The 66275-nt window shown below is 42.2% G+C and overlaps 4 protein-coding genes and 1 pseudogene across 4 annotated transcripts; all 5 read left to right on the top strand.

Annotated features, from left to right (window-relative positions):
* Positions 1-3842: 3842 nt before the first annotated feature.
* On the top strand, positions 3843-7065 carry LOC143402474 (cationic trypsin-3-like; annotated as a pseudogene).
* Positions 7066-14188: 7123 nt separating this feature from the next.
* LOC143402484 (cationic trypsin-3-like) lies at positions 14189-18228 on the top strand. The gene is made up of 5 exons (XM_076859990.2): positions 14189-14228; positions 15629-15791; positions 16652-16905; positions 17398-17534; positions 18079-18228. Exons 1-5 carry the CDS (start codon positions 14189-14191, stop codon positions 18226-18228), a joined length of 744 nt encoding a protein of 247 aa, XP_076716105.1.
* A 9951-nt stretch (positions 18229-28179) lies between these two features.
* LOC143397091 (putative inactive serine protease 58) lies at positions 28180-34286 on the top strand. Its single transcript, XM_076853103.2, has 5 exons — positions 28180-28219; positions 29109-29262; positions 30782-31032; positions 33670-33818; positions 34137-34286. Exons 1-5 carry the CDS (start codon positions 28180-28182, stop codon positions 34284-34286), a joined length of 744 nt encoding a protein of 247 aa, XP_076709218.2.
* Positions 34287-38054: 3768 nt separating this feature from the next.
* Positions 38055-40717, top strand: Prss58 (serine protease 58). Its single transcript, XM_076859999.2, has 5 exons — positions 38055-38094; positions 38824-38962; positions 39158-39414; positions 40343-40482; positions 40568-40717. Exons 1-5 carry the CDS (start codon positions 38055-38057, stop codon positions 40715-40717), a joined length of 726 nt encoding a protein of 241 aa, XP_076716114.1.
* An 11836-nt stretch (positions 40718-52553) lies between these two features.
* Positions 52554-60229, top strand: LOC143402500 (putative DBH-like monooxygenase protein 2). The gene is made up of 13 exons (XM_076860012.2): positions 52554-52841; positions 53326-53472; positions 53956-54117; positions 54334-54417; positions 55607-55774; positions 55958-56060; positions 56224-56390; positions 56705-56796; positions 57059-57155; positions 57294-57353; positions 58730-58860; positions 59586-59700; positions 59987-60229. Exons 1-13 carry the CDS (start codon positions 52554-52556, stop codon positions 60227-60229), a joined length of 1857 nt encoding a protein of 618 aa, XP_076716127.2.
* Positions 60230-66275: the final 6046 nt, after the last annotated feature.

Below are 66275 nucleotides of genomic sequence, written 5' to 3' on the forward strand. Positions count from 1 at the left end.
CTTTAACTAATACATAATCAAAGAAAGTTATCCAAGACCTATGAAAGCCTACTGCAGTTTAAAATGAAGAGCCATTTGAAAGAGTCAGAGGAATTTATGGAAGCATATTGACTATAATTAAGTCTCGAATTCATGATTCAGTAAGATCCAGTGAGAGGCAGATGGTATTCATAGAGAATGTAAGGAAATTCAAAAAGGTCACAATCTGAGAGTAGGGGCAACTGCATAAAGTTTTCAACTTGTCTAATTACAGCAAAAGATGTATATTTATCTCTTCCTCCTGGTGATTTGGAGTAGTTGACTCTTTAATTAGAGACTTACAGCTATATATGTTGAAGTCATAGCTATCCTCAGAAGTTTAGCTACTTGTGGCTGGGAAATATTCTATGAATTTCCCACTAACTCGGCTGTAGATAACCTCTCTGGTGTGTGGATTATGATGACAGCAGTTGCTTAGGTTAACTTTCAGAATTGTGCAGGCTATTTTTGCTAAAACTCACTCTTCACCGGGGCTGAAGCTGTCCTCTGGGGACAATAGCAGCATGAAATTGCCTGGCATCTCTCTTCATTTTGTGTCTGTTGTCTTTGCTGCTTTAACCCGTTAGGTCAGATTCTCCTCAGCTCTGCATTAGACATGTCAATCACTTGGGAAACATTTTGCCCAAAATTAAAGTACAAGGGTAATTTGCCTTAACGTTATTCAGATCCATCTCTTTCTCTCCTTCCTCAAGGTTAAAGACAACGACCAGATCCCATGACCAGAGACTCCATGTCCTGAAAGGAGTGAAAAGAAGTGATATCCAAGGTCCTGGAAGAGCTCTGCCTATTCCCAGGAAAGACAGGACTATTTCTCTGTCCACCTATCCCAGCACTCATTCTTATCCTGTACCTGTAACCCCTCAACACTGGCCTTGAGAAACTTCTATGAGCAAGAGCCCTTGCTTCTCCTTTCTTTGATCAGTGGATGAAGTCTTTCTTTCTCCAACACATTCCTCTCTCAGATGTTCCAAGGGATGAGCTTCAGAACCTAGTTTTAGTATCACAGTAAGAAGAAATAAATATCAAGATCATTTTATCTAAGAAAATTTTCTTTAATAAGACCGATATATGCCTCTTTTCCCTTAAAAATCTAACCAGTTTCATTATTTTAGTGTAGACCATTCTTATCTTCTATGACAATAACTTCTAAATGGTTTAAATGTAAATGTCTTCTGTCACAGTAATGTTTTAGACTTGCTGTTCAAATTCAATTAAGACTGTAATATATCGAAAGGATACAAATACAAACATCTTCGGTTTAGAGATACTCATTTACTCTTCAACAGCTCAGTTTATTCACATTCAGTTTCTATTCCAAGTAGGTTATAGGATATTCAGCCCTCTGCTGGGAATAACAGTTTCAGTGGTTCCTTTGTTTCTCAATTTTCTCAATTTTCCCCCCATGTTTCCAACACCAACAGAATGCCACCTCATTATTTTCTTAATTAATGAACTAGTTTTCTCATACTGAGGCAAAAATTATTCAACGAAGCTAATTTGTTCTTGATATATAAGCTCAAACATTATTCTATATGTCCCTTGTGAATGTGTGTGTGTGTGTGTGTGTGTGTGTGTGTGTGTATATATGTCAAAGATGAAATCTTAGACACATAACAGAGCTTATTTTTAGGAATGTTATTATGGAACACAGCTTTTCATCACCATGACCAAAATACCTGAAAATAACAACTAGAGGAGGGCAAGTTTATTTGGAATCATGGTTTTCAGTCCACAGTTCTCAGTCCACAGTTAGCCGTCTCCATTGCTCTGGGCCTAAGGTGAGGCAGAACCTCATGGTGGAATGTCATGGCGGAGGAAGGCTGCTCAGCTCAGGACAGATGGGAAGCAGAGGGAGACAGCACCAAGGGAAACATGTATACTGCGCAAGAGTGCGGTCCCCGTGACCTACTTCTTCCAGTCATGTCCCACCTGCCTACAGTTACCACCATTCAGTCTGTTCAAGTTGATAATCCATCAAATGGATTAATACACTGACTAGGTTAGCTCTCATTATGTGACCATTTTACTTTTGAACATTCCTGCATTGTCTATCATGAGCTTTTCCAGGAACACCTCACATCAAAACCATAATGATTATAGCTTGAATAGGGACAGCATCTGACTGCAGATGTCAACAGAGTCAAGGTTAAGAAACTGTGCCTTTGACTATGATGTCTTCATGCAGATAGTATCAAATGAAAATAAAACAAACATATACAGAAATAACCTCAAGAGTGATAATTTACTCAAGCAGAAATACTGTCCTCGTAGGTGGTTTTAGATTTCTGTATGGATGTAGAATCTGACTACTGTGCCCAGCTAGATGTAGCATTATGGCATTACCATTGAGGAAATTGGTCCTGAGATCAGACTGATTGACTCTCTACTTTGAATTTACCACAAGAGCTATGAAACTATGGAATAAGTGTTTGGCTTCTCTAAGACTCCCATTTAAGTTTCCAAAATGATGAGAATTATAGTACAACATTTATAATGGTATCTCTGATAGAGTTGGTACATGGACACCCCTTCAGTGCCCCCCACAGGAAACATTCACTGCACTGGCATTAAACTAAGCCAAGATTCCTTGCCTTGAAAGAACACAAACTTAGAAGCCAGATTTCCTCTGGTATCATTCTACTGTGGGCTTGCTGTGTGATTTTGTGAAAGTTCCTTATATCTATGGTGCCTTTACTGATCCATCTGTAAATGGGGTCTGTTAACAGATATTCCATATGGTTGTTATGAAGATTATTAAATTAGAATACAGTGGTGCCCTCTTAACAGGAGGAGCATATTCCAAGTCTTGAAACTACCTGTAGTACCAAATTTTATATATAATGTTTTCACATACATATTTACCCATGATAAAGGTTAATTTATAAACTAGGTACTGTAAGAGATAAACAACTCCTCTATTTAAAAAAATTTAAAAATGCAATACAATGAACTAAATGTTACTTAAAATTTATTAAAATTTTTTTTCTAGAATATCTCATTGAGCATGTTTAGGTTATGGTTGACCCTAAGTAACTTAAACCTGAAAAGTTTAAGATATGGGGGATGAGTATACCCTTGAAATACAGTAACTTGTTATCATGTTTTACTTTCCCTTTTTTTCTATTACTTTTTCAAAGATGAACAAATTACCTAATCTAAAGTAAATATATTCTTCCTTAACTGCCCCCCCCAAAATTAATTGTGAATGAGCTTCCAAATATCAGAGAAGATATTCAGCCTTTGGTTTTGGAGGATTAGTTTATTTTACTTGGAATTAAAAAAAAAATTCCATTTCTCAGAGAACACATTGTTCCCTCTAATAATGAAAAGTTAACATGGATATATAAGCTAAGAACTAATATAAGACAAAATGTGAGTGTGTGCAAGAGCCAATATGATTTAAGCAACAAAGGTTCAAGGCTCCAGATAGTCCTTAGGAAAAAGTACATATTTAAAACTACCAATTACCTAAGATTTTTGTCTGGGAATGCAGAAACCTGGAGCTCTGACCTATGACTTCACTCCAACTTATTTTCCTATTATGGAGAATGGTTCCTACCAGGTGGGTCTATGACTTCCATTCCCATAAATGTCTGGAAAATTGATGTTGTTTAACGTTGATGCTTGATCTCCTTCCATGTTTCACAGAGTCAATCTAAAATGAGATATGTGAGTTTCCAGTGAAATCATTTTTTTTCCCAGTGAAATCACCTGTGGCCATGTGTGTCAATGACAAGCTGGAGGTAAATACCTGAGGATGAAAAGCCTTCGTCCCATCCCCACTCCTGACCAGGTGAGGAACCATGAAGGCCTTCATCTTCCTTGTCATCCTGGGAGCTGAGGGTGAGTCTTTCTAAGGAACCAATCAGTAGGTGTCCATCCTCTATATAAATGTGCTTGCTATCTAAAATGATTTAATAGAATATTAGTTATATCCAAGGCAAAAAATTGGGAGAAACAAAGTACAATGTTCTAGGAATATTCTCACTTGACTTCTAAAAGTTCTTTTTCCTTTTTTTATGTTACCCGATTGAGAGAGCTATGCAAAACCAACATCCTATTGAACAAACCCTCAACAGTAATATTACTGCAAAGATTTATATCTATTTACATGACTCAAAACTCAGTTTTATGTAAACATGATTTTATAACTTCAACACTGGTGATCAAGTACTTATTGTGTAAAGGGACTGATCTCTCTTGAATTCACAAGTGCCCATGTGTGAAGTTGTGTGTGTGTGTGTCCGGGGGAGGATGAATATTTATGAAAACACAGCATAACACATTTAATGCACTTATGAAAACTTATATGCTTCATGGTAGTGAACAAGAAGGTGTGTTTCAAAAGTACAGAATAATACACTTTCTTTTTTTTAGAAATCCTTAAACCTCCTTCTCACAATTCTGTGAGAAAAGAGAACTCTGTCATCTCTTTCTCGTTAATCTAAAAATCTTCCTGGTGGAGTAGGAATTGCAAGATGAATCTGTTTGACTGTGAGTTTCCAACTTTTTTATTATCAGTTGCTGTCCCCACTCCTGATGATGACAAGATTGTGGGAGGCTACACCTATGCAAAAAACTCCCTGCCCTACCAGGTGTCACTGAACGTGGGCACCATTTATGTGGAGGCTCCCTCATCAGTGACCAGTGGGTGCTGACAGCAGGTCACTGCTACAAGTCGTAAGTGACCTGATTTCACATTCCCAAATGCTAAGATGAGTTTATCCTCGACCAATGAAGCATAACTGTAGGTATTCTTGATGGATATGGGATTCAGGCTCTGAGTCCTGATGACCCACTCAGCATTGTACAACAGGTTGAGGGTCTCCTATGAAGCAGTACTCTAGAGATTCCTGGTGTATTTGCAGCTGATGGTACTAAAGGTGTGGAGGGGACAGAGTGGCTGGTGAAGTACCATGAGTCAAACCTGGTCCTCTCCATCACAGCTTAACCAGGAAGCAATGGCACATGGAGGTGATGAGAGGCATCATAATTCCAGTACAGGATACAAACAGGCATGACACAATCTATTCCCTTAAAATCCTGCTGTCTGAGTCCTCCAGCCCCATCTCTCTGTGCTACTCAGTGATTCCAGAGTGGGTAAATATGGAAGGTGCCACCAATTTCATTACCATATCCAACTCTTTACTTGGGGTCATATTTCCAAGTACTAGACCTTCCTACTGTAACACAACGGATGACCAGGTATGTACATGCCATGACACTGGCATAAAGACCTCTCTAACCTGCAGCATGTGTGGTGGTCCACATGCTGCCTTAAGGGCACAATCCCCTGTGTGAACAAATGCTTGATGAGAATGCTTTTGTGCTCATGGTCACAACTGGGTATTTGGGGAAAGAGAAGCTCTGATTGGATACTTAGGTCACTTCTAATGTTTAACGCAGCCGACTCCAAGTGCGTCTGGGAGAACATGACATTGACGTCCTGGAGGGAGATGAGCAGTTCATTCAGGCACCAAGATCATCCAGCACCCCAACTTTAATAAAGACACCTTCAATAACGACATCATGCTGATCAAACTGACATCCCCCGCCACCATCAGCGCTCGAGTGTCTACAGTCTCTCTGCCCACATCCTGTCCATCCACTGGGACTCAGTGCCTCATGTCTGGCTGGGGCAACACCCTGAGCTTTGGAGGTAAATGATAACTGGAAACAAGCACCAGGCTTGAGGTCACTGGAGGGTCAGTTAGTCTAAATCTTCACTCAAGGCAAGGTTGCCTAAGGATAGCTTTGGATATAGGTACTCCTGTATGATGCTAAATAAATCTGTAAAACTTCTTTCCTGAGAATATGGAGAAGATAAAGAAGGATTACTTGACAATAAAAATGTCAAGGTACTCATCTAAAATATTACTAGTTTTGTGCAGAGATGTAAAGAAAACAAGAGAGAAATAAAACAGAGACATTTATAATTTCTTACTGATGAAAGTATACACCTTCTCCAGAAACAGTCTCTGTACTTGACATCTGTACTTGAGCATCTGCCAGTGATGCTCCTGTCAAAGAAAGAATCACTTGATTAGAACTTTGTGGACAACCTATGTAAAATGTTCACACCTAATACATGTCACTGGCTTCTTGGAATACTGAAGAGTAATACTGTGAAAGAGAGGAAATAGAATGGAATCAGGGAACCTTGTGAATAATTGTCCATTTTCACTCTTGCTTTCCACAGTCAAATATCCTTCCCTCCTGCAGTGTCTGGATGCCCCTGTGCTCTCTGACACTGCTTGCCACAATTCCTACCCAGGCAAGGTCACTGACAACATGTTCTGCCTGGGCTTCCTGGAGGGGGGAAAGGACTTTTGCCACGTGAGTGTCTCCTACTCCTGCTTCATCCAGATCAGTCTCTCTTCACCGTGTTTCTCCTTCTCTGAAACTCAGAGGACTCTGGAGTCCATGGGACTGATTTTGACAGGGGAGCAGCATTGAGATAAATTACTAGATTTGTCTTTGTGGTAGTGATGAGTAGAGTAAAAGAGGGTAAAACTGATACCTAGAAACTGGTGTGCAAACAGTTCATCTAGTGCCCTTCTCAGGAGGCATAGGATGGAATGCAACCTTGTAAGAGAAGCAGGACCAGTGGCACCACATTCGATCTGTATAGTCCTCAAGATTTCTTGGCCCTGTAGTGCTACCTAGGAAAGAGGAGGGGCTGTGGTAAGGAGGAAGAATAATAGGGATATAGGAGGAGATTGAGGGTTGCATTTTCAGGAGGAGAAAAGGTATATCATAAAGAATATTAGGGGTTGGATAAAAGTATAGCACCTGGATCATGGAGAAATGTTTTGGAGCCCATTGTTGCCTCTGAACATGAACAAGAGCTCTGACTGTCTTTTCCCTCTTGCCCAGGGTGACTCTGGTGGCCCCGTGGTTTGCAATGGTGAGCTCCAGGGTATTGTGTCCTGGGGCTTGGGCTGTGCTCTGAAAGGCAAACCCGGTGTCTACACCAAGGTCTGCAACTACCTGAACTGGATTCAAGAGACCATTGCTGCCAACTAAACACCTTTCTCTCTTCATGATCCACCTGCCATTCTAAATTTCAAGTTTTTTAAGTGACTGGAACCAGTAACTAAATAAAACATATTATTCTGCATCTTAACTGTCTATGAATGATCCTTCTTGGTATTAATGAATCTTTTCTTACACTTGCCTCAAAGTAAAAAGGTGAATAGACACTGGAGCTTCCTTCATGGAGAGATATGGAAAGTTTATTTAGTCATTCATCAATTTAATGAAACTAAATATACTGGGCACCTACTCTATTGAAGAATCTATATGAGATACTCTGGATATAAATATAAATAAATTCACTGTTACCGTCAAACTTTTAGTTAATAACTAGAAGAATATTTATCAATATTTCAGAAAATGTTGGTTTAATATTTAAGGATATACATTTGTTCTTGCCTTATTTTTTTGTTTAATCATTTTCAAACTCAGAAAGAGAAAATGACACTAATGTGCACAAAATTATTATCTATTGCCCTAAGTCATCTAAACAGCTCACAGTAATGCCACCGTGAAGCCCCACTGTGTCCATGCCTTGCTGATGCAGTGACACAAGTTTTCTCATTGTTTCTTCTACATTGCAAATGAAGATTTGTAAGCCTACCTAGGAAAGCTTTACATGCAAAATACTAAAAATATCCTCATTTTTCTATATTTTCCAAGTATTCACCTACATAAATGTTCCCATTCCCCAAGATGTTTTATTCCAACTGGATGTTTATTGCTATATCAAACACGGCCTCTAAAGAGTATCTGAGCCCCACTCCTACCACCTATCCCTCAAGTCTCAACCCAGTTTAGGTATTAATTTCAACTCTAGACAAAGAAAGTACAAATGCAGAGAAGTTTTCAGAAAATACATGTATTCCCCTGAGATAAAGGTCTTAGGACTAAAAGTGTGATCCCTCCTTTTCCTCTCTCCCTGAGAGCACACCCTACCCACACTGCCTTAGTTCCCCACCAGCTATCCCCCACATCTCATCCAGAGAAAGTTTCCAATGGAAGTCTCTGCAGAGGAATCTCATGCAGATCTGTTCTGGGACAATTGAAAATACATAATGGGCTCTGAGCATAGGCACATGGGAGTGCACAGAGCAGGACTGAATGGAGAAAACGCAGATTTAGAGAGAGGTGAAAAAGCAGTGTCTCAGCTCAGAACAAAATTTCCCTGCTGAACAAAAATACCATAGCCTGTGTGCTTTACACACTGCACTATTCCTTACCATTCTGGACGCTGGTAACAGCCAAGGCACGAACAGGCTAATGTCTGGGGAGGGCTGGCCTCCTGGTTTGCTGATGTACCTTCAGCCTCCTGTCAAATCCATAAATCACCTCCTGGTGGTTCCATCCTCTGGACTAATCAGATCCTAATTATCTTCTAACAGCTCCACCCTCTAGTGCCATCTCATCAGAGGTGAAGGCTTCAACATGTAGACTTCATGGAGTCACAAACAGGCAGTCTGCACTAGGCATCTCAGGAGAGGGGACTACAGGAAGAAACCTGTGCTCACGATCTGCGTTCCAACCTAAGACATAACTGAGGGGCTAGTCCCTGAGTTCTCAATATTACCTTATGACAACCACTAGAATGACATGAAATGCCTTAGCCTGTGTTCAAGACTCTTTAAGTATTTGGTCATAATTAACATTTTCTGTTTTATTTCCTTTATTTTTGATTAATCATCTATATGGTTTTGTATGTATAAACTGGCAATATATAAAACCTCTCTTTTTAATTTGTGGTTTTTAGTTATACCGACAGTAGAATATATTTTGACATATTACACATACACAGAGTAGACATCCCATTATTCTGGTTGTACATGATGTGGAATTATATTGGTCTTGTATTCATACATGAACATAAGGAAGTTATGTGCAATACATTCTACTATCTTTCCCACTCCTGTTCCCCCTCCCTTCCCTTCACTCCCCTTTGTCTAATACAGTGAATTTCTATTCTTCCTTCCACCGCCCTTATTGTGAGTTAGCATATGCAAACCAGAGAGAAATTGAGAAATTTGGCCTTTGTTTTTTGGGGGGATTGGTTTATTTCACTTTGCATAGATAGTCTCCAGATCCATCCATTTACTGGCAAATGCCATGATTTCATTTTTCTTTATAGCCGACTAATATCCCATTATGTATATATACCACATTTTCTTTATCCATTCATTTGTTGAAGACACTTAGGCATAAAACTTCTCTTTAAATAAGCAGCTTTAGATGGACCTTCACTAAATATCTCAGGATTCTCTCTAGAAACCAATGAGTTTAAGATTCCCCTGTGCTTCCCATCACCACCACCAAACCACTATTACCTTACACCTCAGGTAACGGAGATTCAAACTCCTCACAAGACAGGTGAGGTGCATTAATGAGGGGGACTCAGGGCAGGCCCAAGAAAGGTGAGGCAAGGCCAGACAAATCATTTGTTCTTGAGGTCATTCAGCAGCACATTTCCATACCTCTGCTTGTCACTTTCAGTCTCTTGCTTTGTTTAAAAACTAACTCTACACAATTTGTGAATTTCTACCAAAATGTGGATTCTTATGCTCTTTCTCATTGGACTTATGTCTTAGCAATTCTTTCTATTAAAATACACACATAGTACAGAATTTATAATGTGATCTTACCACACAGGAAGCATGCAGTTCCAGTATTATCCCCTTCAAAACTTAAGAAATGCACAAAGGAAGCCCAGGAGCAGGAGCGCTTCATGGGTGGCTGAATTCAGCAACTTAAAAAAAAAAAAAAAATGCCATTACCTTATTTCCATCTCTGCCCTGTGCTTTCATTGATGTCAGCTTTTTAGCCTAAGGATAAAAACTTCTCATCACAAAATGCCTCTCAGATGTACAATCTCCCTTATCTTATCTGTACATCTAGGGAGAAGGATAAAGTTGTTCGCAGAAAATTTATTTGAAATCTTCCCTCCTGTAATCCACTGAGGACATTTTACAGTGACTCATTAACTGAACCATGGATCAAATAGAACAATAAAACTATAATTAAGTTACATGACAGAGCCTCAGAGCAAGGGGTAGACTTTTCATTCTGCAACAAACATAACTTTCTTGGTTCGGTCATCCCTTGGCAACTGTGAGGAATTGGTTCTGGGATTCCCACATTCAGCAAAATCTGCAGATACTCAATTCCTTTGTATAAAATAAGGTAGTTTTGTGTATAACCTGTGCATATCTTGATATCATCTCTAGCTTATTTGTGGCACCTAATTGTGTTAGTCAGTCTTTCTTTCATCTTTGTGACCAAAAGACCTGACAAGATCAATGTAGAGAGGAAAAGTTTATTTTGGCTCACAGTTTCAGAACTTCAGTTCTTGGTCTCTGCCAACTCCACAGCTCTATGCCTGAGGTGAGGCAGAACATTCATGGTGGAAGACGGTGGTGGAAGAGTGTTACTCACTTCATAACAGCAAGGAAGCAGAGAGAGCGAGGCACCAGAACAAATATGAACCCCGAAGGCACACCCCAGTGACCTACTCTGCAATCATACTCTACCTACAGTCACCACCCAATGAATCCATTCAATTGGATTAATCCACTGATGAGAATACAACTCTCATAATTCACCTCTGAACATTCTTGTATGTCTCACACATGGACTTTGAGGGGTCACCTCATATCCAAACCATAACACTAGCACAATGGAAATGTAAACAGTTGTATTTCTATCTTGTTAGGGAATAATGACAAGAAGAATATATTTGTACATGTTAAGTACAGAGGCAATATTCTTTAAAAATCTAATCTGTGGATCCTGAATCCCAGTGTTTACAAAGCTCAGATTTGGTGGGCCTATTCTTTGGTTAATCAGATTGAGTTAAGAGAGTCACAGAGAGAAAGTCAGGTTAAAAAAAAAAAAAAACTAAGTACAATATGCCCTGGAGTAATCACATATTTACTGATGCATTATCTACCTAACCCTGGAGAATCAGAAACTCCAATAAACTAGAGGACTGGATAAATATGGTGTATGCTTCAGTGGAGAAAATATAAGTATTATATTCATTAATCAGTCATGTGCCCATTAAATACTTATTGGGGACCTGTGAGATTCTTGGCTCTTTTGTATGCACTAAGGATATAATAGCGATACATAGAGTGCCAACCTGTCCTCCTGGAAGATTCATGTTGATAAGTAAGCAGACAAGATGCCAACAGAATGTGAGGCTACTCAGAACACATACGTGAGCAGAAGGACACTGGAAAAGGGATGCATGATTGGAAAGCCTACTTCTGCTAAAGCCTAATGAAATAAAGTATATTTAAAAAGTATTAAAAAAAAACCCTGCACTTTAAAATAAAGAGCCACATGGAATAGTCCATGGAAACCACTTACATATAAAACCCTAATTCATGATTCAGTGAGATCCAGAGAGGCATAGTGTCTATTTAGTGCATAGAAAAATGCAGAGAGGTAGCAAACTGAGATTAGGGGCAACTGCATAGGAACAAAGATTTTTATTTGCTGTGTCTGATTCTAGTAATGGATATATATTTTATCTTGGAGAAGATAATTCTTAACTCTCAACTTTACAGTTATAACAAATTATAGCTACTTTAAATGGAGTAATATCTCTACTTAAAAGCTTAGCTATTTATGTCAATATACATATTGTATATAAATATGAACATATATTTATTTTCTTCTAGAATATGCAGATTGGGAAGATGTTACTTTATTTCAACTAGGTATACTTTATAATCTAATTGTTATTTTCCCCTTGAATCATAAACCTCAATAATATTTAAGATTAGTTCATCTAAGAAAATTTGCTTTATTAAAACAAATACATGACCTTTTTTCCTAAAAACTTATTCAATTCATTATTTTAAAACCATTCTCATCTTTTCCGGCAAGTAAGATTTTAAATTTTTTTATGTACAAATATTTACTGTCAGTTTAATTTCAGTTTTACTTCAAAATTCATTTTGCAATGTCAATCTGTTAAAGGGATACATATAAATAAGTCTGGTTTTAGAGATATTGATTTGTTGTGAATAGCTCTGTCTATTCACCTTTAGTTTCTATTCTGTGAATGAGATTTCCATATACTAATAGGGAATCACTGTACTCAATGATCCCTTTGTTTCTCAATATATTTTTTACGACTTCCCAAATCCTAAAAATAAGATAATTCACACTCTTTCCCATTAACTGATGTAGTCTTCTAACCTTGAGGCACAAATTCTTTCCACAAGACTAACTATGTTTACATAATCCCTTTAACATTATCCCAACAATCCAGAGGGACTAATATGTACATACAATTATAGATACATATGTAATCATATATGACCATATATGTAAATATATATATGTGACTTCACATGGAATCTTAGTCACTTCTCAAAGCTTATTTTTAAGGATGCTATAGTTTGAATACAGATAATATCTGGCCCAAAATGTGAACAGTGTCAGGGCTGGGAAACTGCTTTTGACTATGTTGTTTTTATAGTAGCAAAATTTCAAACAAAAATAAACCAAACCAAACAAAAAGATGAGAAGCAACTTCAAGAGTGATAATTTGCTCAAATGGAAAAATGTCCTGGTAGGCAACTTGAGACTTATGCTATAGGTGTACAATCCAAGTACTTTCTACAACTAGAGGCTATTTTGCCTTGAGAATCAGTAACTCTTGGTACTTGTGTCCTTCCGCCATCAGTTCTAGTCATTCTTGTTCCAAGAACCCATTTCTTGTAATTTTCAAAATTCTGCATACTCCTGGAATTTAGTCTTGAGTTTGATAGAGTTCAAACTGTCTCCCCTATTTATTATGTTTAAGAGGTCCCAGTTGAGGATATGGACCTTGAAAGGAGTTTGAGTCGGAAGGCTCTCATCAACCAGTCAACAGCTATGGGACTCTGGAAACAACGTTGACTTGTCTAAGCTTCTGGCAGGGTCCCATTCATCATGCTGCCTGTGAGGACTGAGTGAGTCAAGGCATGCATACCCTGGCGCAGAACTGACACCTGAGAATTCCAGTGCTGCCAGATGCTTCCTGTGTGCTTTTTACCAAGTCCCCTATACCTTTGTGTCCTTAGTTTTCCCACCAGCAAAGTAGGAAAGATAAAAGGTAGCTTAGCTTGCATAGTTCTTATGAGGATTACTACATTAATATAGAGAAAGTATCAAGAATTGAGCAGTTCTTCCATTATCTTGAGGGACACATTTCGAGTCCCCAGTGGATATCCGAAATCACACACCTACTACCAACTCCTAGGTAGGATGATTTTGCTGTGCATACATACCTATGAAGTGTTCAGATTACAAATTAGGCAAAGCAAGAGCTTATAAACAATGCCTAATAATAAAATACAACAAATGGAACAATATACTATAATTAAAGTTATTTAAAACTTGTGAGCTATTTGTTTCTAGAATTTTCCACTTAATATTTTTGGGTCCTGGTTGATCTGGGTGTCTGAAACCACAAAACATGAAACCACAAATAAAGGGGACTACTATATACCCACCTTAGAGAAAAATTTAGGTAATCTAAACACAAGTTATTATTTTTGTTTTTACTTTACTCTTTCTATTATAATTTAAAATAAGAACAATTTTATCATTTCTTAGGAGAACAAGTTGTTTCTTCTTAAATGAAAAGTTAACATGGATATGCAAGATCAGAACTACCATGACATGAAATATAGACTTGTGCAAGAGCCAATGTCAATTAACATCAAGGGTGCAAGTTCCAGATATACTTTAGGACAAACATTCACACTTGAGAAAACAAAGGACCTTAGGTTTTTGTCTAGGAATGAAGAAACCTGGAGCTTTGTGACCTGTGACCTATGACCTAAATCCAACTTATTTTCCTATTGTGGGGAATACTTCCCACCAGGTGCGTCTTTGATTTCCATTCTCACAACCTTCAAGAAAAATGGAAAAATGTAGATGTTTAAATTTGATGCTGAGTCACCTTCTGTATCAGAGAAGTGACTCTAAATTTAGATATGTAAGTTTCCAGTGAAATCACTTTCCTGGCTCCTGTGGCCATGGGTGTCAATGACAAACTGTAGGTATAAATACCTATGGATGGGAAGCCTCCATCCCATTCCCAGTCCAGACTCAGTGAGCAGCCATGAAGACCTTCATTCTCCTTGCTCTCCTGGGAGCTGCTGGTGAGTCTTTTTAATGAACAATCAGCAGGTGTCGATCCTCTCTGTGATAGATTGCTTTGTGCTCAGGAAAGCATCCATGAATGCTGGATGCAGGTCTGTACTCAGGAAGGGTGAAATATCTAAACAGCAGGGTCAGGCATACAGGTTTAGGGATATTGACATTTTATTTTCCCTACAAAGGTTATGGTCATCAGGACAGGTTCAAATAAACAGCATAGAAAAGGAAATCCTGGCAAATTCTATGAAGAATGAGAGATAGGGAAAGAAGAGTCTACGTGAAAGGAATACACATCTTGACCTAAGAATTTGGAATTAACAACTGAAACTAATTTTTGCCTCTTGAAAAGGTTGTGAATGTCAAAGGTTGGGTCTCCTGGATACTAAAGAGCTAGTTGTTACCCGAGATCTAAGGTATTTATTTTTTTCAAGAATAAAAGCTTTAGGTATTTTTTGTTACAACTTTCCTAATGATATCTCCACATGTCCTTAAATCATGAAAAAAAAAATTAAAAAATGACTGTTTCTGTTTTGATACCAGTAATTTTTATACTACTAAAAAGTAATACTATTTTTTCCTAAATTGGGTTGATTTAAATTTGATACATGTAGTTTCATGTTTGGAAACTTCTCTCCTAACCTCATTTTAAAATATTGGAAAAATGGAGCTCATATAATAGAATCACAGACATTTTGAATGGTAAGAAATCTTGACAAATCAATGGGCCACACTAGAATATGCCAGAGACATTAGCAAATATTACAAAGATAAATGAGTTAAGGGCAGTGTGGGGGCGGGGAAACATAATGTTCTGTCAGATGATTTAATGGAAATTTAGACTTGAACCAAGGAGATAAATTGAAAGAATAAAAGTACACAACTCTTTATTTCCTTCCAGACCATAATATTCTCAGGTGGCTTCTAAAAGTTTCTTTCTGTTACTTTATGGAGAAAGCTATCCAATACCAATACCCCATCCACCAGCACAGACATATACCAACAAAATTCCTAGAGAGATTTCTACCTATTTCTATGTCTGGGTTGCAGGGTTTTGAGTAAAAAGCATTCCTTATGGTAGTCAGGCATGTACTGTGTAAAAAGTGTGTGTGTGTGTGTGTGTGTGTGTGTGTGTGTGTGAGAAAGCAACACATAAGAACATGAAATGTCAAATTTAAAGCATAAATTTAAACACTAGATGCTAATTAATAGTAATATTACAAGCATTAAGTGGTAAAGATAGGAAATATTTTTAAAAATACATACCTTAAATTTCCTTATTCTGTTTCATTGTGACAATAAAAAAATTGCCATCTCTTTTCTGGTTAATCTGCAAAAACTTCATGGTGGCGTAGAAATTGCAAGATGGATCTGTTTAACAAAGTTCTCAACTTTTTCCTGTCAGTTGCACTTCCCATTGATGGCGATGATGACAAGATTGTAGGGGGCTATACCTGTGAGAAGAATTCCCTGCCCTACCAGGTGTCCCTCAACATTGGCTTCCACAATTGTGGTGGCTCCCTCATCAGTGACCAGTGGGTACTGTCGGCAGCTCACTGCTACAGGCCGTAAGTGACCAATGCTCAAATGCTGTTCTCTAAGATCAATTCATTCTATGGGACCACCAGAGCACAATGGGGCAAACCACAGTGTGATGTTTGGGGGGGCAAAGCTTTCAGATCCAGGTTCAGTTTCAGAAGCATCATGTCATTATCCACGTTATATTTCAAATAGTTGGGGTGTGGGATGATCTTGGCTGCATCAATGAATAGCTAATCACCCTCATTGACATTGACCCCAATTATACCCTCAAGTATTGTGTGATGCAATACTTGTGAGAGACAGTTTCATGCTGCAATGCCCTTATTGTCTTTGATGAGGGGAAACAGTGGCAGATGAATTATCCCCGGAATTAGCTTAAGAATATGAGTCAATACAGTCCTACCCATCATCACTTAACAAAAGAAATGGTGTGTGGAGACAATAAAATGCATGTATGCCAAGAGAAACATTAAAATTGCATAATTCTTTCCATTCTCTAAGTATTCTGTTATAATTCTCACTCTTGTCTCATCGCCCTACGATACTCAGTGACACTAACTGGTGGAGAAGTGGCAGGTGTTGGTTAATCTCCACCAATCTCCTTTTCATCTCCAAATATGTTATTGGGTCATTTGGTTTCTATTACTATACCTTACTGTTTTAACAAGATGATGGATTGTGATTAGTTATTAGCAGTGAAACTTACCTAAGAAATTCTCTGACCTGCTCCACATTTGGTAGCGCACAATAATACCTTGAGTAAAAGATTGCCCATGTGACTGAGAGTTTGAAGAGAATGGTACTTGGGTTTGGGCTCATGATTAGGGGATCAGAAGAAGGAGAAGTTATTGTTCATACTTAGGAAACTTTTAATTCTTAACACCAGGAAAATTCAGGTGCGTCTGGGAGAACACAACATCAATGTCATCGAGGGTGATGAGCAATTCATTGATGCCGCCAAGATCATCCCACACCCCAACTTTTCAATAGATACTGCGGATAATGACATCATGCTTCTGAAACTGAAATCACCTGCTACCATCAGCTCTCGTGTATCCACTATCTCTCTGCCAAGATCCTGTCCAACTGTGGAGACTGAGTGTCTTGTGTCTGGCTGGGGCAACACACTGAGCTCTGGAGGTAAATGTCACCATGAACACAGGTACAAAGTCTCAGAACACCAGAGGCAAATACACATGTAGGATTATTTAATCCAAATTTTAACAGAAGTTATTATTGGAAATAAGCAGTCTTAGAGTACACTATTTAAGTGGTAAAGATTTATTTCCTGAGGGCATGCAGAACACACAACAGACAGGAACTTGTTATAAGAGGTAACTGTATTTAATTAAGTGTGTGTAGTGATATACAGAGAACTAGGCCTGTATACAGGCCTAGTTACAAGACTGTTACAAAACAGTCTCTGGACTTGAGATCTTGCCCACCAAGTTTATGGTTAGAGCAGGAAGAACTTGTTGATTATAACTAAAAAATTCTCCCTAATTAGAAGTCATTGGCAACTGGGATAACAGTGGGAACATCCTGAAAGACAGGATGTGCGGTGGGGAAAAAAAAAAATTTTTTTCATCCACATTGTGAGTAATTTTCCATTTGCACTGTTTCACTCAACAGTCAAATATCCTGATCTTCTGCAGTGCCTGGATGCTCCAGTGCTCTCTGACACTGCTTGCCATAAGGCCTACCCAGGCATGATCACTAGCAACATGTTCTGTCTGGGCTTCCTGGAGGGAGGAAAGGACTCCTGCCAGGTGAGTGTCTGCTACTCTGCCTCTGTCCAGCTCTGTCTCACTCTCCTTCTCCGTCATATTTTTTTTTCCTTTTCTGAAATATAGAATACTGTAAAACTGACCCCAGGAATGATTGTGAGAAGTGAGCAATATCATTAAGACAACTACAAGTTTTCTTTCTGTGATATTGATGATGAATAGTAAGGAAAAATAGATGAAAAGAAGATGATGCATAAGCCCTGATATCCAGGCACCCTTCTGAGTGGTATCTGGTGGAATGGGATAGCTGTTAAGAGGAGCAGGGCTGGTGGGATGGCATTCAATCTCTTCAGTCCTCAGCTTTGCTTGAGCTGTGGAGCTATTACAGAAATAGGAGGGGCTACAGAAAAAGAGGAATAATAGGTATAATGAGATTGAGGGTTGGATTTCCAGGGGTAGAGAAGGTGTTCCATGGAGGATCGGCAGTCTGTAATAATGGCCCAAGGATAAGGACAGAAGCCTGTGCAGCCCATTCTGCCCCCTGGACATGGACATGAGCTCTGATTTTCTTTTCCTTCTTCTTCAGTGTGACTCTGGTGGCCCTGTGGCCTGCAATGGAGAGCTCCAGGGCATTGTCTCCTGGGGCACTGGCTGTGCTCTGAAGGGCAAACCTGGAGTCTACACCAAGGTCTGCAAATACTTGGACTGGATTCAGGAGACCATCGCCGCCAACTAAACACCTTTATGTCTTCATGATCCAATGCTGCTAATGAACTTCTCCCTTCTTCTATGCCTGAAATCAATATCTCAATAAAGCCATTTTGCTGCATACTACATCTGCCCAAGAATGGTCCTTGCTTTGGTTCTGATGAGCTTTCTCCTGACAGTTGCTACCAAGTAAGAAGGTTAATAGACCACTTGCTTTTTTATGGATAGGACACAATTTGAAGTTTTTTTAGTCCTTCATCAAACCTAATACATTTTAACTTATCAAACACCTACTATGCAGCAGACTCTGTGGGTAGCATTGCAGATACACAAGTAAAGATCATTGCTTAACACTTTATTTTTTTCAAAATAATTACCAGTTTTATTATTAACATATTACATGTATTTTGTTTGGAAATTGAACTATAGTATGCATTTGGTCATGCATTGGTCTTGATAGATCAAGAGTTCATAGATGACAACATTTTAACTCTAGTACCAAGAGTTAAAATCAATTGCCAAAGTCATCAAAATACTTCAGAGTAAAGTTTCAATGAAACCCAAATGGTCCCTATTCACAGTGCATCACTGATTCTGTGACAGGTGTTCTGCATTTTATTCTTCAAACCATCTAAACCTCAGGATAAAGGACATATCTAGCTGCAGATTTTTTTAATTACAGTTTTTTTTTTTTATTTCACATCTTCCAAGGATCCACCTACATATATGTTCCCATTCTCCAAGATCTTGTTTTCTGGCTGGAAGATCATTGCTATAGCAGGCATGGCCTCTGAAGACTATCTCAGCCCCCTCCCACCACCCATGTCTCTTCAAGTCCAGCCCCAGATTAGGTACTAATTTCAACCAGAGGCCATAGGAAGTACAAATTTGGATAAATTCGTAGAAAATAGATGTATGCTAGGTCTTAAAGGTCATCTAGAGGTATGATCTGTCCCCCTCAGCCCTCCCTGAGAGTGTACCCACACACTCTGCCTTGGTTCCTTCTCCAGCTCTTCCCGAGATCTTCCTCTTCCCATGGATCACCCAGAGAAGGTTCACAGTGGAAGCTTCCACACAGGATTCCCATGCAGATGTATTGGAAGGACTCACTAAGCCCTGAGCACAAGCACATTGGAGTACATGGAGCAGGACTGAAGGGGAAACTGCAGCCTCAGAGACAGGTGAAGAGAACACTGTGTTACAGCTCAGTATGCTGTAACAATACCAGAGTCGGGTGCCTTACACACCACATGCTGTTTCTCACAGTTCTGAGGGCTGGTGAGGAACGCCCAAGGCATGTCTCGGGGGAGCCAGCTTCCTAGTTTGCTGACGTACTGTTTTAGGCAGTTTTTTTACTAAGGACCAGAACAGAACAACTGTAGAGGAGGAAAGGTTTATTTCAGGGCTCATGGCTTCAGAGATCTTGGTTTATAGAAGGCTGGCTCCACTCCTTGGGGCTCGAGGTGAACCTACATCATAGTGGAAAAGTGTGGCAGAGGGAAGCTGCTCACATGATGACCAGGAAGCAGAGAGACAGGTCTCCACTTGGCAGATACAAAAATATACCCTAAAGCCACATCACCAATTCCCACCTCCTCCAGCACACCCCACCGCCTCAGTTACCACTCAGTTAATTCCTGTTAGGAGATTAATTTACTGATTGGGTTGAGACCCTCACAACCCAATTATTTCTCCTCAGAATCTGCTTACGGAATCTCACACATGAGCTTTTGAGGGACACCTCGCATCCAAACCTAACCATATCCTCAGCCTCCTGTCAAATCCATGAACCCTTCCTGGCTTCATCCCCTGAAACTTATCTAAACTTCATTACTTCCCAAGAGTTCCACCCTCCAGTGCTAACTATTTGGAGGCTAAAATCAACATAGGAATTCAGGACGACACAAACAAGTGGTCTATAATAGACATCTCAAGAGAGGTAGTACAGGAAGAAACCTGAGCTCATCAGTGCACATCAGAAGAGAGACCCTTCTTTTTAGTATATTGTTGATCCTTGCTTCATTGAATCCAAGTACTTGATGGTCAAATGTTTATGACTGTTTAACTGAATTAAGATAGGATTGCTGCCAAAAAATACGGGAATATTTAAATGGCGAGAACAATCTTCACCAGAATAATCAGATATGTTTATGAAAAGTCAGAAACAACTCAAATAAAGTTTAATAGCATGTTGACTAAATAAATATGCCTTTTGTTTCCATGTGAAAATGTATAGGTATTCTGTTCATTAATCAAGCATGTACTCTTCAAATACTTCCTAAGTGCCTATAAATTACTGGCTTTGATTTATACACTGTATGTATAAATGTGTACAGTGCAGACACATCCACTGTCTTCCTGGTGGATACAGGCTGATGGGTAAGCAGACAGGAAGTCAGTAGAATGTGAGGGTGACCCCGGCAGGTGCTGTGAGGAAGACACTGGATAAGGGGACACGTGACTGGAAAGTACAGGCCTTCTTCAAAAGCAAAATCAAAGAAAAACACCAAAGACCCATCAAAATGTACTGCAATTTAACCTAACGAGCCATTCAGTGGTGTAGAGGAGATTACTGAAACATACTGATTGCAAATAAATGGCTAATTCATGATTCAGTAATATCCAGAGAGGCATGGCATCTTTGCAGCACATAATGAGGAAATGTGAAGAGATCAAAAGCTGAGACTGGGGGAAACTGGCTGTGGACTAGGCTTTTTTATTGCTGTATCTAATTATTTTAAGAGAAGAATTCTTTTATCTCTTGCTTCTGGAAATTTGGAGAGTATAAATCAAATCTCAACTTCATGATTACAACATTTTATAGCTATGTAAATTAGTGACCTACTAGTACTTCAAAGCTTATTTACTTATGTAAAAATTTCATATATATATATATATATATATATATATATATATATATGAATGAATTATACACACACACACACACATGTGAATATATCTCCATTGGACAAAGTAACTTTGCTTCAACTGGGTATTTTTTAAAATCTAGTTGTTAGTTCTCTCATTACCAAGCAATAATCCTCAACATGTTCTAACAATCAGTTGAACCAAGAAAATTTATTTTAATTAGACAAATATAAGCCTCTTTTCCCTGAGATCTTACTGAATTTATCATTTTAATGCAACCATTGTTAACTTTTGAGAAGTAACTTGTATTTAAAATGTGTTTTTAAATGTAAATACTATTTTCTTATTATTTTAGTTTCTTGTTTTAAATTCAATAAAGAATATTGAAATCTGTTGAAAGTAAAAGAATTTAAAATTCTTTAGTCTTAGAGATACTTATTAGTTCTTAATAGCACCGTTCATTCACATTCAATATCTATCCTATCTAAGGCTATGGGGTTATCAAATCTCTTGAAATAATCCCAGTTTTCAATGGTCCCTTTGTTTCTCCATTTTTTTATGAGTTCTAAGCTTCTACAGAATAAGCAACTCATTTTTTTCTCCACTAACTGATGTAGTATTCTCACCTGAGGCACAACAGATGCCTTCAAGAAAACTAATCTGTTGGTTATGTATGCCCTCTAACACTATCTCTAACACTATTCCAGTAGTCCATGGTTATAAATACATGTGTGTGTGTGTGTGTGTGTATTTCCACACATGAAAATAACCAACTTACAGAGCTGATTGTATTAGAGTTTGAATACCAATAGTATGGGGTTGTAATTATTTCTCATAACATTCATGCTCTGTATCTATAGGAAGAAATAAAAGGTTATAAAACAAAAGATCATGCACTCTAGGAATCACAGGATGTGCCATGCTGGTGTGTGCCCTTATCATCTGACTTTACTTCCTTGTGGACAGGCTGAGCTGACTTCTGAGGAACTGCTCATCCAGGTTCTGCACTTGCGCTGTGCTTGGCCATTTCTCCCCCGGGAGGAAAAGCTCACTCATGATGGAAGACAATTGCTCCAACAGGACCCCATCAGCTGTGTAGTCACCAGGATTTTCAACGTCCTCCTTACACGTTTCATCTCTTAAGGATCAAACTTTTGAACTTAAAAACTGCAGTTTTAATATCATAACCCTTGTGGGGCCTGTGGCCCTCCCCCATAATCCCAGCTATTCAGAAAGCTGATGGGGGCAGGAGGATCCTGATCCTGGCCAGCCCTGGCAGCGTAGTGAGATCCTGTATCAAAATGAAAAATAAAAAGCACAGGAATATAGCTCAGTGGTGGAGCATCTCTGGGCTTTATCCCCAGGACCACCAAAAATAAAAATAATAAAATCAATAACCCTCTCCTTAATCTCCTAAAGATCTTTTTGATTTATTGTTCTTGTTTCCCTGTTAAGATTGTTCATCTTTAGAAAGGAGAGGTGCCAAATAGTGCCATATCTAGGAAAAATAAATTGGATGTAGTGTAGTTTAATCAATTTCCTTTATTTTTATAATTGCTTTACATATATATTTTTTAAAATCCTCATTTCAAGATTTAATTTTTTTGTTATTAGCTGAGTAATTTGACCTCCTTACTCCAATCATAATCATCAACATTTTTGTTGAATCTACACTTTCATAAGCTACTGGCATAGAAGAGTTTCACTCTCCCAAGTGAGAGCTAATTGTATGTGTTTTACTGTATAAGCTGTGCAATCTGAAGGTGAGATCTAATTGGTGAGAACAGTGATTCTTTAAAAAGAGGAAAGTAGATATATAAAGGAGAAAAAGAGGTTAGAAAGGATAAGACTAAGGAAGACACTTTTTAAAAAATCATAAAGACAGGGGCTGGGGTTGTGGCTCAGTGGTAGAGCACTTGCCTCACACGTGTGAGGCACTGGGTTCAATTCTCAGCATCACGTATAAATACCAATTGCAATGGTATCAACCTAAGTCAGGAGGCTGACGCCTTGAGGTCAGCTCATCTGATAACGGGTAAGGACCATATGTACTATTGGACAACCTAAGGCAGGCACGGTCCCTAAGCCACATGCTTGTTGTTTAAACAGAGAGGGGGAGATGTTCAGAGCCACAGCCGAAGGGGCCCCAGCAAACTTCCAGCTGCCAGCTGATTGGCTCCTCTGTGGTGATGCTCATTGGGCTGTTTCCCCACCCTTTCAGACCACAGAGCTGCTTATTGGGGGACTCTTTTGGCTCTGCCCATGTGACCCAGCCAATCGGCCTCAAAAGCAAGAGGAGTGGGGGATTGAGAGGCTCCCCCGAAGCTGGTGGTGGCAGTTGGGCTCTGAGGGAATTCCTGAAGAGCTCTTGTGGTGCGGCCTGTGTGTTCTAAAAATAAAGTTCGGTTCTGCTTGACAAGTGGCTCGTGAATTGTCCCCAGCCAGACTGCAGCATTATGAATAAAATAAAGGGCCATCAACATTAAAAAATTTTTAAAAAATCATAAAGATGGATTCTTTATAAACATCCAGCTGTATGATATACAACATGAATTCTCTTCTTCAATTTCCCAGAATAATTTTTCTACTTTGTTTCAAAGTTGAATCTGGTTTGGAGAATGAGATAGAATAATGTGTAGATGAGCCGCAAGACCGACATGGGATGAAAGGTGAGGTTTTCTATAAGAAGCTGCCATGTCCAGGGTAAGGAGAACCAGCAGGCTGGTAGGAGCACAGTTGCTTCAGGATACCAAGACAAGGGCCTTTGTTCAACTGAAAACTAGTTTTCTGTAGCTCTGGGTGCCTCCAAAATATTTTCTTCAAATACCGTATCATCCAACATTCAGACAAGAAATAAAAACTACATCAGCAGGATAAAGAAGAAACATTTTAATATAAAGAACTACTTTTTTTTTTTAGTGAGGGAGGGAAATCACATAGAATGGGACAAAGCAAACAAAAAACAGCTTTGGAATGTCTGACATGTGAAGAGTAGACAACTCTAAATGAAATTCTGGTGTTTTATTATTGTTGCTTAATTTTGGAGTTCTTTTTTTGTGAATTTTCCCCAATAAACAGGTGTTAGGTTTTATGACAGATAATACTGGTTGTCAATGAAATTTCCAGGATGTTTAGTTCACAAAGTCATCACTATTTTCTAAACAAACCCCTTGACACTAATCTCTAGGGATAAAGCCAACTGACCATGAGCAGAGCACGCAGCAGCTCTGGAGGCTTCCTGGGCTCACCTGTCCCATCCTTATCCTCCTGTAATTTCTCATAGTCTCACGTGATGTGAGACTATGAGAAATTGCAGGATTACATCACAGGATGTCCCAAGTGAAACAGAATTGCAGGGAGTAATGCACTTTCCCCAAAAGAGAAGCACAGTGGGCTGGGGAGACCATAAATCCCCAAAGGCTCAAGGATTCTCAATTCCTGACCTCAGGATAAATATTAAAATAATATTTATTCTCACAGGAGGAAACAAGTTTTAGGATGGTGCTGAAACCAAAACAAACAACTCTAAGAACTAGAAACATATTGAAGGTTTTTGTTTGTTTGTTTGCCTTCTTGTTACAGTACTCAAGAATAATTTCTCACTTTTGCAGAGGTGAAAAATGGAATAGTAACAATTTGTAACAAATAGTAAGTATGTTCTAGGTACTACACACTATGCTTAAGAAATTAAAAATAATATTTATCCTCACACTGATTTGTGAAAATATACACTAATATTCTTCCCATTAGAATATCAAAGCTTAACAAGATTAAATGTTTTTCTCAGGATAAAACAGCTAGTAAGTCCATAGGAACTGAACCCCAGTTGGACTCCAGAGCCCATGTTTCTCATTGCTATGTAAAGACACATTGAACTCTGAGAAATATTTAGGGATAGCCCAACACTATTTTAGGCATTAAGATAAAATGGCATCCAGAAGGTCTTGAAAATAAGTAACACTTATTTCACTTAACCAACATTTATTTATAGGACATTTACTATTTAATTTCAGGCACCCTGGCAATCCTTCTCCAGATGACCTTGAGATTCCCCCACCCCCACCACTCGCCATCATATAGCCACTTCCCAGAATTGCCCCTCTAATGTGGAATGGAGAAAACACAAAGATGATGAAAAATGGATATTAGGACTAAATACCATAATATCTTAGGCAGTGAAATTTCTTTTGTGACCCTCTAGATTGAGGGGGACTTTTTTTTATAGGGAACCTCCTCACTCAAGCAGAATCACCACCCTTAAGAAAACCCACTTGGGTCCCCACCGTTAAAAATGGAGTAGAGTTGGAAGTGATTTGCCACATGTTCTGATTATTGATGTCTGCTTTATAAAGGACCTCAGATAGATGAGTAAAGTAACAGCCGTCATTGATTATTATTGTAGTTTCTGACTCGAGGGTCTGACTGGGCTTAACTCCACAGTTCTTGCTTGGGGTCACTCATTTATAGTCAGTTGGTGGCTGGGCATGGAGGCACCTCAAAGGCTTCCTCACTCACATTTGGTAGTTGATGCTGCCTGTCAGCTGGCCAGAGCACTTATGCCTGCCTCTCCAGGAGGCTTCCATATGGGACATTCTAGGCTTCCTTATAGTGTAGTGTCTGGCGTCCAAGAATATGTTCCTCAAAATAAGATAGTCAGAGAGACACGAAATAGTGTAAAAAACGATGCCAGTCTACATTCCAGGGGGAAAGAATTAGACTTTGCCTTTTGTAGGGAGAAGGTATACCACATCATCTGATATCCAAAAAGAAGTCTCTTGGAGATTTAGTTGTGCTAGTTGGGGTCACAATTGAGTGACTCTGAATGAAATGTTGTATATGGGGACTCATGAATAGGATGGTGATGACAGGACCTCAGGTCCCTTAAGTGTGTTGCCCTCTTACTTCTCCACACGGCGCATCGTTGTTCTCTAGCCTATTTGTTTTTTTTCCTCTTAGAAAAGTAAGAAAACATATTTTAAAAGTGAGAAAATTGACTGAAGTTGCCCTCATATTTTCATCGACGAGGACTTGAGAGAGGACCAGATTGAGAACAGGTAGAGAGATGGGTTTCACAGTGAAGATATTAACAAAAATGCTCAGTTCTCCTGTGGTGGCTTAAAAACAGACAAAGGTATCTGTCTTAATATTGGGGCTTATTGGGAACAGGAATGGTAGCTGGCCAAGACAGGTAGAGGAAAACAAAAAAAAATAAGGACCCAAGGCAGGTCCCAACAATGTAGCAGGAACCAAGCTCTGGTAGGAGAGTCCATGTGCTTCAGGGTCAGAGTTTCCCTTAATATATCCAAATCCTCCGTGAGTCTGAAACCCACTCCAGCACGAGGTTAGTGGTAAATTGATAAATGAAGTTGAGATAGATGTTTTCATGTATTGGGACAAACCAGAATAAAGATAACTGAAGAAATTGATAGAAATAAGTTCCAGTCCTATCAGATAAATCTTTGGAAAGAGCAGAGAGGTGCTGGGCTTCCTAAAATGTCATGAGTGGAAGGCTTAAGCTGCGTGATTATGAGCAAGATTTTTAAACTTAGAGCTTCAGCATATTTGTAGAAAATGAGTATCAATGACACTTAACTTATAGGCCATTATAAAGGATAAGTGAGTTCACACATACAGGACATGTGACACATGGTAAAAACTCAATAAATGGGGACCTTATTATTATAAATCACGTTTTAACGATTTGGATACTAAAGAAATGGAATCCTCAAAGTAGAACACTTAGGAATATCCAGATGACATATTTTAAGTTAAAAATTAAATTTCACAAGAACTAAGTTTGTATATATTTTTTACAGATAGAGGAATGCTATTTTTATAGTCTCTCATAACTGATCAGTTCTTCATCTACTATGGCAAAGGTCAGTCCAGGGCTGCCTGTTTTGCATTTGTTCAATCTCTGTAAAATCTGGGGTTCAACCCATGATTTAGTACTTATCTCTGGGAGACAGAAAAGTATCATGGTAAGATTATCTTACAAAATGGAGTGTGGTACATCTAGAAAAAGAATGGGTATAAAGTTTGGTTTTATTCACTATTCCATAGGAAAGCATCCCAGTTCTGAAGATCTAGAGCATGTTGGCAGGGTTATTTTGTCCTACACCTTCAGAGGGAGGGGTAAATAAGTTTAAGTAGTGGGATTTAGATTCTGGGTTATTTTGCAAACAGTGGGGAAGCTCTGTCCATTGGATTAATAGAAAATGTTACTTGAGTGTAGCTTGTTTCAAGGAAATAGACTATCTGATACTAGCTCATCATTCATGAAATGAAAGAGGAGAACTTGGAGGATCTTGTCTGCCTTCGTCAGCAGGTACAAGAAAAGGGGGAAAGATCTGATTGACCTGCAGCAGGTCAACAGGGGGTGACTCAATTCCTCTCCTTCACCCATATCATGGAGCTATGAGGAAAGGACAAGTGCATGGAAAGTCTGATCCAAGTCTGGTGGGAAGAAGGTTCTTGGTGGTAATTCATCTTCTAGAACACAGAAGGGTGAGGAAATTTCTTACCTATCCCTGTTTTCTGGAAGCACACAGGGTCCAAGTAGAGTTCAACTTTGCCACAGGGCATCTTGAGACCTTGTTCTGAGTTTCGACTTTGCCACTAACTTCTGTGAGAATCGCAACTTCCTCATCACCAAACTGAGGAGAAAAGAAAGAGAAAAGGTTTATCCAATGCATTTTATACCCCAGTGTTCTGTGAGTCAGTGGAGACAGCAGAGGGATTTTGGGAAAAAAAAGGGAAATGACAGGGGAAGGTAGGGAGTGAGGTTTAAAGTCACAAAGGAAGGAGGGGACCACAAAGAAAGGCTATGTCACAGAGAGGGAGGGAAGAGGTGATCAGGTTATATAATGACGCCTCGGGAGACTTCAGGGATCAGAGAGGAGGCACCAGAGCTTGCTTGGGTCTGTCCCTTCCTCTCCTTCACCCACATCTGAGTTGGCTCCTTAGACAACGGGTCTTGATAAGAACTAGTTTGAAGACTTCCGTAAGACCTTTATTTCTCTCCGTACCTCTCAATTCCCCACTGTTCTTATCAAGGATTTTGGGACTCATTTTGGATCAACTTTCTGCTCTAGAAGGATTGCAGTCTGCCATGAAGGATTTTCTCATTCTCGTGCTCTTGAGTGCAACTGGTGAGAGTTTGGGCCTGATTCCTACCTCGGGAAATATGCAGGGGTTGGAAGGGCATCTGAAGAGAGCAGCAACTGCTGCAGGAGATGAACTAAAGCACCTGGATGCACAGCTGGTCCTCTGGACCTGCTCTGAGTCCCTCTGATGCCCGATGCCTGTGAGCAACTCAGGACATACCCACTGCCATGCCCTGTTCAGTCCTGGGACCTGCTCTTTGAGCTCGTGGGCATGTGATTTTCTCCTGCACAGCCAGGTGGTTTCCTTTCCCAGAGCAGATGGTTATTCGAGGATGTGGGCCTAGAAAGGGAGGGCAGGCAGGTCAGGGGTTCAGGAAGCCCCCTGTTATCCCACTTCTTTCCAAGTCAGGAAAATCTTTTATCCCCATTCTTGTCAAAGTTAATTTTTTAAAATATTTTTTTTAGTTGTAGATGGACACAATATCTTTATTTTTATTTGTTTATTTTTATGTGGTGCTGAAGGTCAAACCCGGGGCCTCATGCATGTGAGGCAAGCACTCTACCACCAAGCTACAATCCCAGCCCAGAAGTTAATTTTTAAAATAATGTATTTAGGGTGTTCATTTAATTTTTTCAGTTTTATAACACACAGTACAGTCAATGGGCATTTCTCATCAACACGAGATGAGCACATAAGTTAGTGTCACCAAACTTCAATATAATTTCATATCAAGCAAAAATACATGTCAAATTCCTTAATGTGTAGAGCTCAGGTGGTGTGGATGGTTTTCTCTTATTTTTTAAAATGTCAAGAATAAATTAAAGAACTCTGTACTATCCTTGAAAACTTTCCGTTAGAGAACACCAGCATAGCCAGTCATGATTTCTTTTCTTCTTTGTCTCTCCACCCACCTATGACCCCTTGATGCTCCAGGACTTATTGTGGAAAATGTTTCTAATGAAAAGAAAAAAACACAAGATGATTTTACTATTCCTTACATGGTCTATCTGAAATCCACCCCAGAGCCCTGTGTTGGGTGTCTCATCCACCCCCAGTGGGTATTGACAGCTGCTCACTGCCCCTTACCGTAAGTAGCCCTTTGCTTATGGAATCAGGGGGAGATTATTCAAATAGATGTAAGTCTGGTAAAATAGCCTAGCAAGTTTTTGATGGAATTGGAAGATCCATGAAGATAGAGAAGCTTCTTTTCAATAGAATACACAGTCGGGTGTTTTAAGTAGAGATCCAGAGGAAGAGGTCATAAGATTTTCATGGGAGGTAAATAATATTCTCTCATCATTAGTCTATAGCAACAGCTGTTTCATGCACTGAGAAGACAGTGAGGAAACAGGATGGAAATCATTTTCCAACTTGGAGCTTACATCTGGTAGAGGAAGCAAGCCAAAATAAGCAAATAGCTGAAAATAAGGCATGAAACAGAACATCAAGTTGCAATGTAAAGGAGCAATGTATAGGGTAACCTGCCAGGCCTCTCTGAAGACATGAGAGCAACAGGAAGAGGAAGCAGTCAGACAAATATAGTGTAGAGGGTATTCCAGATCCAGGGATCACTATTTTTATAGTTTTTGAGGTAGAAAAGATAGTAGGGTATTTGGCCAACTGAGGAATTGGTATTGACTGATTATACTGGGTCAGGGGATGTTCCATAGGATAAGAATTGCCCCTGCCTCTTAAGCAGAGTCTCACCATGCAGGTAACAGAAGGGCAGGAGGGCATCATGCACAATAATGATGCACAATAATGTCACATCTGCACTTTTGTTGGGCATGCAAATGGGTCACGTGAAGGGAGTCCTACTCAGTTGCAGGAGTATAAAGGGCCATTTCAAACTTGCAACTCTCAGCCACCTGGTTGTCAAGACGGTTTATTCCAACACAGATTGAAAGCCTGGCCTCTGTATCAGGAGGAACAGAAAGGAAATAAGTCAGCTCTCATCCTCCTGGACTTAGAGTTAGAAAATCAGACGTTCTTTCTATCACCCATATTTAACACGTGAACTGCTTTGGGCAGGTTATTAGGAGCCCAGGAATTATTAGGTATGTTGCATGATTAGACTGCTGAAAATGGAAGTAGGTGAGTCTAAATGGGGATTATAAGGGATTATAAGCAAAAAGACTTCTGGCAGTCTCAACAAACTACTAGGAGAATCTCGTGAGTCTTTGATCAATCTAGATAAGACATGGTAAGTATAGTGATATGGGCCTGAGAAAATCATCAAAACACCTAAGAATATCCAGAAACAGTGTGTCCCATGTCCCATGTACGTGGTCAAGACAGTGTAGGGTAGATGAAGCACTGTGGAATCACTGACTGCGGTACCATCACACCACCTACTAATTCAGATTATCCAAATCTTAACACCTGACCCTTGAGTGCATTACAGGTCAGGCTTCATAAAAGCATGTCTGTAATACAATGGTCCTGTCAAGAATTTTATTTCTACAGACAAAGATACATCACTGCAGCTTTCAGGTTAATAAATGAAATTAAGATGATAGGAGAAGGCAACTTCTGACCTTTTTTGTACGATGACATTGTTGACTCTCCTCTTTCCCATTTCCTTGCCTTTTTTTTTCCTTCCAAAGCATCAAAATTCGACTTGGAGTTTATCAACCCAGCATCAACAATAAAAAAGAGCAGGTACAAAATTATTCATTGACTATGACTCACCCTGACTTTGATGCAAACTCTCTGGAAAATGACCTGATGATGATAAAACTCTCCAAACCTGTGGTACTCAACAACCATGTGGGGACCATTGCCATATCCTTGGAGCCCATCGCATCTAACGAGTCCTGCTTCATCCCCACCTGGACTTGGAATGACTACAAAAACCGTGAGTGCTCTTCATCCTGAGGAGGTTGGAGCTGGGAAAACGTGGTCAGATACACTTGATGGAAAGAGCTGGTATGAGCAATGTTCTTGCTCCTAGAGGGATTTCTGCCAAGCTTTATGTGGCCAGAATTGGAAGTCAAAGATAAAATTTGGAGATTGGCTATGGGGCAGCTAATAAGACACCAAAAATGGAGCAGGCAGTAATTGTTGTATATGTAGAACATTTAAGGCCAGAGTCCAGGGAACTCTGGACTTTAAAATAAAGATGGGGAATCAGTTTTCCCACTTGGAGCTTACATTCTAGTAGAGGAAGCAAGCAAAAATAAGTAAATGGCCAAAAATAAAGCACAAAACCGAATATCAAGCTGCAATATAAGGGAACAGTATATAGGGTGACCTGTCAGGCCTCTCTGAAGACATGGGAGCAACAGGAATAGGAAGAGGTCAGACAAATACAGTGTGGAGGGTAGTCCAGACCCAGGGTATTCTAGACCATTACAAATGGCACATACAGATGGAGTGTCCTCATGCACAGACAGTAGGCCAAGAGGGTGGTTGCTAATTGAGACTTTCAAAGAACCCCACCCAAAAGCAGGGGGAAAAGAAAAACAAATCTTACAGGACAAGATGAAGCCACAGAGTTTATATTCCACCCCCCACCACAGAGAACCCAGCCTGTGCAGAGTCATGATAATCCATTCATTCCAGGTGACCCTGAGAGAGAGGAGAGGAGGGTGGTTGCAGAACCACCTGTCCTATCACCAGAGATGGCTCCCTGCTGAGATTACTTACTAATCTCACCCTCCTGATATATCTGAGATCTCCCTGTAGAGGCAGAAGACTTGGGTGGTTCATAGAAAGTTGATTATTATGACTTCCTGAAGGTGTCTTTCTGGCCACACATACCTTATGGTCACCACCCATGTTGTAGGCACTCATCCTCCTCTGTGAGCCCAAATTTGGATGAGCAGAGAGATTTGATGTCTGTGGGAGATGTCTGTCTTCTCATGGGCACTTTGAAAATAAAGTTAGTGAATCTGTTGGTCCCTGTTGGCAGATAACTTCATGTGACTGCTAATAACCACTTATGCTCTCTTTAAGTATTGTCAAAACCTGCTGACTCGGGTTTAAACCCTGCATCTGGCACCCACAGATGGTCTGTTTGTTCTGCGAAAACAAATAACTTGGGACTTTTAAAATAATTATGTTATTTAAAAGCAAAAAAAAAAAAAAAAAGAAATGAGAACTTTTATATTTTCAGTGTGTTGCAATTTCACATTTCAATTTAGAAGCAAAGTACCTGGGAATCTTAGGTGAATATATTTTCTGAACAAAAAATTACAACATGTGATTTTTGTCCTTAACTTAAGTCTTATTCAAAGCAATTTGGATAACACCTTACAAAAGTATTCCTTGACATACCATTTGTAAATAAAATAAAACCATGCAAAGGTTTTTATGGTGTGGGCTCTACATGTCATTTATAGTGAGGGACCACTATAAATAAGAATTTTTTTATTCCAAGTAATTTATTTCATCTAGCTTGTTAAACATATTTTAATTAGGACATATAAAACCATAAAACTAAACATAACTTCTCTCTGTTTTATTTTTTCTGTTCTGAGACTTTCTGGTTTAATCTGCTTTGGGGCATTTTTTGGATATACTCTATCAGAAAAATCCTGCTCCTTAAGAGCCACCAGGCTTAGTATGATCAGTCTCTGATCACTTTTTGTTTCTTCTTCCTTCATACTCTCTACCAGAGATTAAAATTACACAAACCTGTAGCTAGAGTCCCTGCATCTTGAAATTGACAGTGTAAAAAACAATTACCATGAAAGAGATGAACAGAATGATTTCTGGGGGAGAAATATGTCTTTACATACAGATAACACACTTCTAAGAAATCAGTTTATAAATAATCTATTTGAAATCATGTACCACATGCTTCAGTGATGGAAGACATACAACACTGGTCCCTTAAAATTATAATGAAGCTGAAAAATTCCTATTGCCTAGTGTTTTTCACTTTATCTTTTCAGATATATTTACATACTTTAATCCATACTATTGTGGTACAATTACCTGCACTGTCCAGTACAGTGACTTGCCATATGTGTTTGTAGCCTAGGAGCAGTGGCCATCCCTCATAGCCCAGGTGTGCAGTGGACTGTCCCAGCTAGGTGTGTGAAATACATTCTATGACATTCTTAGAGCAAAATAACCTGCTTTGGCATTTCTCAATCATTGGCAACCCATGACTCCAATTTGAAAAGCAGTTCTACACCATAAACATAGTTACCAATGTAAAGAAAATGAAGTAGATGCCAAAAGGAAAAGATGGTGTGTAGACCACGGAGACTTGGCCTTTTTACTATCTTTCTTCTAGTGGCCACTCATCATCTTTACACAGTTGTTTCAAAGGTATAGACGTTAATTAAAGATTTGGTGACTGGTGGAAGGGGACTTATGAATCTGCTTCTTCCACACAGATTCTGAACCAAGAACCTCAAGAAGGGTGGAATGTGGGTTGAAATATTCTCAGGGATGAATTTGTCTCCATCATAGGGGTTGATCATAAGGGCACTTGGGATAAGGAGCTAAACTCTGGAATCCATTTGTCTTCTCGTTCCCACAGTCAGTGACCCAGACATCATGACATGGATAAGCCAACATCCTCTTTCTGCCCGTGACTGCCAGGATGTGCTCCAACAACAAGAAGAAACAAAACCAAAATTAAACATCATGTGTGTGGGACAACCTCTAAGCCTCATAACTAAAGTAAAGGTATGGTTCCCTATGGTAAGACAGTGTGGGCTCCACGGGGCAGAGAGGTGACAATAGGGTGCTAATCCCCGAAGCTCTCCACAGAGTAAAGGGCAGAGATCTGGGGTCGCCATCTGTCCTTTCCCCTTCTTACACTCAGGTTGGATCAAGCTTAAACTGAGAAGGGTGAGGCTTCTCTGCATGTGAAGAGAGGCTTGTCACTTCTCAAGCAGTAGAAATCCATTCCCTTACACGATTTTGCTACTATAGTGCATCACTTCATGGGTTTACTCTTGTGTGACAACAAAGTTACGTCAACATGTTCCTTCTCCCTGGCAGGAAGTTTCAGCTGCTCCAGCCATCTGCAGTGGGAGGCTGCATGGACTCTTGACCTGGGCAAAAGCAGGTTATACCCTGGGAAATGAGGGATTCTTTACAGAAATTTATGCCTATTCAAGATGGATCATGAAGATCATGGAATCCTATTGAGGTGTCCGTTCCCCATCCCCTCAGCCTGATCTCTTCATATTCTCTACACTGGATCTACAACTCTTCATCTTTTCTCTTCGTGAACATGGCTCAAGGGGAATATATTCAATAAAAACAAAAAGGCACCAGAAATTTGTCATGACTTCTGCTTTCTTTGTCATGTGAACTTTGAAATGATGAGAAATTTAGCAACACCCCAACTATTTGTCCATTCATACAACAATCATGGTACCACCAACTATTTAGTACACACTGCATTCGCTGGAGGTACATGCAAGGGTATGGAATGACCTTTGTCATTGGTCAGTCCATTGTTGTAGCAACTGTGATCATGGAGGTGAACAATGATCTCTAAGGGCATAAATCTAAGCATTTAGGTGGAATCACAGGAGGAACCATCAAGGAGGCAGACCATTGGGGAGGTATCAGAAAAGCAAATAAAAATGCGAAAGTGTGATATGTTCTGGAAAAATACATGGAAATGAGTAACACCTGAAGGTAGAAAATAAATGATAGAGGAAGAGAAAGAATGTAGTAAGATTCCATGTATTCTATAACCGCTGGCCCCATTCAAAATGTGAGTCTCTCTCAACCTGCTTTCTTTCCCAGCTTTGTCCCTGTGTCCCCCACTTCCTGGTGCTGATTCCTTGTCACAAATACATCTGTATTTGTGACACCATGATTGTTTTTTTTTTAAATAAAGCCCTCAACTGAGCCCTCAACTGAGCACTTCTTGAAATGTCTACAGCACTTGATTCTGTATTTTCCAAGTCAATTGTCAATTGTTTGCCTAACTTCACAGCACCATTTCAGAGCATCTCCTCTCTTCTCACACCTTGGATACAATGCTCAATTTTAGCAGATGCCTTCTGGCTTGGGAGCAGGGGAGATATCATCTACGACAGCTGCCACCACCAAATCTGCAAACATACCCATCTCCCCTAACTTCCTTACAGACTTGCTTTATTGATTATCTTTTTTTGGCTTGAATTTATTTATGCATGTATTTGAGCATTTATCATTTCTATATGTAGGGGAACTTCAAGACCCTTCTAGTTATTTTGAAATAGATCATAAGATACCATACACTATTTTACCTTACTGCTGCAGAACATAAGAACAAATTTCTCCTGAGTGTTTTGGTACCTCCTATCTTTCCTCTCTGATGACTTCTTCCTGCCACCACTTAAGCCAGATAAATCCTCTCATCTAAAATACAAAGACATGCTTCCTAGACCCCCTCCCTGACTGCTCTCTCTTCAGTTGTAGGTTTTCTGAAATATCTGTTCTGTGTCTCTGGTCTGTCTCTCCTTGCTGGTGTCTCTGCTCATACTCTGCTCTTTTGACCTGGTTTGTCTTTCCAGAGACTTCTCCTCATCTGTTCAGTTGTCTAGTTTCTACCGATCCTTCAAGTCTCAGAAATCACTTCCCAAAGGGGATCTTCTTTTAAATGTTTCTCTGCCCCACTTCACTTCCCACACCGTGACATTCATGATGATGATTCTTATGACATCTGTCTCCTTAATTAGACTATGATACTCCAGCACAGGTTCCTCATCTCCCTTACCATTAAATCATTGATATCTGAGAAAACACCAGCCCACAGGATACATTTGTATTAGCTTTCCAATGCTGCATTAAAATCCTCACCAGAGACAGCAGGACTTCAAACATCATCACACATTTATCATCTGACAGTTTTAGTCCAGGCCAGACTGAGCTGCATTGTCTTAACTAGCCTACAGGGGAAGAATTTGCTTCTGCGCTTATGCAAGTGGAAGAATTCATTTTCTTGTGTTTATATGACACAGGACCTTGACTCTCTGCTGGCTGTCAGCTGAAAGCCAGACTCAGATCCTTGTGCTGTCCCTTAGTTGACAAAGGTTCCCAACCACTGTGTATCCTCAAAATGGCTTCCTAAATAGCTACTACTTCATCAAACCAGCATTAAGATCCTGTATTTGCACACTAGCTACACACACACACACACATACACACACACTTTATTACATAACACAATCATGTGGGTGACACCCCATTACCTTGGCTACATTCTTGAATGTAGTGTTTACATTCAAGGGAAGGGGATTGTGTAGGGCATACACAAGGGGCTTGGGTCCATATCCCAAAAAATTCAATAATTTTTTGTCAAATCATGAATTTCTTGGCTCCTTATCTCCTATAAAGAATTAGGTGAGTCTTATGCTACACAGGTGAGGCTTATGTAAGAAAGCTTTCATTATGTGATTCCCACTTATTTATCTTCCTGAGAACTCTTTCTTCGACGCTTGATTCTTGTTCCACAAACATGCCATATTGTTGTAGGTCTTCACATCTTTGCTAAAGTTTTACGCTCTCCGTGGGCTGGTTTTTCTCTACTGTTTATACTACATGAGCTCTCAATCTTTCTGTAAGACCCAAGTAAAGTGTAATACCTGGGCACCCCTTTCTAAAACACCATGTAGACTAGAAAGTACCTTGAATTTTGTACACTGAGACACATACTAGATTTTAAAAAAACTTCTCTCCAGCATTTTACGAAATTTTCCAAGCATACAAAAACACTAGAAGACTTACAGTATGCCCACCAAGACTCTACCACTGAGTAATCTGTTCTTATTAACATCTTTCAGTGTGGTACACTTGCTGCAATCAATGAACCAATATTGATGTATAATTATTAAATAATTTCCTCACATTGTACAGGTATGTGGGTATTGTCAAATGTATAATGTTGTGTATACCATTCCTGTATTATACAAAATAACTGCACTGCCCTAAAATTCCCCTATGATCAACCTATTCATCCATCTTTCTCCTCAAGCCCTGGCAACCCCTGATCTGTCTCTGTAATTTTGCCTTTTTTAGAATGTCACTAATTGGAATCATACCTTTTATATTCTTTTCAGACTGCCTTCTTCTCTTAGCAATACACGTTTAAAAATTTTTCGCAATATTTCACTTTGCATCTGCACCGACCTGTTTATCCACTTAACTATGCAGCACATTTGATTTTCTTCCAAGGTTGGTGATTTTGAATAAAGTTTCCATAAACATCCATGTGCAGACTTATTTGTGGACAGAAGTTTTCAACTCATTTGGGTAATAATGAGTGTCACTGGTGGATTCTACGTCAAGGCCATGTTTAGATTTGTAAGTAAATGGTCACTATTTTCTTTAATGGCTCTATCATTTTGCACTTAGCAGCAATAGATTCCCAGCATCGGTTCAAGAGGTACAGAAAGAAAAGCACTAAGGTATTTCAAAGAGGAATTTAGTGTTAGGCAGAGGGAGCTATGTCAGTGCCAGGGGCCTGAGCACGTCGGGCCAGTGTCACACAAATGGGGCTGAGCATCACAGAGACAGGAGGGGTCAGTGTAGTTTAGACAGAAAACTGCCTGCAGAAACCAGACAGGACACGGCTGTGGAGACACTTCGAAGTGAAACTTCGTCAGGTTATGTAATTTCTTGCCTGAAAGGAGCAGCTGGGGGGACCCAGGATTCCAGAAATACTTTCTGCTGGGTCAGGGACAGAGTCACCAACCTTGTTTCCTTTCCCTCCAACAGCAGAAACCAGCCCCCTCGTTTGACAGATGAACACCATTTTGGTAACTGAATCCTGCCACTGAAAGAGTTTGGATAAGACTTTTATTTCAACCCTAGAGCTCCTCTTGCTTTATCTAATTTAATACTTTCCCCATCCTCCTCTCCTTGTTTTCCAGAGACTCTGAGATGAAACGTATCCTGGCAAAAGGCTCTCCCATTGTCATGAAGCTCAACCTCATCTGGGCTCTCTCACACCTGTCTCGTGAGTATCTGCCCAGCTGGCTTTGTGTTCACCAAAGAGAAATCCTAGGGGAAAAGTGAAAGATGGGTCAAGACAGGAGGCACCATGGCAGACTTGAGACGTAGGACTGACTCTTGGTCCCCACCAACTCTCTCCCTGTAACAGTGCCTGCCTGCCTGACCTGAGGTTGTTGGTTTGTATGCTTCTGGGGAGGCCAGGGCATTGACACCCCAACCAGAACCACTCCTAAGAAAGAGCTGACTCTGGACCTTTCTGGACCAGGATTAATGTTGGGGTGAGAGAAAGGGAGTGAGGCAAGGATTTCCCAATTCATGGGCACCACAGAGCGTGAAACAGTCCTTTGTATTGGTGCGTAGGTCATTCTGCTGGCATTATTTTTGGAGAAAAGGAATAAGACTTGTGAAAGTATTCTAAAATAGGCAAAGAAAAAAGTGTCTTTAAAATGAGTTGATTTAATATTACATACACTGGATTTAGAAAGTATTTAAGAAAGTTTATTTGAAGAATATTTATTGTCACTTAAAAAGGCAAACACCTTTTTTATTTTTTAAACAGATGTTTCTATAATTTATTATTTTCTCCATGTTTAGAACAAAATCAGTTTATAGGTTTAGCTTATACTTAAAGGTATCAAGAGAAGGTTGGAGAAGCCTATTAAATAATTCTCCTTTGGTTTTTCAGTGACTATTGAAAAATCTCAGAATTTCTTGTTGATGTCTCTCTTTCCAGTTGCCTTTGCCTATAATCCAGATTACACAGGTGCCATTACCCCCTCTTACTTGGTCTACTTGAAATCCGATTACTTGCCCTGCGTAGGAGCCCTGATCCACCCACTTTGGGTAATCACAGCTGCACATTGCAACTTGCCGTGAGTAATAAGCCACACTACTGTTTGAGTTTTCAGGTAGGACACTGCCCAGAACTAGCTCCCAATTAAATGGGGTTAGAAAGATCTTTGAGGGGCCTTCAGTGGCAGAGGAAAACATCGGTGGGCTAGTGAAGGCCCACAGGATGGAGAAGCCACCTATGTTAAGTACTGTTGTGAACATCTATATCATTCCAGGAAGCTCCAGGTGGTGTTGGGGATCACAAACCCTTCAGATAGCAGGGAACGTTATGTGCAGGTGGTCGGCTATGAGAAGATGATTCATCATCCTTACTTCTCAGTCTCATCTATCCAAAATGACATCATGTTAATCAAGCTGAAAAAAGTGATTAATCTCAATCACTATGTGAAACTGGTCAAACTGCCCAACCATCCTGTCCGTGTGAATACCATGTGCATGGTCACCACCTGGGGCTACAACATTTGTGATGTCTGTGAGTCTGTGATATGTGTGATGTCTGCTGAATTCAATGGCATTCTCTTGAAATTAGCCATGCTTCTGAACGCTCTCATCTCAGCTTCTGCAATTCTGCTAAATGAATTTCCAGGCAATTCTGCTAAACAAAATTTCCCAGGCCTCCAAATTCATCCCTTTCAGATCATTCCCTTTCCCTTTCCATTACTCAAGCAATCCTTTAAGCCATTTTCCTGCTGTATCTTTTGATCATCTCTGCTTTCATGCATGATAGAAGTGGTTTCAGTGGAAAGAAGACATACGTGTCTAGTCCTAATTTCATTTTATTTTGGAGCTTCGATTTCCTAAATGCTTAACCATTTTAAGCAATAAAGAAACTTAGAGCCTTGAAATACCAAAAAATAAATAAATAAATAAAAATAAAATATAAGCACAAGAAATATACTTAATCCTGTGCTAAATCGGAACCTCCTTATGCAAGACTGCAGGAGATGACCTAGTTTAACTTACAAAGTATTTTAAACTGAGAACATTCTAGATAGTATTCATTTCTTCAGAAAACTGTCAAACTAAATATTCTACCTGAGCTTTCTTCTATGTCTTAAAATTAAAATTTCCCGAAAAAAAAAAAAAAAACAGTCAAGTTAACATAGGCTTCTGTTACCTGTCTGCCAGCTAGCTTAGCCCAAAATTTTCATGCAAATCCTAATAGACTGTCAGTAGCTATTCATTTAAACACATTCATAAGGAGACAGGCACTTGTATCATAAGACATTGTTAATGTGGTAACCTGTATCCAGGTCATCCTGACTACCACAGTTGTCCTATTCACACAATATTTCCTTTCTTACGATAGAAGGAGAAATAAGTTGAAAAAGAGAGGAAGTAAAGCTGATTCAGTATGTAGGAAAACTGTTGAGGAAGTCCAACTTCTCTCTTTTCTGTAGCCAAGGAGCCTGACTCACTGCAGAATGTGAACATCTCTGTAATCTCTGAGAAAGATTGTCAAGGAGGCTACAGAACCCAAACCATCAAGCAGAATATGTTCTGTGTGGGCATCGTGCCAGGAAGGAGGGTGCCTTGCAGGGTAAATGTTCTAATTACTTCTGCCTTAACTTCCCCCTTCCTTGTGGAAACTGTGGAAGGTAACCTGGTTTTCTTTCTGCTGGCAGGAAGTCTCAGCAGCCCCCGCAGTCTGCAATGGAGTACTCTACGGAATCCTGTCTTTTGCAGATGGATGTGTCTTGAGAGCCGATGTTGGCATCTATGCTAGTATTTTTCACTACTTGTCCTGGATTCAAAGTACAATCCAAAACAACTGAGGGTTCCACAGCAGGAATTCCACAGCATGTGACACAGGGTCTCCCATGTCCAATCTCAGAATTAATTAAATGGATTCCTGGGATGGTGCCATGTATAACTCTTACTTGTTCACTCACACACACAGCAATCTTTCCTCCCACATAAATGAAGATGGAAAACTTAAAACTTCTTAGACCATTTGGGTTATTGAAGTGGACATGGTATTCTCTCCAACAGACAAAGGGGCCACTCCGTCGTCACGTGGGGTATCCCACTTTCTATTACTTCCTGAGTTAGACAATATGTGTTTTTAGAAATTTAACACAACAATTGGAAAGAGGCATTCTAATAAGGAGTGGGATAAATAGAAGAATGGGTGGGGAGAAGTGTTTAAACATGGGGACTGTGAGGGCATTGCACTTCATTTCTGTGTGTCCACATAGGATTCTACACCAGGCACCGATAGATTTCACCCAGTCTTTTTGCAGGATTCTGGGTGTCTTCTTGAGACAAATGAGGTTGTTATAAAAGTTACTTGGGGTTTTTGATGTGGCAGACAAACAGAATGCAGGCCCAATTTTCTTAATGCAAGCTTGCCTCTTATATTATAGCATTTGGCCTAGAAGCTCTACTTTCTCCTGGCTGTCACTCTGGCTTCTTTCTTTCCTCTTTTCTTTTCATCTCAACTCTGCAGCTTTGATAACCACCAGAGCATTTTAATGTGTAGGTTTACAGGAGAGAGTTCTGTGGCTATTTGACTGAGGGTTATCAAAGCAGAAGCAAAAAAAAAAAAAAAGGTTCCAGTGAGTTCAGCCTGTGGCCACTAGCTTTTCAGTACAGCGGGGGGAGAAGAAAACCTGTCTCAGGAAACCCAAGTTCCAACAATACATTGTCCTCTCAAAGGTTCTAAAACCACCAAATCAGTTATGCCTAGCTTAGGATGCCTAGAAGAAGAGTTTTGTGTATGAATTATTAAGCACAGTTATGAGAGCTTCACATTCATATATTTCATTAACTAAAATTTTAGTTATTGGATAAACAAGTGGCCTTAAAACAATTTTGCAAGAGACCACCTCAACCTCTGAGGATGTTTCTCAGTTTGAACTGGTGCAAAGATTTCAACAGGTCACACTAATGCTTATAAGACAAGTTGATTCTGGGTAGCAACAAATGTGAGGTCCCTGAATTCCACGGACCTGTGTGCCATCCCCAGGTTTCACCATGAGCACTAGGAGGGGACTTCCTCAGTTGCTGAATATATTCCTTTTTTTGTGGAATGCATAAGACATTCACGTAATTTGAGGATGGGGATGCTAGAGCACTGGTGATAGTGAAGACAAATAGCTACTATGCTACGACAGAAAGGCCCCCCTTACCTCTACGTGGCAGATGGGAAACATGGGATACAGTGGTAAACTGATGCTGATAACTGATGTAGGTTGTTGACTCTAGTGGTATCAGGGTCAGACTTACAAGAAGTCTTTGATACTCAGCCATGCATTTGTCTCTATTGTTCACTGTTCATGAAGCTCTTTCACAAGCATTTGGAAGCATGTGGAGGAAGTTGAAAGCAGACTGTCCTGTCCATTGGATCACCAAAATCTTCCGAAGAGGAGTATTTAATGTGAGAATTCTCAGGGGACACAATTATTATCCTGCTTCAAGTTGACCTTGAAAAATTTTACTATAATACATAAATCTTCCACAAAGAATTTGTTCCCATTCCTCCCATCTTTCTCCTTCTGAGTGCCTAGAAGGACAGAGCCCTAGCAACTCGCCAGAAATTCATATAAATCTTAATCTCAGGAAAGAGAACAACTGGATATGTTAAGTGAACTTCTGTCTCCTAAGAATTCCACTCATTTTCCTCAAGCATCCCTGGAAGGGGTGGTCCTATCACAGTAGCACACCTGTAATTGGTACCAATATATCAAGCTAAACCAAACTCTCAACATCACTAATCATCAGGTGAACAGAAATCACAAATACAAGGAGATATCACCTCACATTCATTAAATGGCTATTCTCAAAACCAAGAAGGATAAGAAATGGTGGCAGGGATGTGGAGAAAGAAGAACATTTATTCATTGTCAGTGCAGTCATTATGTAAAATATTACGGAGGGCCCTAAGAATTAAAAATAGTTACCATAGGACATAATAACCCACTTTTGGACATATATCCAAAACTCTGTACCTTGAGGGGAATATCTGTATTTCCGGGTTCATTGACGCATTATTCACAATGGCCAAGACATGGAGACAACCTAAATGTCCATCACCAGATGAATAGATAAAGGAAACATTATCCTTAAAAAAATATTTTCCTTGAAACAGGAGATATTTCCATTTACAATAATGAAGCCAGATTTCAAGATAGGTAGTTAGTATAGCTAGGTTAAATCAGGTCTGATATACAGTTTAACAGAGAAAAATAGATTCCCATCTGAGTCTGGGAAATCAGAAACTACACCTGGGAGATTGAAATGTTAATGTCCCCAAGCCCTCCCCCCCAACACACTCAAAGAACTATTAATGAGGCAGCTCCCAGCAGATAGGGAGGTGCTAATCAATTCCATCTGCCTTCCCACTTGCCTCCCTCATCATATGCAGGATAAAGGAAAATAAGCAAGATAAAGGACAGGAATAAAGACCTCAGATATAAAAAAGGGATGAGACCTCCTCAACCCAGGGATTCTGCCTTTCAGGTCCCTTTCTTCCTGGGTGGGCGGTGCGGGGGGGGGGGGGGGGTCTTCTCTGCTGTCCTTTAGTAAAGCCTTTTACTTTCCACTCTGAACTTGCCTTGGTGAGCTTCTCAGGTGTTATACTTCAACATTTGGGAAGCAAGGATTTGTCAAAGTAAGCATCAATAACATGGATCAGCCTGAAGAGCGTTAGGCTAAGAAAACATTATGTTAAGAACCTGGAGAATATTATGTTAAGGCACAGAAAGACAACGGCTGCATGTTCTCGTGTACATAGGAGAATTAAAATAGTCAAACTCTTAGAAGCATGGAGTGGTTCCAGGGCCTCAGGGGAGGGAAAAATGTTAGTCAATGGTACAAAAAGTTTCATATATATTACATTAATGAGCTTGGAGGTTTAATATTCATGGTGACTATAATTAACAATGTTGTGTTGCACCCTTCCTTGAAATTTCTAAGGTGGTACATCTTAAGTGTCCTCACCAAGGCACACACAAAAGATAACTGTGAGATGACGAGTATGTTGATAAGCTTGAGTGTGGTGGTCATTTCATCAACAAATCACACACTTGAAATATATGCAATTTCTAGCCCAGCCACTATGGAAATCAGTATGGAAGCTCCTCAAAAGACTAGGTATGGAATCACCAGGTGACCCAGTTAATGCCACTTCTCAATTTTCTCCTGAAGAATTGAAGTCATCTTAATACAGTGAAACATGCATACCTATTTTTAAAACAGCACAATTCACAACAGCCAAACTACAGAACCAGCCTAGGTCCCTCAATGGATGAATAAATAAAGAAAATGTGGCATATATACACACATTGGAGTTTAATTCAGCCATAAAGAAAAATGAAATCATGGCATTTGCAGGAAAATGCATATAACTAGAGACCATTATGTTAAGTAATATAAATCAAACTCAGAAGGTTAAGGGTTGTATGTTTTCTTTCATGCAGAAGCTAGAGAGGAAAAGGGAAAACAAAGTTGATGTATATATACTAAAAATCAAAGAGAGATCAGTAAAGGAAAGGGACTTCAGGTGAGTGGGGGAGGGCAGGGAGCAAGTGCTGGGGAATAATACTGGCTAAATCATATTGATGATCTATTGTGTGTGTATATGAATATGTAACAACCAGTCACAATCAATATGTACAACCGTAGTGCACCAATAAAAAATATAGAGGAAAAAAACCAAAATGCTATTCTTTGGGGAATACATATATAAAATAAATTTTATTTTTGGATTTCTGCTATTTTGAACAAAATCAAATACATTTATCATGAAAACAATGTCTTTTCTTTGTCTCTCTTTCCCAGTCTTTTGATTTGTTTTTCAAAATAATTATTAAGTTGTTAAAAATCACAGGTAGGATTTACTTTGACTGCAAAGTGCTCATGAAAATTTGCTTTTGCCTTTTTGCCTTTTTTTCCCTTTATGCCCCTAAATCCCTATGTCTATTCATCTATTTGGCACAACTGTAGTCTCTTGAGCCCCATGTCAGCATCTCAAAACAGGGGGCCAGTCCTGTTTTAGTTGAGAGAATTCAAACATCCTCCTGGCTCCAGTGACTTGTCACCAAGCCATGCTTGCTGTTACCCCTTCCCAGTAAAACAATGGGACTTCTGTTCATGCAACCATGCAACGAAGTCCCCCTTTCATCCCAGTTCTATTACTATTACCTTTGTCTTGACAATCTTGTTTGACTGTCCTGCTTTTACAAGCCCAAGACTCTGCCTTATCTCCCCAGAGGATTCTGAAATCCCCTTCGGGCCCCAGCACCCACTACCAGCCTTCCCAGGGACTTGCGGCTAGTTGCTTCCTCTCCATGCAGCCTCTCCTCAACCTGCAATGCCCTTGCTCACCACGTGGCCTGGACTCTGCCAGCTTGCCCTTTCCCCCTCATTCCAATAGGCTTTGGTGAATGAATTCCCTTGAGTAATTTCCATCCTCCCCACTCTTTGATCTCTACCATCAGCACCTCCACTGAGAGCTCATCCAATTCTTAGATCATCTATTACCTCTGTTTTCACCTAGACCAAAAGACTCAAGTCCATTATAATAAGAGTTTAAAAAAGAGCACTCTCTTCCACCTTTAGCTAACTTAACCTCTTTGGTCCTGCTTTCTTTATCTATAAAGTGGGACAAATCTTATGTCTCTGGATTGTTGAGAAGGAAAAAGAGGACTCACCAAAGTCATGTGCCATGGTATTTAGTACACAGCTGGCATTCAATAAGCCTTTGCTACAGGAGGATTGGGGAATTTGCTACCATTTCTTTATAGCTACTGTCTTAGTCCATTTGTGCTGCTATTAAAAAATACCTGAGACTAGATAGTTTAAAAACAACTGAAATTTATTTCTTTATTTCTTACAGCTTTGGAGACTGACAACTCCAAGATTATGACATTGTGTTGGTGTCTGGTGAGGACCTTCTTGCTGTATCCTCACGTGGCAGAATGCAAAAAGGCAAGAAAAAAAAAACAAAACAAAAACACCAGTTCTCTCCTTGGAGCACGTTGACAAGGCACTATTCCTGTCCATGAAAATGGATCCCTCAAGTGCTAATCACCTCCTAAGGGCTCCTACTGCACTGGGGGTTGAATCGCAGCATATATTTTGGAGGGGACACAAACATTTCAATGTAGCACCTGTGTTTATCTTTCTCCAACCAGAGGAGAAACTGTGGATCAAGTCCACAAAATAAATTAATCAGAATCAGAGAGCCAAAGAACATTCTGATATGTAACTTCTCCTACTCAGGCACCTGGGCCTTATACAGCCTGACTGAGAGAGAGGCTTTTAAATATAAAACATACAGCAGTTATTTTTCTGCAACCTCTCATGGCTGGGCCATGACAGGTTGAAATTGCAAAGCAGGGTAGCAATCCAAGCCTGTCTTGGGGCTGTTCCTTATGCTCTCCTTTTTCCTTCTCCTGCAAACATGTCCCACCCTCTCCAGTTCCCAGTGGCTATCTGTGACCTTCACCAAGTTTCTCTCCAGCCAATGAGAAGCCTCTTTCAAATTATCTGTTTCTCCAACTTCCCTACATCTCCATCTAGTCTTTTCCATTCAGACAAGGTGATTGTGCCTTCAAGCAGTGACAGGTGAATCAAGTTCCAGTGTTAAAAACTACTTGGGGGAACCTTCAGATTTACTTCTTCTGGTCTATTTCTAATCTAATTATTGACAGAACTGTAATCCAAAGAAATAGTGATGGGATTCTAGCTGTTAAGTCAGGAAGGTAGGAGAATTATTTGAAGATAAGAATGGATGTCTCAGAATGTCCCTTGGGCCATGAGAAGAAAGCCTGTTTGTCCCCACTGTCACACAACAAAGCCATCTTTTTCAACAGCACATAATGTTTTAGGAAAGATCAGGAACATGCAAACCTGGACAAGGGTGGTGGCACCCAAGCTGGCCTGCCCAGCCCCAGGCTGCACCAAAGCAATATTGCTGCCAGATGACACCCATCTGGAGATCTTTCTGTGGGAAGGGAGTGTGGGGGTGACAGACAGGAGGCTGAGGGAAGGAAGGAAAGAATATAGGAGACCCCTCCCAGTGTGCTAGGCCTCCCAACCAACACCATACACATCATGGAGAATGGTGGGTGAATGGTGACCCCTAATGGAAAAACTCCTCAATCACAAGGGCTTAGGAAACAGCCCTGCCAGCATCTCTACCACACAACCCACAACGCCATTAGTGATCGGGTACTTTGGATCTGTCTTTGCAGCTGCTCATTGCCACCTGCATCCTGGTTGTGTGCCCACGTGGTCTACACCCCTGGGATACAGACATTCAATCTAGAAGCAGAGTGGTTCAGCTACAGGAGCCACTTATGAACCTATGGATTTAGGGTCTCTCTCTCTCTCTCTCTCTTTTTCTTTCTCTCCCTCCCTCCCTCCCTCCATCCCTCTTCATTCTGCATTTCCAAACTTCCAAGGTACTACCCAACGCTTAGCCTGGAGCTTGTGTCTCCTCATTCCACTCCTTGCTCTAGGAATGACCTCAGAGCCAGTTCTGACTCGTGGCTTTATGGGACAATATTCAGAAATCCCTCCCCTGCAGATCCAGACCTTGCTCTTTTGGGAGGTCTTACTGTCTTAAAGATAAGCTTGAGTTTGAAGTGTAAGGAGTTAAGTATGAGTAATAAGAATGGAGATGTCATCAGAAAAATAAAATAGGAGTTTATTCTAGGGGTGTGAAGGGGAGGCTACACACTCAGCAATTCAGCCCATGCCTTTGTTGAGCTTCCAGAGTTTCTCCAGGTTTCTCTCCTTTGGGATTGATACCTCATTTTCATGCAATATGCTTTTTATGTATGCAAACTATGGAAAGAACAACTATTGCTAGTTGATTGAGGTTTAGGCGGGATAAGAGCCTTCCCCAACACACACAAGTGTTCACACTCAAGCCCTCTAGAATCTGGGATGAGATTGCTGTGCTGTTTAAGCAGAGAAAGTCAAATGGTAAATCAGCAGGCGATTCCACTTGTGGTTAGAGCAAGAAGGGAGGGTGAATGTGAGGAGGAAGCAGGCAGAAGAGATCCTAGAAACCAGGGTGTCTGTGTGTGTGGTTTTTATTCAAAGGCCCCAGGAGGGTTTCTCACTGTGTCTTTGCTGCAGGTGCAGAACAGGACTCTTCCCTGGGTGACGTTGGTCACGTGCAGCCTCAGCTCAGTGTCACTGACCCGTGTGGCCAGGTAATTGGCTCCTGGAAGGGATATAGCCTCCTTGTCCCCAGGGCTTCCCAGAGTGGCCAGCCACTGAAACTGCTGCTGGAGATCCTGTTGGTACCAGCTCATCCAGGGGTACTGGGAATTCCTCAGGATGCAGCGCAGAGTCTCAGCTTGTCCACGTGGTACGAGAACCCACCTGGGCCTTTGCTCCACCAGGCTTGCAGAGGGGTCTGGAACACAAAGGCTGGTGGAAGCGAAGGCACAGACAGTGGTTGCAGGGGGGTAACAAACTGAGCTAATTTCTGGGGAGGAAGTCCATGAGTGACACTGACAGGAGGCTGCAGGGAGCAGAAGGGACACTTGCCAGGGGAGAGGCTGTCCCTGGGGCATTGTCCAAGACTGGGATTAGGGAGCACCTTCTCTGCCTATGGTGCTCTAGTGCTTCATCTCTCTCTTCCTCCCTCAACCCACCGAGTGGCCTCCCCCGCTTGTCATCAGACCTGCACTCAGATCTGCAGCCAGGAGCACCCAGATGCACAGAATGGAAAAAGGCCCCATCCCCTGGCCCCTCTGGCTCTCTCCTGAAGGGCTGTGAGACAAAGCAGGATCTCACCTATAAGACAGCAATCAGAGGCTGGGTCTCCTGGCCTGAGGTGCCAAAGGGGCGTGGCTTCTTCAGGAAACCAAATAAGTTGTCTCATTTCTCTGAAGCACAAAGTTCAAACAAAAAGGCTTCTGTGATTTCCTGCTTCCTGAGCTTTCCCATGCACTCCCACTCTCAGCCTGCACTCCCCATATTCCTGAAGACCTCTTTGAAGGGAGGCCTGGCACCCTCTCCTGCACCCCAAGATACCTGGAGGTAGTCGGAATCCAAGCCTCAGATCTTTGCAAGGGATCAAAATATCTCAGTGCAACCAAGTGAGGCTTATAGAACTGAGCCGTCGTCCCTGGCCCACATGCTCCACTTACGCTGGAGGCTGTTACAGGGCTACACTGAGGCATGACCATTATGGCAGGTGTATGATAATGGTCACCCATCACCAATGATCTGTGTCTGACTCTGTGAGGACCAATACAAATTCCGTGGAGAAAAATGAGAAGACTCCTTCCTTACCTTCCCTTTTCTTTTTTTGAATTCTTTTTAGATGTTGATGGACCTTTATTTTATTCATTTATTTATATGTGGTGCTGAGAATTGAACCCAGGGCCTCACACATGCTAGGCAAGCGCTCTACTACTGAGCCACAACCCCAGCCCAATTATCCTCCCTTTTCTTGAAGCATTTTCACTAGAGAACTTGGAATGATAAATTCCTCCTGTCTGTTGGGAATGTTTGAAAATCTTTTGAAAAGCTCAGTTAAACCCCTTGCTAGCCTTAAAACTCAAGAACGACATCTTCTCAAGGACCATTTCTTTGAAATTTAATCCTCAGGGTTAAGGTTGGCGCCCCTATCTCCCAGGTCCCAAGGAAGTAGCAGCCTTCTACTGGGAACCTGGCTTAACTCAGGTAGAAGCCTATCTTCACTTAGCAAAGAGCCTAGTGCAGAAGTCCAAATTAAGTAAAAACCTTATTTCAAGTTGCAAAACTACTTTCTGTTGTAAAGATACAGGAAGTTTTTTATTTGGTGGAGGGTGGGGGGCAACATGGATGTACTCCAGTTGATACCTCATTTGTACTCCAGTGAGTCTAAGATGAAGGGTGTCTGACAAATGGGTCTGTGAAGCCCTCCAAGTTCATCTTAAGAATACACTCATAGTGGGTTATATCCGTCTTTGCAACTTTTTAGTAAATGAAGATTCATGCGCCTCACTTTCCAGTGTAATGCTTATTTACTAATAAAGTTATTTTCTTTTTCTTTTACCTTGTGGGGATTTTTATCACTTATTTAAAATAATATTTAATTATTAAACATACATTTATTAAATATATTTAATCATATTTGATTGATTTATAGTAACTCATGTATATAACTAATTATATATTTCCCAACTGCTCACTTTGCTGTCTCTCCTGCCTAGTGGTCCTCAGTTTCTTCATCTACAAAAGGGAGATAATATTGAAAACTATTTTGTAAGGGTGAATGCATCAGTACATGAAAATATTCTTAAAATAGAGCTTGGCACAGGCTAAACATTCAGTAATAACTGTATTTTATTATTGCAGTGTTAAATTTTAAATCCAATTAAATATGGTAGAGTTAATGGTAACTTCTGTCTTCAACTGTTTATCACTTAGTAACCAGCTGAAATTGGAAGCACAAGTTCTCTTGACTGTGTATCACTGATAAGAGGCCTCCTTGTTTCCAGTTTGAAAACCAACAATCTGGAAAATGCCACTGAAAAGGCCCTGTGTCTGCCCTCTCTCCAGCCTCAGCAACTCGTGGACGACAGTACAGAGACACGGACCAGTTTAGCCACTGAACTTTACCTTTCAAGACCTGGAACTGCACTGGGTTTTACTCAGTGCCAGCCCCATCACAGACACTGGGTAAAAGAAAAAGGGGACTTGGGTGACCCAGACACCAGGCCCATCTCCCTAGGGACCCTCCAAAATGTGCAGCAATGGCCTAGTGTCAGACAGACAAGGGCCAGAAGAAGGGCTCTCCTGGGTCCATAATGGCCGGCTTCCTGCTCTTTCATGAGAACCCTGCCTCTTTCCTGAGAACGGTGCTTCGGCTGGCAGGGGACAGATTGCAGGATAAGGGATCCTAGGCCCTTCTCCACTTACAGGACCGGCTGTCCTGTCCCCCGTCTTCAGCCTAATCCTCAGATGAGATTGGGATCAGAGTGTCTCCAGTACTCCTGTTATCTCCTCCCTGGTGTTCCTACTCCTCAAGGTCAGGGCCTCCCCAAGTATGACTTTGTCTTCAGTCTTGGCCACTCTTTTCCCCGCCACACTGAGCCCCTGGCTTCCAGATGGCTACCTGGATCCCCACTTTCTCTGCCAGGTCCAAAGATGGAGATTGTAGCTGCCCCTTGGGGGCATTTGTTTTTCTTCCCCAGGGCACCTCAGTTGCAAACGGCCTCACCAGCTTTTGAGCTTAATGTGTGATTCAAAGACTATGCAGGAACTGAATGAAGACACACGCAGCTCACGCCAGCGTTCTCCACTCACCGCACACACTCCATGAGCTGCACTCCTGTGTGGGGATGCATGGGCCAGAGTGAGTTGGGCAAGCCTGTGGGCACATGTCCTGTCCATTTCCAAGTAGAGAACAGGCAAAGGGGTCACGTGAGGTGAACCACAGCCCTTGGGTGGCTGTGTCAATAACCAGAAGGAAATAAGTCTGGAACTAGAGTGAGACTTTGGTCCCTGCCTACGAAGCAGCTAACAAATGACACCAACTCCCTCCATCAGGATGAACCATGGAGGAAGAACATTTAGGGCTCTGCTGTCCTATGGGGTCAAGGACCTAAGAAAATAATGAAAAGAGCAAACCCAGGGCATGCCCCTTGGTGCTCCCATTTCCTTATCTAAAAGTAAATGGATTGGAACTTTTGGAAAATTAAGTGGGTCTGAAGTTTCTTTCCACTCTGTTATTCTAATATTCCCTTTGTGCTGTTATTGTTTGTGTAATAAAATAATAAAACCAATGTGCTCGCACCTGGAGAAATCGGGCCAAGCCTCCCAGGAGAGTCAGTAAAATGTGGCTCTGTTGAGAGGCAGCTCATGGGTGGCAGCCCAAAGGCATGTGCATGTCTGTTTCTCATTTTCTCCCTCTTCTCCCCTCACTCCTTCTCCTTCTTCTTCCTCCCCAGGAATGTGATGAAAATCAAAGCTGCCCTGGACTCGGACTTGCCCACCTGGGAAGCTGATTGTGGTTCTTTCACCTCTAGGTGTCCTTCCTGGGATTAGCAGCAAGGATTCCTGCAGGAGATGCCCAGCAGAGCCCGCCCACAGCCTCCCAACAGCTTCCCTCCTCCCTACATGGTACCAAGGACTGAGAGACTAGGTTTACACACACCCCCACTAGTGCCTTAGTCTGCACAGACAAAATGGAAAACACCCATCTAAACCGGGGGTGGAGAGAACATGCCAGAGACAGAGTGCTTAGTAAGGATATCTAAGGATCCAGGATGGGGGAGCGAAGCAAGGCAAGGAGAAGCAGAGAGGCAGAGAGAGACAGGAGGGGAAGAGGAGCAGGGAGATGCCGAATCCTCCTTGACTCTGCAGGGTCTCCATGGGCAGGAGACTGACCTGCAGTTGGGGTGGGAAACCTGAGTGATTTATTCAGGATAATTTCATGCTAGGTCCCCTCCAGGGTGAGAGGAACCTGCCCTGTGCCCTCTCTGGACACCTGAGCTCCAGTTATGCAAGTGGCACCACTCAGAACCCAGAGGATAATCAGATCAGAAGATCCCAGCCTGACCCTCCCTCATGGCATGGTGCCTGGCACAGGTACAGACATATAAGTCCAGAGCTCTTGAGTTTTCATCTGCAGGAGAGATGCTCCAGGTCGCAGGAGCCATGACCTGTGTCCTTCTCTTTAAACTTTTTCTACTTCTGGTCCTGTCAGACACCTGCCCAGGCAGCCACCTCGGCCCCACATCCCGCCTGCGCTATTCCAGGTTCCTAGATCCTTCCAATGTCATTTTCCTGCTCTGGGACTTTGACTTTGAGGCTGAGATCATCACTTTTGAGCTCCAGGTCCGGACAGCTGGCTGGGTGGGCTTGGGCATCAGCCACCGCCACACTGTGGTGGGAAGTGACTTGGTTGTTGGAGGAGTCCTGCCTGATGGCCATGTCTATTTCTCGGTAAGTCTAAGGGTGACTCCTGTCCAGGGATGAGCGCCTTCGTTAGGTTGAAGATAGCTTTGTGCCCAGAAAACACCCATATTCTCCAGACATAACCAAGCACACTGTCAGAACTCCTGCTGACTGCTGGTCTCTCCCTTCAAGAATGATCTAGCCTAGAGTTTGTAGCCTAGGTCTTCCAGAATGCATGTCTTCAAGGCTGCTAAGAGAACCCAACCATTAGACTGTGAGAGACTCTTGCACCCCTTCTTTGCTAACAGCCTACTAAATACAGGTCACCGGGAAAAGCTCAAAACTGTTGAAACACAGGCTCTGAGAACCCAACCCTCGAAGCTGTGCTCTACCCTAGGAGGAAATTCAATAATAAAGCCGACCTGGGTTCTGAGGTGTCGGTGCCCTGTGGGAGATAAATGGACACCTGCTGCCCCAAAGCACGATGATTTGAGCTTCTGGTTCTTACTCCTCAACTTTCCCTGGACCCTAGGATCAGCACCTTGTGGACGAAAACACCCTAGAGGAGGACGGGAGCCAGGATGCTGAGCTGCTGGGGCTAACAGAAGACGCTGTCTACACAACCATGCGCTTTTCCAGGCCCTTCCGCTCCTGTGATCCTCATGATCAAGACATCACGGTAAAATAGGGGAGGGAGAAAAGCACTATCCACACACAACTCTGGCTTCTGGGGAGGTACATGGCCTCCAGTCGCACAATTCCTGGGGCATCTGTCCCTCCCAGACTTCCCAGGGACGACCCCAATTGTGCCATCTCTGGGAATCCACAAGCTCTCCTCTGCCCCGCCAACGACTCTGCACCCACCCCTCCTTGAAGAACCCACTGTCCCTGAACCTGAGGATGTTAGGATTCCTGTGTTCAGCTCTACTCTTTCATTTTGAGGCTGTGGACCAGGCACAGAGAGGGGATGGGAGGGTGCCCCGACTGTTCAAGGTGACCTGAAAGTTCGCCTCCGAGTGGAACTAGATTCAGACTAGTCTCCGGGCCAAACTCCTTTCCCTTCCACTGTGTAAACATGCGAGGCTTGATTAGGGTCTTGGGTGCCCGTCTATGTGAGGTGCTTCTCGTGGGGGCAGCCCCTCAATGCTCACGGCACCCCCAGAGTGACACCATCAGGGTGCTGACTGCCTATGGCCTGGATGACACACTGAAGCTGGATCCCGAGCGTACTTTTGTTAAGTCCATCTTCCTACTACAAATGTTCCACCCTGACGATCTGGATGTCCCCGAGGAGATCATCATCCATGACCTGGAGATCACTGATGTAAGCCCCTCCACCCCACCACCTCCCTTTCCATCTCTCCACTCAACCCAGACCCCTCCTCTCGCACCCCATGTTCAGCACATTCCTTGGGGTGAGGTTACTGCCAAAGACTGCCCGCGTAGCCCTCAAGTGAACCCCCTCCCTGGCCCATCCTTCCCCTGGCAGCTTTGAGAACCCCGCCCTCACCCTGCTTGCCTTCTGGGTCCCCTTCCCCAGTTCCTCATTCCAGAAGATGATACCACATATGCCTGTACCTTTCTTCCTCTACCCATCGTCAGCAAGAAGCACCACATTTACAAGGTATGTGAACAGACTAGGGAGGCTGCCAAGTGGGGGAGGCACTCACACAGAGTCTCTAGAAGAAGCCATAGGAAAGCAGCCGGGGCTTGTTGGTGGTGGTATTAATATAATTTCCTGAGCCTAGAACTATACCTACCTGCACTATTTTACTCAAGCCTCACAATGCAGTGGAGGTTTTGACAGAGGTTACTAATTAATAGCATTTGCAAAGAGTAAGCCCTAGAATTGTGCTCTAATAGCCCAGAAGGAGGTAAAAATCAGGAAAGGGAAGTGACTTTGGGCTGTCAGGAAGTCAACAAAGCTAGAGTGAACTCAAACTTGGTCATCTAACTTTGCATATGAAGTGTTTAATCTTATCAAGTACCTGAAAATAGGATCTTATAGTAAGGGCCAAGTTTTGTATGGGAGCCACTTTTTGTTTTTTAGAAAATTGAGTGTGGATACATTCTCAGAGATCATGCACCAATTGAGGTTAGAGTGTGCTACTCACCTGTCCATTACTGTAACAAATACTTGAGAAAAACCACTTAGAGGAGGAAAGATTTCTTTGGGCTGATCACTTTGGAGGTCCACAGTCAGCTGGTGCCATTGCTTTGGGCCTGAGGTGAGGCAGAGCATTATGACAGAAGGGTGCAACAGAGAGACATTCCTCTGCTCATGGCAGCCAGAGTAGGGAGCAGGGATAACCAAGGACAAGAAATACGCTTCCAGGGCATAGCCTCAGAGACCTGCTTCTTCCAATCATGCCCCATTACCTACAATTTCCACCACCTCCCTTAGTCCATTCACCTATCAGTGGGTTAATCCATCAGTGAGGTCAGAGGCCTTATGATCCAATCATTTCCAACTCTGAACATTGCTTCACGGGTAACCAGGCCTGCAACACATGAGCCTTTGGTAGATATTCCAGACCCAAGCCTAACACTAAAGAGAGTCAGAGGCCTTGGAATACCCCTAGCTGGATGTAGAACCATGTGTTTCAGGAAAGAGGTTTAAAGCCTTGACAGGAGAGTCAGGCAGAGTTGGGAAAATTATCGCTTGGGGAAAAGAAACAGAGAAAGGAAATAGAAGAGGAAGAGACCTGACAGAACTGGAGAATGCCGTAGTTGTAGCTGGGAAAAGGAGTGGGGAGAATAAGGATTGAAGGCAGGGGCACTTGACCCCATTCTGCCCTCCGTTCCCTGTGTAGTTCGAGCCCAAGCTGGTGGAGCACAATGAGACGATGGTGCATCACATCCTGGTGTATGCCTGTGGCAATGCCAGCGTGCTCCCCAAGGGCATCAACGAGTGCTACGGGGCCGACCCTGACTTCTCCCTCTGCTCACAGGTCATCGTGGGCTGGGCTGTCGGGGGCACTGTGAGTCCTGCAGTGGGGGTGACACATGGCTTATGGGGAGCATGCTGTTGAGCAGGGAGTATTGATGGCTAATGGAAGATGGGGATAGGGAAGGTTGGGTGAAGGTTAGAAAACCAGGCAGGAACCTTGGATTGGCACCTAGTTCCAGTCCTTCTTGCTGCCAAATCTCCATCCCTCCAACAGAGTTACCAGTTTCCAGACAACGTGGGCATCTCTCTTGGGACCCCCTTGGACCCTCAGTGGATTCGTCTAGAGATTCACTACAGCAATTTCCACAACCTTCCCGGTGAGCCTGCAGAGGACCTGGAGGAGGGCAGTCGGTGAGGTCGGCTGGTTCCTCGAGGTGTTGGGAATGCGTTGCATGCTGACTCTGTGGGTCTCAGCCCACCCAGCTTTCCTACACCTCTTCCTCTACACACCGTGACCCACTGTCCTGCCTCCTGCACCAGGTTTATATGACACATCAGGGATCCGACTATACTACACCTCTCACCTGCGCGAATACGACATGGGAGTCCTCCAGCTGGGTGTCTTCACATTCCCCATACACTTCATTCCCCCGGGTGCTGAGTCCTTTATGTCCTACGGGCTGTGTAAGACAGAGAAGTTTGAAGAGGTAAAGCTGGGAGACAAGCCTTTCCCGAGGTCCCCTGTTCCCCATCCCAGATCTGGTCTGATCACCAAGCTGAAGAGTCTGAGCCTCAGACTTTTATAATGATCGTAGGCTGGTGCTCAGGAAAATAAATAGCATGAATCATACAAGGGAGAAAAGGTGTCAGGGTTTGGGGGTTCGGGGAGCAGGGTGGAAAGGGTTTAATAAGAATTAAAGGAGTGATTGTTAATTATAAGAGGAAAGTGTCAATTATCAAGGGAAGAAAGTAGCAAGGTCAGGGTTCTCAACAAACCGGGTGTGCCTCCCTTCTGCTGCAGATGAATGGCACCCCGGTGGCTGACATCCAGGTGTTTGGCTACCTGCTCCACACCCACTTGGCTGGGCAGGCGGTGCAGGCTGTGCAGTACAGGTAAGGGAAGACTTGATTTGACTTGCCCTTCTGTATAAGGGAATAGATTCTTCAGCAGAAGGTTTCGCTTGGTTGAGAATAAGGGGAAGCTTGCACTGTCCCCAGAATAGAGGTGACCACATAAGGCTATGGAAAGAGGGGCTTCTTATTTATTTTAATGGACAATTTGTGTCTCCAGAAGGTCCCCGCATGCTGCATCTTTATTGGCAGACCCCCTCCGACATCATCTTTTTATTTCTGTCTTCTCTCCTTCTCTCTGTAGAAATGGAACACAACTCCAAACAATCTGTAAAGATGACTCCTATGACTTCAATCTTCAGGAGACGCGAGACTTACCACACCGGGTGGTGATCAAGCCGGTGGGAACCCACGGCTGGGAGGCCTGGCTGGAGCCTGAGGAAAGCAGGATCAGAGCTCGCTGTTGCCAGCCCAGAAAGTGCCCAAACTGAACCATCCCTCTGTGACTTATCTCAGCTTTCATGTTCCACCCTGAACAGGGAGATGAACTGCTGATAGAGTGTCGCTACCAGACGCTGGACCGGGACTCTGTGATTTTTGTAAGGGTCTTTCTTCACTACGGCCACAATAACTGCAGCCCCCAAAAGAAAGCTCTTCCCCTGGCTTTGGTAATCCAGTGACTCTGACTGTTCCTCCTCCCAGTGGCATTATCCATTCATGTTCTCAGTGCCCCCACACCTCCAGGATGGGTATAGGGACTCCCTGTCGATGACCCTCTATAGACCATGGAAAGTTAGAGTGATAGGAACAAGAACTCGGGCTCCTTGTGACGTGTGTTTGAAAATCAGCTCCATCGTTTAGCAGCTTTCTAACCTTAGGCAAGTGATCTAACCTCGTTGTGCCTCAGTTTCCCAGTTAATAAAGAGTACTACAACCTAGCCCCTCAGACTGTATGAGAACGCATGGACTCACAGGGAACTTCCAGAATACTGCCTGTCTTGTAGCACATACCTGTCCCAGTTACCATAGTCCCAGGGGACCACACCTACGTCACACCAGGGAATGGCTGGTGGGTCCCGTGCGTTTGAGAAAGAAAACATCTCCAGCCTTACAAATGATCCTAATAGGAGGTAGAAAGGAATACACACAGTAAGAGAAGAACAGGGACAATGCAGTAGGAAAATTCACAGGGGAAAAAAATCCCGAGACAGTGAGCTGATCACGTGACACAAGTGAGCATGTCCTGCTTTGGACCCGCAGAGACAGGGAGATCTGGAGAAAGACAAGTGTGAGAAAACCTCTGAGAAGGGAATCCTGGGGTGTGCGTAGGAAGCATCGCGCCCGTGTGGAGGGTAGGGGACAGGGCAGGTGACTGGACGGGTGGGATGAGGGCAAGGCCACGCGGCTGGCAAGAGTCCTTGAAGCAGGGATGACACTGTCCTATGTCTATCTCCCAGAGGGCAGCCTCTACCTCTGCCACAGCATAACTACCTGCCAGGTAAAGGAAAGCAATTTAAAAATGCATTGGAATTATTATATATAATCCAAGAATTTTTTTTTAATGAAAATGGAGTACTCTTAATAGGTTTGCTAGAAGCTGCAGAAGATGACTGAAGAGGCAGGTGAGGGGAGGCAGTAAATGTGATGAACAAATGGTCACATGGCTCTAAGGTCAGGTTACCATCAGGACAGACGGGTGACTGATACTAGTTGAGAGGCAGTGGCAAAGGAAATGCAGAGCACAGGGCAGATGTGTGTGATATGTGTGATATTTCTTTGAAAATATTATCAACAATTGTCCACCGATTGGAAATGGAAAAGCAGAAAGGAAGAGGCCCCAACACGCTGGCTCTACACTAAGGGAAAAGAGGATGGGCGTCTCTGGAAGGATGACCACTGAGAAGGCTCTCGGCCTGCCTCATCCCTCTCTGTCGGCTTTACATCTTTGTCTCTCCATCCCCCTCCTCTTCTCCAGGGAGGTCCCAGCACTCTCAATGAGATGTGTCTTGTGTTTCTCTTCTACTACCCACGAAACAACATCTCCAGCTGCCAGGGCTACCCTGACATCATCTACGTGGCCCGTGAGCTGGGGGAGGAGGTATCAGAGTGAGTCACCTGGGAAATAAAACCCACGCATGTGCGGGGAGGGATCTGGGGAGGGCTGGGGAAGGAGGAAGAGGAGACCCACCCACTCCCTCCCAGGCTGGTGTGCCAGGAGTCCTGGGTGGACAGCCTGTCCAGCCCCTCCCATCCTCCCCCTGCTCCTGCCAGTGTCTGACACTTAGAGCTCTGATACACAGAGGAATTGTGTGGGAAGTTTTCCATATCAGCGAGGTCACTCAGTGGAACAGAGGAGAACTGACTGCTACAAGCCGGATCACTTAAATATACATTCTGTGTGCCTCTCTCATGAGCACTGTTTAGCTCAAAGACTATTTCTTTTCAAATGATTAGGTGGTAAGGATCTTCTCTGGGACCCTCATGCATCCCTGAAACTTCTATGATGCACATCTGCACAGACTCTTCATTTCACCTAAGGCTCTGGCAATGGCAGCCTGCAGCCCCCTCTCTCTATCCTCCTGGATAGAGAAAAAGCCATATCCTTAAAAATGATCTTCTTTTCTCAGTTTCTGAAACTCTCCGCTCTGATGATCTTCCTCCTTCTGTCAACTCATTATGATTGTTTCATTAACTTCTAAGACATTCTGACAGTTTACGCTGTCATGAACTCAGGCTGCTAACACGCATGCTCTATACACGTTGTGGGAAAGCACTAAGTCGACCCTAAATGGCTCTCTCTCCCCCTGCCCTGCTCCTGCTGCCCATGGCAGTCCCATGGAGGGTACCATGGTCATGAGCAGCATTGAGTGGACTCCAGAGAGCATCAAGAAGGCTGAGAGAGCCTGCAAGGAGTCCCAGCAGATTGTGGTAATCAAGACTATCGATGTGAGTGTCCCAGGAGCACCTACCCTCTAGGGCAGGGTGAGAGGTATGGGAGGGTGTTGGGCCAAGGCAGGAAAAAGAAGGATAAAGGAAGCCAATGCAGTGGTGGGCACGTGGGTTGGGGAAGGAGGGTTGGAAGTGGGATGCTGCTGCCAGGGCGTGTATGTAGTGGGAGCCTCCTAGTTAAACTGTGACTTCTGTAAGGACAGGGATGGCCCAGTAAGGTTTCAAGGACGTGAAGATGGTAGGGAGGCTTCTGGAGTTACCACTTTTCTTCCCTGACCTGCAGGAGCTGGTAGAAAACACAACAGGCTGGATTCCTGACATCATCCCCACTCCTCGGGGGCCCTGCTTGGAATCCTCCGGGGGCAAAGTGGAGCCCCAGGACCAGACCCCTGCGGGCTTCAGGGCTGCACCAGTGGCCCTCTCGGGATCCTCCACTGCTGCCCTGAACCACCTGCCGCTGGCTGCCCTCTTGTTCATGCAGGGCACCCTCTCGTGGCTCCTTGCCATACTACAGCCTGAAGTCTGATTCCTCCTCCACAGACCATAGGCCCAGAGCCCTCTCTGCTCAGTCCTCCCCTTATCAGCAAACACAGAACTCCCTGCTTTGGCCCCAACGTATTCCCCATCTGTGCCTTACCATAGCCCAAGCCATGACTCTGCAGGCCCTGGGCACGGCCCATGTCCCTGAACCCTTCTCCATGACATGCTGTGGGAACACATGTTCCCCAAGGCCTGCTTCCTGGGCTGGCTGTGAAGTGGTGGAGCTGCTGGTGTCCCAGCCCTGCCAGGAGGATGCCGTGAGCCGGAGGGTCTGAAATCAGAGGCAGAGTCCTGCCATGCCCCGGCCCACCCTCATACCTGATGGTGGTTCCTATTTCTCTTTTCTAGTGATATTTGCCTCCAGCCCTCCCTGTGACGCAGTGGAGAGCCAGACCAATTTGTGATAAAGGGAGGGACGCAGTGTGTGAGGGACAGAGCTCAAGACATCCCATTAAATAGAACTGGACTTGCTTCCTGTCGCCATCTCTTTCCTTTGAGCCCTTAGTTTGGGAGCTGAGCAGTCTATTGAATTCTTCAGTATGAGGCACCCAGAGGGTATGAGTTCCTGGCTGCTCCAAAGGCAGCATTCAAAAGCACAGCCCTTGCTCCATCCCTGGGTCTCTTTTGTTGGATGATCTTTGTTTATCTCACCAAGTGTCACATTGTCACACTCAGAGCCCCAGATGTCAGGAGCCTAACTGGGCAAGCGAGATGAATTGAGCTCAGAGAACAGGTGCAGAGAGGGCATCCTTAGCCTTGGAGTCCAGGGCTTGTCCAAAAATTTCACAGGGACAGAGCAGCAACTAGATGTAAATGCTTTGTGGAGCCAAGCTGCAGCTCGCACCTTGGTTCTTAGGAAAGGGCACTGGAGGTGGCTTCCTGGAGATCTTCTAGGGCTATGTCTATATGCCTGGCTTGAAAAGCTCAGCACCTTGAGGATTTAATGTCACCATGCTGGTCTATGAATTGCCCTGCTCATTGTCCTCTAGAAGGCACACCTTCCCTGGATTTTTCAAGATGTTTAGAAAGATCATCAGCCCCTGGAGACCAAGGACATAGTCCTAGCAAACTCCATGTCATTGTCTAAGGGCCAAGGATGGGTCTAACAGAATAGCCCTGCTTCCTGACAGAGCAACAAATCCCCTCCTTTGGGATTTGTGAGGTGCACCTGAGACATGGGGGACAAAGATCCATTACTCTTATATTCTTCCTAGAAAACTGGATGTTTCACTCTGAGATTCTTCAAAATCCTCAGTGTTCATATTTAGCTCCTGCAATCTCTGTTTCTTATCTTAATTATTGGAACCACTTCTGAGCCTCATGGACATGGGAATAGAGGGGCTTTCCCTCCTAACATTGAAGATGCTTTCCAAAGCTCATGATTATGGACAAAACAGGCACACCTTAGTCAACTGTTGGTCCTCTCTATTGGAAGCATGCAAGGGAATGAAGGTTTTCTTTTTGAGTAATAATCCTAAGGCATTTTCCACATAGTCCAGTATCTTCTACAACTCAAGGAGAACACAGAGATAAAAATGGGATCTAGAAAGATACTTAGAGCATCGCGAACAGATCACCTCTCCCCCTTTGCTTTGTCTGATTCTTGAGCAAGGCTGACATGTCTGTTCTAACACGTTACTCCACAAGTCTTCCCAAGCAAATACTTCCAGCCTCAGTCTTTCAGGTATAGGGTACTTTACGACTGGGTTTCAAATGTTAGTCCTCAGGCTATGCCGCAGCCTTACTCTCAGGTTTCTTATATAGAGTTCAAGTGACCCCAGGTGCTGCAGCCAGAACCCCCAGGGCCCTCTCTACCCAGGTCCTGGCCCAGCAATCTCCAGACACTGTTTCTCCTTTCCTTCAACTTCATGTTCCTCCTTGGCTTGCTTTTGTTCATTTCATTTCCCTCCCTCTTCTGATCTCAGCATTGGCTCATCATGCACGTATTCACCAAGCATTATCTGCGCACTTCCAGAAGCAGGTGCTACTGAAATGAACAGGAAATAGGACAAGCCCTTGCGGGGCTACATTTAAGTGTCCACAAGCCCTTTAGTAGCTATTTTCCCCTTAGACTTGCACTGTCCATCTTGAAGGCTGACTGCCTCAAGAAAGAAATTATGTATCCAGCCAATAATTTGTTAAAGGGTCACATTCATATCACACCTATGTGGACAGAAAGCAAAGGTGAACACTGCTGAGAAAATGTTTCAAAATACTCCCACAGAGGCTGAGTGCCTAAACCAGATGGCTTCAAGATCCTTTCAGCCACAGTTCTGTGACTGCAGTCTCCTGATCACCTAATAGCTCACTACACCAGGAAGATGCCAAGTTGAAATGGAAACAGGTGACCCCAACTTTCTCCAAGAATGTGCTGTCACTTGGCCTGCATGTCGTCCTTCATCCTGCAAGGGTCTCCAAGCTCACTTTGCCCCTGACTTAATTTTCTCCTCTACTAAAACTCCATATTAAATGTGGAGGATAAATAAAAGATTCATTCCCTCTTATAACTTTTATCTATGGTTCCCTGAGGTCAAAAGGAAATCACAGGTTAATGTTTACAGTGACTCTGTTTTATGTCGAATAAAGGATATTTCATACAAATTCAAATTTATAGAACAATTGCAAGAATTCTTCTGTGTCCTTCATCTAGATCTTTACCCAGATCTATCCATGATACTCATTCATCCCATTTTTCTGTCTCTTCTGTAGGGGCCACCCTAAGCTACTTGAAAAGCCTCTAGTTGGCCTTGGAACCAAGGAGATTTGGGGTCTGGCATTGCAGGTCATTTTGTGACTTCTCCCACTCAATGGATTACACAAAGCATGTGACCTCAGTCTTTGCTTGGCTAGAGAGGCTGCTCTGTAGCTCCAGACTTGGACGTTACCCACTGGGCTTGGACAGCCTTCCTCCTACCTTACTTGGCAAAAGAACATTCCATGAAAATCCTCTGAAGCCCTCTTGTATAAATAAAGCAAACACGTGGCTCTTCTCAATCTCCTTCCAGTGTGGAAGCAGGACCCCTAAGGTCGCAGAGCTGTCCCACCCTGCTTTTTAAAAACTACTTTCTGTGTCCTGTGATTTTTCATTGTATGGGAATAAAGTTGTGTTGCATCCATAATACAATTCACCAATGACCAATATTATTCATTTTCTAATTAATCATATATTTAAGTAATTTTATAAAAGACCAGATTTTTCTCAAGTGAATTTAGAAACATCTGAACAAGATCATAGAAATTGCTATTATCATAAATTATAAAATGCCAAGAAGAAAAATATAAGCTCCAGTCTAGTTTGAAATTAGAGTATCTTATATTACTCTTTTTTTAGTTTTATTGATTTTATTTTTTTTTTAAATACACAACAGCGGAATGCATTAGAGTTCTTATTACACATATAGAGTACAGTTTTCCATATTTTTGTATATAGAGTATGTTCACGCCAATTCATGCCTTTCTAATGTACTTTTTTTGCATTACAATTTTTATTACTCATATATACCACAATTTACCTCTATTTGTATATAAAGTATGTTATAGTTATCATATGGTAAAACTTCTAGACTTGGGTGAAAACAGCTCTTCAGAAGAAACTTTGAACATCTTATGTTTAAATGAGTCAGCCAGCTCTTGTTTAAATGTGTCTGCCAAAAGTTCGTGTGTTAGGAACTTAATCCCTGCATTCATGTGTCAGTAGAACTTGGAGGTGAGGCCCTCCACTTACAGCTCCCTTCTCTCACTCCCTAACTACATCAGCCTCCCGGGTAACTCGCCATGATCTACATAATGCCCCACACAGCCCCAGCCTAGCCCCACTCACACCATTCTCTCTTAGACTTCTCCACAAAGAACTTTTTAAATGTTTTTATTAGTGCATGGTAGTTATACATCACAGTTGGGTTCATTTTGACATAATCAGTCATGCATGCAATTCTCAGAGACCTTTTGAAAACAACAAACTCCCAGTTGGGCTCAGGCAGCACCTACCAGCTCCTTACAGTAAGAGAGGGAGGTGGGTTATACACTGGCTTCGCCCTTTTCAAACTGCTTTCATTTTTCTTTCAAACCCCAGCTCCTTTGTAAAACTTGTGACAAGGACTTTATTGCCCTTTGTGGCTAGTGGTTCTGCCATCTGCCGGCTTCTCCACTCACCTCCCACCCACGCAGACCATTATAGGCATCTCTTTTTCTTCTGGCAAGGTCAGCCCTCCATGTGAGCAAGCTGCCCCGCCCCCCACCCCGCCTGCCTGCTGCCCTTGCTTCTGTGCACTCACTCTATTTAAGCCCTGTCCCTCCTCTCCATGGCTGGATTCCGTAACCAGAATCAGAACTGCTTCCTTACAAACACCCCTGCCTTTTTTCATCCTCTTTCCATCCTATATGCACACCAGCATCTCCTTTAGGATCTGGCTTTCTGTCTGCTTGCTTTCCCCGACCCTTCGGTGTGGTGCCACTGGAGAAGCAGCAGCCCTCCGGTGTGCTCATGTCAAATTCACTTACAACACAGCCTTCTATCCTAACGTGAGTCCCTGTCCTTTTGTGTTTCTGCTCCCCTCTCCAGCATGACTGTTTCACCTTTCTCAAGCTTCCAACAACCGCTCCCTATCCTCTGATTCCCAGCCGGCCTCATCAAACACTTCAGAGAAACAACAGATCATCAAACAAGGAGAAATACCTCACCCTGTCCACACCAATTTCACTACCCTGCCTGCACTGCACTCACCTATTTTTCTTGCTCTCCTATGGGAATGCAAAACAATTTTTTTCTGCTTCAAAGGCAAACCTGTTCAATAGGACTTGGGGGATTCTTCCCTGAAAAAGATTAATTCTGTTCTCAGGGAGTTCATTCCCATAAGAATGGGTTGTTAAGAGCAAGACTGGCACCTCCCAGGTTTCCAGCTTCCTCTCTTGCCATGTGATCTCCTGGTGATGCTATTGACCATGATGATATGGATAAGGGAGCTTCACCAGAGCCAAACAGCTGGGCCTGCCTGATCTTGAATTCTTGGTCTCCAAATCTGTGAGCTAAAATAAGCTTCAAACACTTTGTTGCATTGACAGGAAATGGATTGATACCATATATGAAATTTTATGTACATTTATCCCTCAAGTGAATATAATTGAGTCCCATCGCTCAAATACTAGCTCTATACTAATGATCCCAAATTTATCTCCAGCCAGGATTCCCCAGCTTCAGAGTTTTAGCTCAGCAGTAAAGCACTTGCCTAGCATGTGCTCAATCCTCAGCCCCACCCCCACATAAAGATAAATAAAATGAAGTTATCGCGTCCATCTACAACTAAAAAGAAATGTTAAAAATGAATTCCCCAGTTTTGAATTCTGTTCATACATCTTATGATCTACTTAATACCTACACTTAGATATCTGAAAGTCATATTACATTTAGCATGGCCAAAAGTGATCTCTCTCTCAGATCCTCATCCTAACCCTCCGATTTCAGGTCATCCACTTTGTGCCCTGACAAGGACTGCAGAGAAGCTGCTATCATACCCTGACAGGTGGCTTTGCCATGGTTTCATAGATGTCGGTGTGCTGCTCCTGAGTCAGACAAAGGAATTTCTGACACCACAGGCAGCTTGAGCTTCCTGCTTCTATCAGTCCCATTTGCCTCTGAGTCACATGAGCTCATGCAAATGTGGGCCAAGATGGATATAGCTCACAGAATGGTTTTGTGTCACATTTGAGGTACCCTAAATTTAGGAAATCCCAATCTTTTAAAAGGACTTCTAGTAAATATGCCCTATTTTTGCCTTAGAGGGATCCTTAATGATTTATTCCAAAACATGTTTTACTATTTATATCATATGTTGGGAAAACATAAATAAGTAGAAAAAAAAATATGTTCAGGTTAGTGAGAAGCAAGAGTGTCCTGTACACACCTTAGTGCTGACCACAGTTTTTTAGCTTTGGAAAATCATCGCCAGGCAACCTTCTCTGTCAGGGCAGGAGGTAGACCAAAGCTCACGGAGCATTGAGACTCACATTAGTGAGTGGATTGCCTCAGGTTATAA

Source organism: Callospermophilus lateralis, chromosome 1, assembly GCF_048772815.1.
Source record: "Callospermophilus lateralis isolate mCalLat2 chromosome 1, mCalLat2.hap1, whole genome shotgun sequence".
NCBI lineage: Eukaryota > Metazoa > Chordata > Mammalia > Rodentia > Sciuridae > Callospermophilus > Callospermophilus lateralis.

Bases quoted from the DNA above. Each gene is read 5' to 3' on its own strand.
- LOC143402484 (XM_076859990.2), top strand. From the start codon at position 14,189: ATGAAGACCTTCATTCTCCTTGCTCTCCTGGGAGCTGCTG. The intron at 16,906-17,397 runs GTAAATGTCACC...TTCACTCAACAG, and splicing joins CAACACACTGAGCTCTGGAG to TCAAATATCCTGATCTTCTG. The intron at 17,535-18,078 runs GTGAGTGTCTGC...CTTCTTCTTCAG, and splicing joins GAGGAAAGGACTCCTGCCAG to TGTGACTCTGGTGGCCCTGT.
- LOC143397091 (XM_076853103.2), top strand. From the start codon at position 28,180: ATGAAGGATTTTCTCATTCTCGTGCTCTTGAGTGCAACTG. The intron at 28,220-29,108 runs GTGAGAGTTTGG...TTGATGCTCCAG, and splicing joins CGTGCTCTTGAGTGCAACTG to GACTTATTGTGGAAAATGTT. The intron at 33,819-34,136 runs GTATGGTTCCCT...TCTCCCTGGCAG, and splicing joins GCCTCATAACTAAAGTAAAG to GAAGTTTCAGCTGCTCCAGC.
- Prss58 (XM_076859999.2), top strand. From the start codon at position 38,055: ATGAAGCTCAACCTCATCTGGGCTCTCTCACACCTGTCTC. The intron at 38,095-38,823 runs GTGAGTATCTGC...CTCTCTTTCCAG, and splicing joins GGCTCTCTCACACCTGTCTC to TTGCCTTTGCCTATAATCCA. The intron at 39,415-40,342 runs GTGAGTCTGTGA...TCTTTTCTGTAG, and splicing joins CTACAACATTTGTGATGTCT to CCAAGGAGCCTGACTCACTG.
- LOC143402500 (XM_076860012.2), top strand. From the start codon at position 52,554: ATGACCTGTGTCCTTCTCTTTAAACTTTTTCTACTTCTGGTCCTGTCA. The intron at 54,118-54,333 runs GTAAGCCCCTCC...CCCCTTCCCCAG, and splicing joins ATGACCTGGAGATCACTGAT to TTCCTCATTCCAGAAGATGA. The intron at 55,775-55,957 runs GTGAGTCCTGCA...TCCCTCCAACAG, and splicing joins GCTGGGCTGTCGGGGGCACT to AGTTACCAGTTTCCAGACAA.